The following is a 72,089-nucleotide window of genomic DNA, read 5'->3' as shown; positions in this document are numbered from 1 at the left end:
TCTTACAGGAGACTTGGCTACTAGAAATACCACACAGAGTTGGCTTTAAAACATTCAGTCTGGAGGCCAGCCCGTCAGTGAAAGGAAGGCCTTTGGGGGGGCTTGGTGATCTGGATACGGGTTTCCATGGAAATCAATATTGTTCCATTAAATGTACCGTCCAGAGATATATTGGGACTAAAATTAGTTGCGACGAATGGGGAGGCCTTATTTTTATTTAACATCTATAACAGACCAGGCCCTGCACATCGCGAATCGGCAGTAATAAGCCAGCTGGAGTTCCTCCAAATCCTATAATTGGAGGTGACTTTAAGTGTAATTTTGAGCCTGTATCGGGATTTGGTAATTTGTTTGAGGACGAAGATATGGCGTCTAATATCCCTGCTATAGAAAGCGACAAGGAGGCGAAGTACTCAGTTGCCGTGACCCAAATATTAAGGAATACAATGGGCCACAGTTTGAGAGCATGTAATGGACGCCTGCCCTCCGACAGACCAAATGTACACACTTTTAGCAGAGGTAGATCTCGAACAAACATAGATTATATACTGGTGACACTAGGATGTTGGAGCCACTTGGTCGATTTAAAAATTGATCCTAGAATGGAGAGTGATCATCGACCCTTGAGGCTGCTGGTACTATCGGAATTTTTTCTTCCTATCCAAACCGGCTCCAAGGAAACTGGTACAAAGGAAGACGAAATTATATTAAGTAAAAATAATCGAGTTGTAAAGTGGCCATATATCCTAGGGAACACTAAAGCGTTGACTAGTATTTATTCTACATAATAAACAAAGTGTAACAATGGGTCAACAGAAAAATAGTGCAGCTCTCTAGATAACTGGGTGTGTTTTAAAGGAACACAATCCCTGAATCCAAAGTATTCTTGGTGAAAAAATATGTTCCCATCAGATACCCGTCCTGTACCGCCCTACATCACTTGGGATCCTTCACCCGAAGGAAGTGGAAAGAACCACTTAGGATTAGGTCGATTGCGGCCTAATCAAAGTGTGAGGGGATGTAAAGTGTGTGGGTCTAAAAGTTTTTTAATGGTATCAGGGGGCACAAAGAATTAACAAAAAGCAGTGCAAAAAGTGCTCACTGTAGCGTGTGAAAGTGAAAGAATTAATATTGGGTTGTGGGAGTGGAAAAAAGATTTATTAGGTCCTACCCACACCCAAGGCTAAAAAACAGTGCAAGTAGTGGTAACAAATAACTACTCAGATTTTATCTTGGTCGACATGTTTCTGCAGTATTCGTTGGTTCAAAAGATACCAGTCTGCTTCATCAGGACCTTCTTATAAATAGAGTGCAACTGCTAATTTAAAGTATATAGTGTGTATTAAAAAATCATATCACTCATATTTTGGGGAATGCACTCTCCACCTCACCCGGCAACAGCTCAGGTACAGATGGAGCACCGCTCTGTCCGTCGGTACTCCTCGCCTTCCTCTAGGCTGACTTTGGGAGCCCATTAAAAAACTTTTAGACCCACACACTTTACATCCCCTCACACTTTGATTAGGCCGCAATCTACCTTCGGGTGAAGGATCCCAAGTGATGTAGGGCGGTACAGGACGGGTATCTGATGGGAACATATTTTTTCACCAAGAATACTTTGGATTCAGGGATTGTGTTCCTTTAACACACACACAGTTATCTAGAGAGCTGCACTATTTTTCTGTTGACCCATTGTTACACTTTGTTTATTATGTAGTTATAGGGACTGTAACAATGCTAGGTCATTAAATATTTCCCACTCATGCCCCCCTTAGTGTATTAGTATTTATTCTACCTTTGCAGATATTACTGCATCATTTATAGAACAACCTATAGGCAAAACTAAGATGACGGACCTCCATGGTATGCTGGTAAATGCTTTAGGGACAGTTGTTGGACCCGGCCTCGTGGCGTGGCCCTCGCTGACCCTCCCCATGACCCAGAGCGACGGACAGACCTAATTTCCGTCCCACCCGAACTATACATGAGACTCCTACATCGGTCCTGAAACGACCTCCAGGCCGCGTGCCTGCAACCCTGCACGTGACCAGCCGACTCCATGTTGGCCACCTGGTTTGCCGACCACCTTCTTCCCTTTCGGCAGCCCCTGGCCGCTCCCGGCTGCAGCTAGGCGGGCGCGCCTGACTCGCCCAGGGGGGTGAACGAACCTCCAAGTACCCGAAACCCAGGCTTCCATCACACCCCCGGCCCCCCCAGAGGAGCTGGATGTCTTCACACCTCCGAACCATCCCTGGGGGCAGGTTTCGATCACACCTCTTGGCTTCCTAGTGAGCTGGCTCCAGACCTTGATGGGCATCTGGGATTCCCTGGACGCATGGTCCCAAAAGCATCACAGACACCGCCGCCAGACAATCAGGCGCCTGGTCCTCGGACCTCCGGCCTCCTGCCTCTAAGGGTCCGGACATCAAAGCGCTCCTGGACTATAAGGCAGCCTGCCTCCCATCTAGTCGGCAGTTGTATCTTGGACAAGAAAGCCCTGCTGATCTGATCGCGGCTGACTTTGAGGAGAACAGACTCTGACCCACCGAGCCCTGCTGACGTCGTCGCGGTTCATCCTCAACTCTACAAAACTGAACCATCGGAGCCCTGCTGACGCTGTCGCGGCTCCCTCTCAAAGAGTAAGAACTGAACCATCGGAGCCCTGCTGACGCTGTCGCGGCTCCCTCCCAAAGAGTAAGAACTGAACCATCGGAGCCCTGCTGACGCTGTCGCGGCTCCCTCCCAAAGAGTAAGACCTGAACCATCGGAGCCCTGCTGACCTCGTCGCAGCCCGCCTTCGAGAACAAGAGACTCTTGCCACTATCCCGAGCCCTGCTGACCTGGTCCGGCTGGACCTCCAACGCTACCATCACGACCATCTGAATCCGGAGTGAGTAGGACAAGCAAGTTCCAGCGCCAGCCCCCGTACCCCCCAGTTCGAGGATTGAGAACTGTGCGCAGGGTGCGTGGCATGCCCGCTGGCCCCCTAAGACTGTCCCGCTCCCCGTTCCCTTGTTACGAGACTTTCGCGATCCCTCGATCGCTGTGTATTGTTCCTCACTTTTATATTGATAAAGTTCCTACTCGATAAAGATTCACGGTGTGGTGTCCGTTCGTAAGTGTAGTGTGTCGACAGTGTGTACGATCAGTCCTCCCCGGCGAGGACTCCCCCTCTATAAGACTCGGCAGTAATTGTGGGAGAGGTGGTTCCAGGGGGGTTAGGAGAGTCACCTTGACCCCTTGGGTCACCGCCTTCCAACATTGGTGGCAGCGGCGCGATACGAACCTACGTCTAAAGATCGTACCACTGACACTACCTGAACCCACACGCAACAATGACGACTACAGAATCTAGTGCGAAGACAATGTTCGACAAAGACCTCTTGGAAGACTACACCCATAGAGAACTAAAACAGTTCTGCAAAGAACTGAGTATTCCGAGTACCGGACTAAGTACTAAGGACGATTTCCAGAAAGCGCTAACCGCTTGGGTTGAGGCCGGAGCACCCCTCCCCCCGACCGAAGACGACGAGGGGGGGAGGCCACAGACCGAACCGGGCACACCGGCCGGTGAGAGAATCCAGCAACCGACCCTGAGCCCAGCAACCGGGAGAAATCGGTCATCGGAAGAGATGGCCGACCGGGAACGTGACCGAAGCCATGAGCTCGAACTAGCGCGCCTCAAATTGGAGGGCAAACTCAAACTGACAGAGAAAAAGTTGGCGGTTGAGCAGTTGCGGCTCCAGGGAGAACTAGAGGAGAAGAAGCTCCAGAGGGAGCACGAAGGTCGGAAACTTCAGCTCGAGCATGAGCGCAGCCTCAAAGAGCTCGAATTAAAAGCAAGAAAAGACGCAACCGGATAACCGGGACTCGGGGAGCAGGTGGTCCCCAAAGAAACGAAGGTGCACATCCCCAAAGACGTTGTATAGGAGTTTTACAAAGGAGACGACATCCAGCAGTGGTTCAAAGCCTACGAGGTTGCCATGTCCGCCCACCGGGTCCCCGAAAAGGACTGGGGGGCCGGCCTGTGGAGCCGCTTCCTCAGGGAAGGAAGAGACACCCTGCTGGACCTACCAACCGCACACATGAACGCCTACCCCCACATGAAAGACGCTCTCCTATTCCGCTACGGCCTTACGCCAGAGATGTATTGCCAGCGGTTTAGGGAGTGCAAGAAGATTCCTGGCACCACGTGGGTGGACTATGTGAACTACTACACCTGGGCCCTCGATGGGTGGATCAAGGGCAGCAATGTGACCACTTTCGAAGGCCTAGTCGACCTAGTTGCTTACGAACACCTGTCCGCTAATTGCTTTGTGGAACTGAGACAGCACCTCCTGGACAGCAAGCTCGCCAACCCACGTAAACTGGCGGTGGAAGCCGATCGCTGGGTGGCCACCCGAGTCCAGAAAGGGCCGGGGGGGACCCCCCTCGGAACGACCAAGGATCTTCCCGCCAGCGGGGTGGGGGAGGTCGAGGCAAACAGCAAGGATCCCAGTCAGGGCCCCAGCGCAGCCCTCCCAGAAACCAGGCTACGCGCTCCCCTCCTGCGACGAGGGCCGCCCCGAGTGCAGGACCCCTAGGGCTCCGCCCCAGCTCCACCTGCTACAAGTGTCAGCAACCCGGGCACTACGCCGGTGACCCCGATGTCCCATGACCCCAAAGCCCACTCCCACTGGCCCCTCCACCAGACAGATATCCTCAGTGGCCCTAGAAGAAGAAGAGATCGAGGAACAGGGGGATTGGGAGCCCGCAGCCATGGTCTTGGCCTCCCTGGGGAATAGCGAGATGATCCCAGGAGATTACCTGCCCGACAACACCGAAAAGTATCGCCAGACAGTTAAGGTTAACGGGCGCAACGTAGGAGCCCTCAGGGACACAGGAGCGAGCATCACGTCTGTTAGGTACACGCTAGTCCCCGAGTCCATGATCATTCCCCACACCTCCTGTAGAGTGATAGCAGCTGATAATTCCGTCCGCACCTGCAGGATAGCTAGGTCCCGTTTGAGTGGGAGGGAGTCTCAGGCGATCTACGGGTGGCGGTCCGCACGGACATGCCTGTAGACTGCCTCCTGGGGAATGACTTAGAGAGTTCCTAGTGGAAAGAGGTAGAACGAAGGACCCATTTAGAAATGTTGGGTCTACCCCAATGGGCCTGTAAGAGCACCTGAGCCATGACCGCCAGAATGTCCAATCCCGGGACCGAAGAGCCCGACTTCCCCAGTGCAGCCCCTGATGTCCCCGAGGGTAGCGAGCCCCCCACAGTCCTCGACCAGGCCCCCAGCGAAGAAAGCGAATCTGACGAAGGTCCCCTCGGACCCGCCGTCGAGTCAGTCCCCACCATTGTAGATATCCCTGAGTTGGCCCAGTGGCGCCAAGAAGGAGGACCGTCCCGCGAGGAGTTCTGCCGAGAGCAGACCTCCTGCCCTGCCCTTGAGGGGCTCCGGCAACAGGCCGCAGCCCAGGCCCCTGGAGACCAGTCCGGCTCCCATTACCTTTATTGGGAAAACACCTACTGTACAGTGAACAAAAGACCGCCGAACTAGGGTCAGCCTGCGTGCTGGTGGTACCCCTACATTTCCGCGGCCTCCTCCTCAACCTGGCCCACGATGTACCCCTGGCGGGACACCTGGGTCAAGATAAAACCTTCCAACGGCCAGTAACCCATTTCTACTGGCCCCGCATGCGGGCCGATGTGGAACACTACTGTAAGTCCTGCCCCACGTGTCAGGCTAGCGGCAAAAGCGGAGGTAAGCGCAAGGCTCCCCTCCAGCCCTTTCCAGTAGTCAGTACCCCCTTCGAGAGGGTGGGGATCGACATCGTCGGACCTCTGGACCCCCGGACCTCCTTGGGTCACCGGTTCATCTTGGTTCTGGTTGATCACGCCACCCGATACCCCGAAGCCATCCCCCTCCGGACCGTGACGGCCCCAGTCGTGGGCCAGGCCCTCATGGGGATCTTCTCCCGGGTGGGCTTCCCCCGGGAAGTGGTGAGCGACCGAGGCACGAACTTTATCTCCCGGTACATGAAGTCCCTTTGGCAACAGTGTGGGGTGTCGTACAGGTTCACCACCCCCTACCATCCCCAGGGTAACGGCCTGGTTGAGCGGTTCAACCGCACCCTGAAAGGGATGATCATGGGTCTCGAGGAGTCCTTGCGACGCAAGTTGGACGTCCTCCTGCCCTGCCTCCTGTTCGCATACCGAGAGGTTCCCCAGAAATCCTTGGGGTTCAGCCCTTTCGAGCTGCTCTATGGACACCCCGTCCGGGGTCCCCTCAGCCTAGTCAAGGAAGGCTGGGAGACACCCCCCCTGAGCACACCCACCGATGTGTTCTCCTATGTCCTGGCCCTCCGGAACCAGACGCGGAAGTTTCGCGAGCTAGCCGAGACCAACCTGGAGGCCAGCCAAGAGGATATGAAACGCTGGTACGACCAGAATGCCACTCTGGTCGAGTTTCAACCAGGCCAACAGGTTTGGGTCATGTCCCCAGTGGAACCTTGTGCCTTGCAGGACAAGTGGACTGGACCCTTTAAGGTGATAGAGCGCAAGAGCCAGGTCACCTACCTCGTTGATACGAAATCAGCCCGGAACGCCCTGAAAGTGTTACACGTAAACCGGCTCAAACCCCATTTTGTGCGGTCTGAGTTGGGGTTACTCCTTACCACCAACGACGGAGAGGAAGAGGAGACGGACCCTCTATCAGATCTCCTGTGTGCAAAGGATCAAGATGGCTCCGTAGAGGGAGTGAGTCTCTCCTCCTCCCTCACCCCCTTGCAGCGTGAAGAATGTCGCCACTTGCTGGGACAATTCTCGGACCTCTTTTCCCTCACTCCCGGCGTCACCAGCTGGTGCGTCCACAACGTGGACACCGGGGAGAGCCCTCCGGTACGGCACAGAGCCTACCGAGTCCCAGACCGAGTCCGAGCCTGCATCAAGGCTGAGGTCAACAAAATGGTGGACCTAGGAGTGGTGGAAGCCTCCGACAGCCCATGGGCTAGCCCCGTGGCCCTGGTTCCGAAGGCAGCCGCCCCCGGCACCGTTCCTGAGCTGAGGTTCTGCGTAGACTACCGCGGACTCAACGCAGTCACCCGAACCGACGCGCACCCCATCCCCCGAGTCGACGAACTCATTGACCGCCTAGGCTCGGCTCAGTACCTCAGTACCTTCGATCTCACCAGTGGCTACTGGCAGATCGGCCTCAAGGAGAGGGCCCAAGAAAGGTCTGCTTTCTCCACTCCGGACGGCCACTTTCACTTCAGAGTGATGCTCTTCGGCATGAAAAACGCCCCCGCCACCTTCCAACGACTGGTCAACCAGGTCCTGGCTGGGTTGGAAAGTTTCAGCGCGGCCTATCTCAACGTCATTGCGGTGTTCAGTGCTCATTGGCCCGAGCACTTGCACCACCTTTGGGAAGTGTTGGACGCCCTGCGTCGAGCCGGGCTCACCATTAAGGCTAGCAAGTGCCAGATAGGACAAAGCTCCGTGGTCTACCTTGGGCACCAGGTCGGGAGCGGCCTCGTAGCCCCCCTCCAACCCAAGATAGACGCTATCACTGCCTGGGAGACCCCCACGACCCAGACCGAGGTGCGGGCCTTCCTAGGACTCACAGGGTACTACCGTAGATTTATCAAGGGGTACGGGAGTATTGTAGGCCCCCTCACAGAGTTGACAGCCAAGGCCAACCCCAAGAAGGTTAATTGGACCCCCGCCTGTCAGAAGGCATTCGAGGAGTTGAAACAGGCCATGTGCACCGCCCCGGTACTACAGGCCCCTGACTACTCCCGAGAATTCGTGGTCCAGACCGACGCCTCCGAACATGGCATCGGAGCCGTACTCTCCCAGGTGGACGACCAGGGGATTGATCATCCAGTAGCCTTTATCAGCCGGAGGCTACTACCACGAGAGCAGAGATGGAGCACCATCGAGCAAGAGGCCTTCGCCGTGGTCTGGGCCTTGAAGAAGCTGAGACCCTACCTGTTCGGTACCCACTTCCTGGTCCAGACCGACCACCGTCCTCTCCGGTGGCTCATGCAGATGAGAGGAGAGAACCCTAAACTGCTACGCTGGTCCATCTCCCTCCAAGGGATGGATTTCACTGTGGAACACAGGCCTGGTGCCGACCACGCCAAAGCCGACGGCTTGTCCCGCTTCTTCCGCCTCAGCGAAGAGAACCCCCAAGAGGATGGGTAGTTCTCCTCGTCTTTCAGCTGGAGGGGACGCATGTTGGACCCGGCCTCGTGGCGTGGCCCTCGCTGACCCTCCCCATGACCCAGAGCGACGGACAGACCTAATTTCCGTCCCACCCGAACTATACACGAGACTCCTACATCGGTCCTGAAACGACCTCCAGGCTGCGTGCCTGTTGGACAGGCCACATGACGGGCCGCTCTCCCCCGGCTCGACCAGGCCCGAGCCCAGTCACGCAAGCACCACACACCACCATTGCACGCCCTGCGTCCCCTCAGGGACCCCTGCCCTCGAACATGATAACCTCGTGGGTCCGATCCACTGCCGGCCCATGCACCCAGCCCGGGCCGCCATCTTGGACACCTCGCCACGAGGCCGCCTGGCCCCCGATCGACCTCAACCCTGGGCCTAGCCCAGCCTCAGACAATCCGGCACCACCCTCCACCCAGGAGGTGAGCGGGCTACTTGGCAAGTCAATGGGAGAAAGAGGTGCCGATGGCTCTCCCCCCGCCCAGTGCCGCTCGCCCATCGCCTCCCCGGGCGCTGGCTCCACCCCCCTGCTGGGTGTCTGGACTCCCTCATCCCGGACCTCCCGACCTCCAAGTGCGAGGGTCCGGACATCAAAGCACGCCAGCCCTATAACTGGGGCAGCTCCAGAGCAGGAAGGCAGTTGTATCTTGGAGTCGAGAGACGTAAGAGGAACTCATCCTGGACGGACTACTGGCGCTGCCGTAGCTCTGTCCTGTGCACCATCGTCCTGCCTGTTGGCGCTGCCACAGCCGTCGTAACCTTCATTCTTCACCGTCGTCCGGATCTGCTGGCGAGGCCGCGGACCGTTGTAACCATCATCTTCATCGGGACCTGCTTGGCTTCTCCACGGCCCGTCGACCATCCTTCATCCATCTCGGGACCTGCTTGGCTCCTCCACGGCCCGATCAGCCACCACGCCGAGCTCGAGGATTGAGAGCTATTTAACTCATTGGTAACTAAGACTGTCCCGCTACCCTTTCTCCTCAACCATAGATCAGAACCGAGGGGACCCCTGAGTCCAGACCTCCTTGTATCATAACGACGTAACCTAAGAATTGCATATAAAGTCTCGTTAACCTTCAATCTTGTGTGGTGTCCGTCTGTGGGGGGGAAGTTACTTACCTGTACAGTCGTTGGAGACGGCTCTCCCTGGAGACCTCTCCCCGTAATCTCGGCCGACCCTCCCGGTCCGTCTAACATTGGTGGCCAGCGGCGCGATCCGAATCACCGCATAACGTACAGAGAGTAGCTCACCCCACAACGAACAACAAATGTCGACTAAAGAGAGCGGATCAACTGAGAAGTTCCAAATGGAAAAACTAGAGGAATACAGCCATCGTGAACTAAAGCAGTTCTGCATCGAACTAGGTATCGCTACCACCGGACTAAGTACCAAGGACGATTTTAAGCATGCCCTAGAATCTTGGGCAGAGACCGGGGATGTCGAAGCCCCTGAGCAAAGCACCGCGAAAAATACCAACACGGCCCCTGAGGGGCAAAGAACCAGTCTCTCGCAAGACGAGATCCAAGAAAGAGAAAAAGCCCGACTACACGAACTCGAAATGGCCCGACTCAAGATGGACATAGAACTCAAATTGGCCGAGCAAAAAATAAACTTAGAGCACCTTCGCCTCCGAGAAGAAAGAGAGGAGAAACAGAGGCAAAGGGAGCTCGAGGAAAAAAGACTAACGTACGAGCACGAACGGAACCTAGCCGAGATCAACCTGCGCAAACAAAATAAAGAGTTAGGGGTGCCCGACAGACCGTCCACCCCAGGGACCGCGGAGAAAAAAGTGCACATCCCCAAGGATGTGGTCCGAGAATATTTTCGAGAAGACGACATCCAGCAATGGTTTAAGGCCTATGAAATCGCGATGACTGCGCACCGGATCGATAGAGCCGACTGGGGAGCCGGCCTATGGGGCAAATTCCTCAATGAGGGCCGCGATACTCTGTTACAGCTCCCAGACCACCAGATGACCTCCTACGACCATATGAAAGCGGCCCTCCTCACCCGCTATGGCCTCACGCCCGAGATGTACCGTCAGAGGTTCCGAGACTGCACACGCATTCCAGGTACAACTTGGGTGGACTATGTAACGTACTTTAGCCGAGCCTTCGAAGGCTGGATCAGAGGGAACAACGTCACGACCTACGAGCAGCTGTTCAATCTGATGGTATGGGAGCATCTGTCCAACAATTGCTTCATTGAACTACGCCAACACCTCCTCGACAGCAAGTTAACCGATCCCCGGCAGCTCGCAGCCGAAGCTGACCGGTGGGAGATCACCAGAGTGGGCCGGAATGGGTCCTACGAGCAGAACAGGAACAACAATGGTCACTACCGACCCAGAGGAGGAGGAGGGGGCCAAGGACGAGGAAGAGACAATACTCCGGCCGCCCCCGCTACCAGCACCACCCCCCCGGCCAACCGGGGCAGCACCCCGGCGCGACCGGGATACAGAGCCAATGTTACATGTCACCGATGCCAACGAGTCGGCCACTATGCAAACGACCCAAGCTGCCCGCAGTATCAGAGTCCAAGACCCCGCCAGGTGGCCGCCGCGGCACTAGGGGAAGAACAGATCTCCGAGGAACAAGAAACAGGCGAGCAAGAGTATCAAGAGTGGGAGCCAGCCGCCATGACTCTCGCGTGCTTAGGGGGAAGAGACATGGTCCCGCGGGTCCCCCTACCCGCTAACACCCAGAAGTACAGCCAATGGGTGAGCATCAATGGACAACGGGCCGAAGCCCTTCGAGACACCGGGGCCAGTGTGACAGCCGTCCGCTGTCATCTGGTGACCCCAGAACAATATCTACCGAACGTTCTCTGCCCTGTGCGATCAGCCGACAACTCGGAAAGTCTGTGTCGGATGGCCTGCGTCCCCTTTGAGTGGGGAGGGGTCTCCGGCATGTTGAAGGTAACGGTCCGAGACGACGCCCCCGTGGAATGCCTCCTCGGAAATGACCTGGAAAGCTCCCCGTGGGCAGCCGTGGAGCGAAAAGAACACTTGGGGATGTTGGGCGTCCCAGACTGGGCGTGCGTCACCACCCGGTCCATGGCCGCCCGTGCCAACCATCACCCGGAAGAACCCGAATGGCCGGCGCCACCGCCTCCGGTCGCCCCCGCCGAGACCCCCGACCATGGCATCCCCCTCGAACTTGCTCAACCTTCCGACCTCGCTAATCTTGATCAGTGGGCTCAAGAAGGGGGACCCACACAAGAACAATTTCGTCAGGAACAGAAGACCTGTCCCTCCCTTGAGGGACTCCGACAACAAGCGCTCGCCCAAAGCGCCGGGGATACCTCCGGAACTCATTGGGTCTACTGGGACAATGATCTATTGTACAGCGAGCAACGAATCGCCGAGCTGGGGGCCAACCGAGTACTAGTGGTGCCCCTCCGCTTTAGAGACTTCCTGCTAAACCTGGCCCACGATGCCCCCCTGGCAGGGCACCTGGGACAGGATAAAACCTACAGCCGCCTAGTGACCCACTTCTTCTGGCCCAAAATGAGAAACGATGTGCACCAGCATTGCCGATCTTGCCCCACGTGCCAAGCCAGTGGGAAGAGCGGCCGCAAATTAAAGGCTCCCCTGCAACCCTTTCCAGTAGTCACAACCCCATTTGAGAGGGTCGGGATAGACATTGTGGGACCCCTGGACCCGCGTACAAGACAAGGCCATCGCTTCATCCTGGTACTAGTGGACCACGCCACCCGCTACCCTGAGGCTATTCCTCTCCGGACCGTGACAGCCCCAGTGGTCGGACGGGCCCTGATGGGGATCTTCTCCCGTGTGGGGTTCCCCCGGGAAGTCGTCAGTGACAGAGGCACGAACTTTATTTCTAAATATATGAAGTCCCTCTGGCAACAGTGTGGGGTCACCTACCGCTTCACGACCCCCTATCACCCCCAAGGAAACGGACTTGTTGAGCGGTTCAATCGCACGCTAAAAGGGATGATCGGGGGATTGGAAGAGCCCCTCCGTCGCCAGTGGGACGTGCTGCTGCCGTGCCTCCTCTTCGCCTACCGGGAGGTCCCACAGAAGTCCCTAGGCTTCAGCCCCTTCGAGCTGCTCTATGGGCACCCAGTACGGGGGCCACTCAGCCTGATCAAAGAAGGCTGGGAGATGCCTCCGGCCAAGAGTCCTCCAGATGTCTTCCGGTACCTCCTCACCCTCCGCAACCAGTCCCGGCGGTTCAGAGACCTAGCAAAAGCCAACCTAGAGGCCAGTCAAGAGGACATGAAGAAATGGTATGACCAGAACGCCTCATCCATTGAATTCGAGCCGGGGCAACAGGTCTGGGTAATGTCCCCCACAGAACCGTGCGCTCTCCAAGACAAATGGACGGGACCCTTCAAGGTAATCGAGCGCAAGGGTCCTGCCACCTATCTGATCGATATGGAGTCCGCCCGGAATCCGCTCCGAGTCCTCCACACCAACAGACTGAAACCCCACTTTGCACGAACAGAACTCAGCCTCTTGATGGCCACAGACAATGGGGTTGAAGACGACTCCGAGCCTCTCCCTGACCTCTTGCGGACCCAGGAGCAAGACGGCTCCGTGGATGGGGTCCGACTCTCGGAGACCCTCACCAGAGAACAACGGCAAGAGTGCCAAGCCCTCCTATCACGGTTCGCCAGTCTGTTCTCCCTCACCCCGGGTGTCACTTCCTGGTGTGTGCACGATGTGGACACCGGAGACAGCCCTCCTATCCGCCACCGGGCCTACCGCGTACCTGATCGGGTACGGGCCTGCATCCAGGCGGAAGTAGCTAAGATGCTCACGCTCGGGGTCATCGAGCCCTCAGACAGTCCATGGGCCAGCCCGGTCGTACTGGTCCCCAAAGCAGCCGCCCCCGGGACCACACCAGAACTCCGGTTCTGTGTCGACTACCGGGGCCTGAATGAAGTCACCAGAACGGACGCACACCCCATCCCCCGGGCAGATGAACTGGTCGACCGAATGGGCGCTGCCCGCTACCTCAGCATCTTCGACCTGACGGCAGGTTATTGGCAGATCGGCCTCACACCCCGAGCACAAGAACGCTCTGCCTTCTCCACCCCCGATGGCCACTATCACTTTACGGTCATGCCCTTCGGCATGAAGAATGCCCCAGCGACGTTCCAACGGCTCGTCAATCAGGTCCTGGCGGGGCTCGAAGAGTTCAGCGCCGCCTACCTGGACGACATCGCTGTGTACAGCCACCATTGGACCGAGCACCTCCACCACCTCCAAGCAGTGCTGCAAGCCCTTCAGCGAGCTGGCCTCACGATCAAGGCCAGCAAATGCCAAATTGGACAAGGGTCGGTGACCTACCTCGGACACCAGGTGGGAAGCGGCCTAGTGGCCCCCCTACAGCTGAAAATTGCCGCCATCCAGAACTGGCAACCCCCTATCACTCAAACTGAGGTGCGAGCCTTCCTGGGCCTCACGGGCTACTACCGAAGGTTCGTGAAAGACTATGGTACCATCGTGGGGCCTCTCACCGAACTCACGTCAAAAAATCAGCCCAAGAAGGTGAACTGGACCCCAGAGTGTCAAGCGGCGTTCGAACAGTTAAAGGCCGCCATGTGTTCCGCTCCTGTGCTCCAGGCCCCAGACTACAGCCTGGAGTTCGTCGTCCAGACGGACGCCTCCGACCAGGGCATTGGGGCGGTCCTGTCCCAAGTGAACACCGAAGGCCTCGATCAACCGGTGGCCTTCATCAGCCGGAGACTCCTACCCCGGGAACAACGCTGGAGCACCATAGAGAGGGAAGCCTTCGCTGTGGTATGGGCCCTCAAGAAGCTCCGGCCCTACCTTTTTGGCACCCACTTTCGGGTGCAGACTGACCACCGACCCCTGCAGTGGTTGATGCATATGCGGGGGGAAAACCCAAAATTGCTACGCTGGTCCATCTCCTTACAAGGTATGGACTTCACAGTCGAACACCGGCCTGGGTCCGACCACGCCAACGCCGATGGCCTGTCCCGGTTTTTCCGCCTCGACGAAGAGAGTCCCCAAGAGGATGGGTAACTCTCCCCGCCTTCAGCTGGGGGGGACGCATGTTGGACAGGCCACATGACGGGCCGCTCTCCCCCGGCTCGACCAGGCCCGAGCCCAGTCACGCAAGCACCACACACCACCATTGCACGCCCTGCGTCCCCTCAGGGACCCCTGCCCTCGAACATGATAACCTCGTGGGTCCGATCCACTGCCGGCCCATGCACCCAGCCCGGGCCGCCATCTTGGACACCTCGCCACGAGGCCGCCTGGCCCCCGATCGACCTCAACCCTGGGCCTAGCCCAGCCTCAGACAATCCGGCACCACCCTCCACCCAGGAGGTGAGCGGGCTACTTGGCAAGTCAATGGGAGAAAGAGGTGCCGATGGCTCTCCCCCCGCCCAGTGCCGCTCGCCCATCGCCTCCCCGGGCGCTGGCTCCACCCCCCTGCTGGGTGTCTGGACTCCCTCATCCCGGACCTCCCGACCTCCAAGTGCGAGGGTCCGGACATCAAAGCACGCCAGCCCTATAACTGGGGCAGCTCCAGAGCAGGAAGGCAGTTGTATCTTGGAGTCGAGAGACGTAAGAGGAACTCATCCTGGACGGACTACTGGCGCTGCCGTAGCTCTGTCCTGTGCACCATCGTCCTGCCTGTTGGCGCTGCCACAGCCGTCGTAACCTTCATTCTTCACCGTCGTCCGGATCTGCTGGCGAGGCCGCGGACCGTTGTAACCATCATCTTCATCGGGACCTGCTTGGCTTCTCCACGGCCCGTCGACCATCCTTCATCCATCTCGGGACCTGCTTGGCTCCTCCACGGCCCGATCAGCCACCACGCCGAGCTCGAGGATTGAGAGCTATTTAACTCATTGGTAACTAAGACTGTCCCGCTACCCTTTCTCCTCAACCATAGATCAGAACCGAGGGGACCCCTGAGTCCAGACCTCCTTGTATCATAACGACGTAACCTAAGAATTGCATATAAAGTCTCGTTAACCTTCAATCTTGTGTGGTGTCCGTCTGTGGGGGGGAAGTTACTTACCTGTACAGTCGTTGGAGACGGCTCTCCCTGGAGACCTCTCCCCGTAATCTCGGCCGACCCTCCCGGTCCGTCTAACAGTGCCTGCAACCCTGCACGTGACCAGCCGACTCCATGTTAGCCACTGTAATGGCAGGGTTTTTGGCTCTATTTAGCAGTGATATAGACTTTAATCTTGCTCACATCTAGGATATGTATTCTTAGCTTGTGTTGGCCCTTTTAAGCTTTTTTTTTTCCAGACCTAGAAGAGGATAGCTGCTTAATATGATAGATCCCTTATTCTTGACTCTAATCTGTCTATTGCCTATTGGCTTTGACATGCTTGCTTATAGTAGACACATTGGTATGGTTTATGTAGGTATTCTGACAGAGCTAAGAGGTATTTCATCCCTTTCAGGCCTACAGGCCTAGAACTAGAGGGACTCCATCTTGATGGAGCTGAGAGGCTTTTTAGAGTAAAGGTAAAGTTTATAGTTAAAGCTGTTGTTCGCCCTAAGCAAACCGGAGAGAACCGGCCAGAGCTGAATCTAATCAGGAATTGTTCCCGGGCTCAGGTCTCTAGACGAAACAAGCAGACTGGTCACTGTGGGAGCGTCTAGCGCAAGGAGCCTGGTGCATGGGATTGGTGGGAGGAAGCTGCTGGCTGGAACTTTCCATGAGGAAACAGCATTCTATATCAGTGAAGTGCAGAGGCGGAGTCAGGGAGTCGAGTGGAATTGGAGGAGCGGAGAGGAGTCAAGCTGGAGTGGTAGAAGAGTGAGGAGCTGTTGGAGTAGGAGAGAGAGAGAGGGTTCAAGCTAGAGAGAGCTGAGTTGAATTGGAGGAGCAGAGAGTGTTGGTAGAGTTGGAGGAGTGGAATTGCAAGAGGAGAAGAGACAGGACATGCTTGGGACAGAGAGAAGACAAGCAGACAGTCAGTGAGCTGGAACTGAAGGAAGCAGTTACTTATCAGGAGGAGGTGTGAATAGCTGGAGTCTGAAGTAATGCCTTTTAGAAGAGACGGAGGAGAGATCGTGGATTAACCTGTGGGAGCAGCTGGAGTTAATTGGACATTGGCACAGAGACATTTAAAACAGAGTGAACAAGCTAGTGGAATGAAAGAAGATCAGAGCGGCAGAAACCATTAGGCTGAAGCTGGAAGGTGGAGAGAGTCCGTGGGGGAGAGAAGTCCAGTGCAAAGTGATCAGCGCAGAGGTGTATCCAAGAGTGCAGGAGAGAGAGAGTCTGAGATGAGCCAAGGCACAGACGAGAGAGGAACCCAGATGACAGCTAGAACAAGACTTCACACTAATCAGGTGATATCGGTCCTGTCATATTAGTTTACTTTACACTTACATCTTAATCTTGTCTTTATTCCCTAGGCTATTGTATTGCTAATCCTTTTCCTTGCAGCGGTGTGTTCTATCTATAGTCTTTGTCAGTTACATGTGGATGTGTCCATTACAATACAGATCTGTGTAGGTGTTTATATTGTTAAAATAAAACAGCCCTAGTTCTTAGTGAACTGAAATGTGCCTTGTATTCTTGTTCAATTGGGGTAAATGGAGTTCCTAGTTGAGAGTTGTTTGCGTGAACGGATGTGAAATCCCGATCAGGTAAGTGGTGATCAAATAAATAGGGAGCGAGTGGACCTTTGATGCCAGGAGCAGAAGGCACATATTATTAATTGGCTAACTCCTAATATTGTAGTAGCAAGCCCTTAGTGAATAGGGAGAGAGACTTCCCAACATATAACTGAAGGTGTTCATAGGAATGTGGTCGTCGTTGATATACGGCGTTAATAAGAGCGTTGGGGAGGATTACCAGCGTGTAGGGCTGCCGGATTGCGGCCCGTGTGTAAATGAGAGCGTTGGGGGGGATTACCAACGTGTAGATCTGCCGGATTGTAGATCATTTGGAAAAGAGAGCATTGGGTTCTGCAGGCCCGTGTGTAGACACACCGGATTGTGTGTCATATCTGCCCTGGGGTAGATCAGTCTGGGTCTGAGTGGCCGCGAGACTAACTGATGTGAATAAGATATGGTAGAAACCCTATGCATGTTTATTGCTATTTCCCCATCCTTAGGTACGACTTGTACATATATATATATATATCTATATCCATTGTGAATACGTTCTAAGGAGGGAGGTGAGTACGTTCTGGCTGGGTTAGAGGGGCCCCCAGGGGCTGAGCAGAAAATCCGGCCATTACATCTGGCGTAGTCGTCATCTTACGAATCCTGTGTGACCTGGCCATGTGCTTTGATTGTTTCCCATGTGTTGTGAGGGAGTGCCCTGAGCGCCAGACATTACATCTGGCGTAGTCGGCATCTTACGAATCCTGTGTGACCTGGCCATGTGCTTGGAGAGGTTCCCATGTGTTGTGAGGGAGTGCCCTGAGCGCCAGTTCCATCTGGCATAGTTTGGCAGTTTATGTAGCCTGTGTGACCTATGGGCTTGAACATTTGCAGTGTGAGGAGATTGCAGTGCATCATGGCATTTGGTTTATTCAGGGTGGAAGAAATGGTTTTCATCTTGGTGTTTGAACTGTCAGGGTTGAAGGATGGCATTCCATGAGGGAGCCAGTAACATCTTTGTGATGGTCCAATTGTACAAATGTGTGTACAAAATGCTTTAAAATTGTCCATTAACTTGCTTGCTGCATCTGCTTATGCTGTGCAATGTGAAATGTGTTCAATGTAATATGACTTGTGGTGTTCTTTGTATATAGCTCCTTGTAAATATGGCTTGTGAATAGCGCCATGTTAATGTGGCTTGTGAGGAGCATGTTCTCATTTTGACTTGTTGTGTTGCTTGTGAATTGCGCCTTGCATCTATTCTTTGTGAGGAGCGTGTATTGTATTGTAAATATGGCTTGTGAATAGCGCCATGTGGTCATGGCTTGGACAGGGCATGTTATCATTACCTTAGGCAGGAGAGAGCTGGATCTCTCTCGGGTGCTTGGGGATAACGTTTTGAAGATGTGCGTACATGTTATCTGTAAATGTGGAGAGATGAGTTCATGACTTTCCCATGTATCTGATGTCATTGGGGAATGATTGTGCTTGAGCTGCCAGAGGGTTAATATCTTGCATTGAGATGGCAGTATTTATTTTAACATGCTGTTTAACATGCATGGTTATTTGAGCTGACTCTAAAAGTCAGTGAGTATTTTGATGATTGACGGTTTGATTTTGACTTTTATTGGTTCCTGGGTCTGCCTACGTGCTTTGTCAGCTTCTTAAAGGAGAGGTAACATCTTGTGCTGAGCGTAGGGCTCTGTTCATTTAACATTCTTTTTGAAATGCGTCTACGAATTTGTGTGGGTTTGCCTTGGAACTGATGACTTCATGTGTCTGACTCTTAGAGGTCGGTAAGTTATAAATCAACCAGTCGGATTGAGATAAGGGTTTGCACGGAGAGAGCTGTGTTCTTTTAAATGTGCTTCTTAATATGCATCCACAGACGTCTGGAGAATTATTTTTGAATGCATGATTTAAAATGAGTGAAATGTTAAGGAGGTGGCCCGGTTAGAATGCATGCTACGGGCTGTTTTCATTAATTATTTCTTTGAGGGTTTTCCAACTAGAAAGGAATGTGCTGGCCGATGTTTTGCAATGATCACAGGTTGACAATAATCAATCTTGCCCAACAGTGCATGGTAACATGTGCTTTTAATTAGTGAAAGGCAACCGTGTGCTTTTAAAATAAATGTGTTCTCATTATTATTTTCCCTGATGCAAGCTGAACCTTTTTTTAAATGTAGATGTTTTGCCACTCAGTTAGAAAATAAATGGCTGTTTGATAATATATGAATTTGGCCCTTTTATTAGGCTGGATTGAATGGCTTTCCTGATTAATTACGCTGTAATGCAAAATTACATGTTGCCCCTGGTTGAACAAAATACAATGGTGAAATGTGTCTGCATTTTATGTTGTTTTAAATTTATTTCTCTTTCAACAGCTGACAGTATATATTTTTATTTTTTGGATGCTAGTGTGTATAGTTAGGGTGGAGCAGAATATATTGTTAAAAATGATAACTATAACACACTACCATCTATGTGTCCCTTACATTAGTTTAATTTGCATTTAGTTACAAGGCTCGCCTATGTACTTTGACAAGCTGTTGATAGAAAGGTAATACCTTGCACGGTAAAAGATATGTGCAGAGAAATATTAAACTCAATAGTCCATGATAATTCGTTTTTTCAAATGCAGAATGCATAGTCTTGTGTGCAGAAGTAAATTGCCCCTTTTTGTGTGTTGATCTGCATGCTAAATAAATGCCCATGTTTCAAATGTCTTGCCTTTTAGCTGAATTAGTTAGACAAAAAGTCTTTTTAGAAAGTGGAGCTTTTTAAGTAGCAGTACATTGTAACAGAATTATTTTTAAAATGCTAGCTTTTGTTAGTTAGAGAATCTAGCCTGGGAACAGAATTGTTTGGCTTCCAGGAAATATGTTTGACCTTGCAGACCAGATGTCTTGTAAAGGGTTTTTTTTTCCCTCCCTCTAGAGGCTCCGAACACTGCCTGTCTTGTTATGATTGGCCAACATCCAATTTTGTTCTGCGGACGGAGTGTTTATGTAAGGGAGGGGTGAACTCGCTCTTCCTTGCTGTCGGCGCAGACAGCTTCATTGCCTCCAGATAAGGGATCCTGGCCTGTACATGCAGAGTAGTTGGCAGACTCTTGGCCCTTGGAGTTAGTTAGATACAGTAGGCCTGGGAAGGCTTCCCTGATCAGAGGCAGAGAGGCTTGAACCAAGTGCTTGGCAGCGCCCTGCTCCTGCTATGAGATCATCACTTGGCAGTGATTCAAATTACTTCACACTGTAGCCTGGCTTCTGTGTATTTTTTTGGAGCAGATTCAAAACTCTGAGCACGAACCTCCTTCTGAAGGGAGGGGCTGTCTCACAGAGGATTAGGGTATTATTAGGCCCTTTTGGATGTGTTTAAAATTTAGATTTTATTCAACAATGAAAAGCACTTGGGGTGCTTTTTAAATGGAAAATTTTATTTTTCAAGATTAATGATACTTGTTTTCTTGTCCTAGGTTGCTGGGTTGTGGTGTTGGTGCGTGCGTCGGCCCCCCCCCCCCCCACTTCCTTTCTTATTTTAGTTTTTTACTTTCATGTTTTTATGTTTGTTTATTATTTTTGGAAGATGGAACCAGACCAGACCAGACCGGATTGGTGGTGGATGGCCGCATCGGAGGAAGTGTCCGGATACCGAAGATGCAGGGTGGTGACCTACACTGATGTCCCAAAATTGACTGCCTTGAACCACAAAAATAGGACATTGGATTTACAACCTGCGAACCCATCATGATATGATTTCCCGCAAAAGGATTTTGTTATTCCTTGGCCTGCATTATTCCCATGTTTCTCTTTGCAATCACTACGAACAGGCCCCACTTTAAAAAAAAAAAAAACATGTCTTAATGGTTTTGATGTTTATGTAGTACTATCTTTGCTTTTTAGGATGCAGTCACCTATTATAGTTTTCCTGCTTTCTGCAAAACAGTATGGAGGGATAAAAAAAAAAGAATGGTGGTGCACACATGTGCTCCACGGTGTGATGAAAACTGGGTGTTAACTGTTTTGTACTTTTATATATACATCACATTTATATGTCTTGTAGGAATGGGGTTGTCTTTATTTTCCTGTTATTACACTTTCACTTTGATTGATCAAAGGGTGGTTACCCTAGACTTTATGTTGTCCTGGGAGGTGTGTATTATTAATGTTTGCCCAGACCTTGAGAACCGTTTGTCATGTTTCTTTCTCAGATTTCACACAATTTTTCCTTAAGTTGACCAATGTCAGTAGGCCTCATTTAGGCCCATTGTTATTTTCATCCCACAAACAAGCCCCTACACCAATAGATTTCATGAGTCATCATTAGCTTAAGTTGACCATAGTAGGTAGGCCTCATTTAGGCCCTTTGTTGTTTTTTTCATTAGAAGTTGAAACACATTTAGTTCTTAAGTTGTCCGAAGTAGGTAGGCCCCATTTAGGCCATTGCTGTTTTCATTCAACACATAAGTCCCTACATCACTAGATTTCACCAGTTATCACTAGAAGTTGAGGCACATTTAGTTTGAGGATGCTTTGGATAGTTTCTGTTGTTATCAGATCCAATCTTAGATATGTTTTAGCATTCAAGTCAAGGGTGCTTTGCTTTGTTTTCAGTTGGTTGTTAGATTTGTATTCCCTACATTGAGTTTCAGGTGGAATTTCCTAAAGTTGTCATTCATTTTAGAGAGTCTTTTTGGTTTTTGATTTGTTGATAGATTGTGTTGATGTTTGTTTATATGGATGTTATTGTTTATAGATGTTCGCAAGATAAAGATCTAAGGGTGGAATGTAATGGCAGGGTTTTTGGCTCTATTTAGCAGTGATATAGACTTTAATCTTGCTCACATCTAGGATATGTATTCTTAGCTTGTGTTGGCCCTTTTAAGCTTTTTTTTTTCCAGACCTAGAAGAGGATAGCTGCTTAATATGATGATAGATCCCTTATTCTTGACTCTAATCTGTCTATTGCCTATTGGCTTTGACATACTTGCTTATAGTAGACACATTGGTATGGTTTATGTAGGTATTCTGACAGAGCTAAGAGGTATTTCATCACTTTCAGGCCTACAGGCCTAGAACTAGAGGGACTCCATCTTGATGGAGCTGAGAGGCTTTTTAGAGTAAAGGTATAGTTTATAGTTAAAGCTGTTGTTCGCCCTAAGCAAACCGGAGAGAACTGGCCAGAGCTGAATCTAATCAGGAATTGTTCCCGGGCTCAGGTCTCTAGATGAAACAAGCAGACTGGTCACTGTGGGAGCGTCTAGCGCAAGGAGCCTGGTGCATGGGATTGGTGGGAGGAAGCTGCTGGCTGGAACTTTCCATGAGGAAACAGCATTCTATATCAGTGAAGTGCAGAGGCGGAGTCAGGGAGTCGAGTGGAATTGAAGGAGCGGAGAGGAGTCAAGCTGGAGTGGTAGAAGAGTGAGGAGCTCTTGGAGTAGGAGAGAGAGAGAGGGTTCAAGCTAGAGAGAGCTGAGTTGAATTGGAGGAGCAGAGAGTGTTGGTAGAGTTGGAGGAGTGGAATTGCAAGAGGAGAAGAGACAGGACATGCTTGGGACAGAGAGAAGACAAGCAGACAGTCAGTGAGCTGGAACTGAAGGAAGCAGTTACTTATCAGGAGGAGGTGTGAATAGCTGGAGTCTGAAGTAATGCCTTTTAGAAGAGACGGAGGATAGATCGTGGATTAACCTGTGGGAGCAGCTGGAGTTAATTGGACATTGGCACAGAGACATTTAAAACAGAGTGAACAAGCTAGTGGAATGAAAGAAGATCAGAGCGGCAGAAACCATTAGGCTGAAGCTGGAAGGTGGAGAGAGTCCGTGGGGGAGAGAAGTCCAGTGCAAAGTGATCAGCGCAGAGGTGTATCCAAGAGTGCAGGAGAGAGAGAGTCTGAGATGAGCCAAGGCACAGACGAGAGAGGAACCCAGATGACAGCTAGAACAAGACTTCACACTAATCAGGTGATATCGGTCCTGTCATATTAGTTTACTTTACACTTACATCTTAATCTTGTCTTTATTCCCTAGGCTATTGTATTGCTAATCCTTTTCCTTGCAGCGGTGTGTTCTATCTATAGTCTTTGTCAGTTACATGTGGATGTGTCCATTACAATACAGATCTGTGTAGGTGTTTATATTGTTAAAATAAAACAGCCCTAGTTCTTAGTGAACTGAAATGTGCCTTGTATTCTTGTTCAATTGGGGTAAATGGAGTTCCTAGTTGAGAGTTGTTTGCGTGAACGGATGTGAAATCCCGATCAGGTAAGTGGTGATCAAATAAATAGGGAGCGAGTGGACCTTTGATGCCAGGAGCAGAAGGCACATATTATTAATTTGCTAACTCCTAATATTGTAGTAGCAAGCCCTTAGTGAATAGGGAGAGAGACTTCCCAACATATAACTGAAGGTGTTCATAGGAATGTGGTCGTCGTTGATATACGGCGTTAATGAGAGCGTTGGGGAGGATTACCAGCGTGTAGGGCTGCCGGATTGCGGCCCGTGTGTAAATGAGAGCGTTGGGGGGGATTACCAACGTGTAGATCTGCCGGATTGTAGATCATTTGGAAAAGAGAGCATTGGGTTCTGCAGGCCCGTGTGTAGACACACCGGATTGTGTGTCATATCTGCCCTGGGGTAGATCAGTCTGGGTCTGAGTGGCCGCAAGACTAACTGATGTGAATAAGATATGGTAGAAACCCTATGCATGTTTATTGCTATTTCCCCATCCTTAGGTACGACTTGTACATATATATATATATCTATATCCATTGTGAATACGTTCTAAGGAGGGAGGTGAGTAAGTTCTGGCTGGGTTAGAGGGGCCCCCAGGAGCTGAGCAGAAAATCCGGCCATTGCAGCCACATGGTTTGCCGACCACCTTCTTCCCTTTCGGCAGCCCCTTGCCGCTCCCGGCTGCAGCTAGGCGGGGGCGCTCGACTCGCCCAGAGGGGTGAACGACCCTCCAAGTACCCGAAACCCAGGCTTCCATCACACCCCCGGACCCCCCAGAGGAGCTGGATGTCTTCACACCTCCGAACCATCCCTGGGGGCTGGTTTCAATCGCACCTCTTGGCTTCCTAATGAGCTGGCTCCAGACCTTGATGGGCGTCTGGGATTCCCTGGACGCATGGTCCCAAAAGCATCACAGACACCGCCGCCAGACAATCAGGCGCCTGGTCCTCGGACCTCCGGCCTCCTGCCTCTAAGGGTCCGGACATCAAAGAGCTCCTGGACTATAAAGCAGCCTGCCTCCCATCTAGTCGGCAGTTGTATCTTGGACAAGAAAGCCCTGCTGATCTGAATGCGGCTGACTTTGTGGAGAACAGACTCTGACCCACCGAGCCCTGCTGACGTCGTCGCGGCTCATCCTCGACTCTTCAAAACTGAACCATCGGAGCCCTGCTGACGCTGTCGCGGCTCCCTCTCAAAGAGTAAGAACTGAACCATCGGAGCCCTGCTGACGCTGTCGCGGCTCCCTCCCAAAGAGTAAGAACTGAACCATCGGAGCCCTGCTGACGCTGTCGCGGCTCCCTCCCAAAGAGTAAGACCTGAACCATCGGAGCCCTGCTGACCTCGTTGCGGCCCGCCTTCGAGAACGAGAAACTCTTGCCACTATCCCGAGCCCTGCTGACCTCGTCGCGGCTTAGAGAAACTCTCTGGTCCGGCTGGACCTCCAACGCTACCATCACGACCATCTGAATCCGGAGTGAGTAGGACAAGCAAGTCCCAAAGCCAGCCCCGTACCCCCCAGTTCGAGGATTGAGAACTGTGCGCAGGGTGCGTGGCGTGCCCGCTGGCCCACTAAGACTGTCCCGCTCCCCGTTCCCTTGTTACGAGACTTTCGCGATCCCTCGATCGCTGTGTATTGTTCCTCACTTTTATATTGATAAAGTTCCTACTTGATAAAGATTCACGGTGTGGTGTCCGTTCGTAAGTGTAGTGTGTCGACAGTGTGTACGATCAGTCCTTCCCGGCGAGGACTCCCCCTCGATAAGACTCGGCAGTAACTGTGGGAGAGGTGGTTCCAGGGGGGTTAGGAGAGTCACCTTACTAGTTTTGGAGTCAGTTAAGTCAGGCAAAGCACCAGGTCCAGACAAAATCCCCCAAATCCCGGGCGACCTCTTAAAACACGATATGAGCATTTGGGGGCCTTACATTAATTACCTTTGTAATGCGATAGCTGATTTTGAACCAATACCCAACACATGGAAGGGGCAGAAATAGTCACACTTTTTAAAAAGGGCAACCGGCATGATCCGGCAAATTATTCCCCCATTAGCTTAATTGATATCCCACAGAAAATATTTGCTAGACACATTTTATTTAGATTAAATGCATGGATTGAAGAGGTTGATTAACTTTCAAAATATCAAGCTGGGTTCAGGAAAAAGACTAGTACTGTTGATCAAGTCTTCAGATTTATGTGTATATGCTGGAAATATATAAACTTAAGGAAAGGTAGTGTATATATTGCCTTTGTAGACTTTAAGGCCACGTTCGATTTGGTACCCAGGAACCTGTTATGAGGATGTTTGAAAGATCCTGGGGTGCCAATCGAACTGCTTGTCCAAATAATTAGGTTCCATGAGGGAAACTATGCCAAAGTGAGATGGGGGCCGAGGGGTGAGCTTACTAAGGAAAAACCAGTGAGATGGGGAGTACGTCAAAGTTGTGTATTGGCACCCACCTTGTTTAGCCTTTATGTAAATGACATCCCTCACTACCTGGAAGGTTGTAAAAATGATCCTCCTAGGTTGGGAGGTGAAGTAATACCTGCAGTACTGTTTGCAGTTGATACCATCTTAATTTCGTAAATCCCTAGTGGACTCCAAAATCTGATGAACTCCTTCCAGTTGTATTGTACTAGCAAGGGCCTTGAGATAAATTCCAGCAAGACTAAATACATGTCTATTAAAATCCTTTAAAAAGACTCTAGAGCTAAATTGTCAAAAACTAGAATATGTACACAGTTTTAATTATTTAGGCATCACATTGGACACGAAGTTGACTTGGAAGCCCCAACTGGTAAAACAATAGAATAATCTTTCTCCAAAACTGTACTCCTATTATAAACAAGCATTTACAATGCAATGGTTTCGCCTTTGGAAAAGTTAGAGCTATTGGCATTGTAAATTACAAAATTTGTATTTATGTGTTGGTTTTGAAAACAGATAAATAAATGGCATTGTCATTTACATTGCCATTAGCTTAATCTCTGCAGTCACTCTGCAGTCCCTAGCACTCCAAAGCACTCCCTAGTCACTCTGCACTCCCTAGCACTCCCTAGTCACTCTGCACTCCCTAGCCCTCCCTAGTCACTCTGCACTCCCTAGCACTCTGCACTCCCTAGCACTCTGCACTCCCTAGCACTCCCTAGTCACTCTGCACTCCTTAGCACTCCCTAGTCACTCTGCATTCCCTAGTCACTCTGCACTCCCTCGCACCACCTCGTACTCCCTAGCACTCTGCACTCCCTTACACTCTGCACTCCCTTGCACTCCCTTGCACTCTGCACTCCCTTGCACGCTGCACTCCCTAGCACTCCCTAGCAGTCCCTAGTCACTCTGCACTCCCTAGCACTCCCTAGTCACTCTGCACTCCCTAGCACTCCCTAGCATTCTGCAGTCACTCTGCACTCCCTAGCACTCCCTAGTCACTCTCCACTCCCTTGCACTCCCTAGCACTCCCTAGCACTCCCTAGTCACTCTGCACTCCCTAGCACTCCATAGTCACTCTGCATTCCCTAGCACTCTGCAATCACTCTGCACTCTCTAGTCACTCTGCACTCCCTAGCACTCAGCAGTCACTCTGCACTCTCTAGCACTCCCTAGCACTCTGCAGTCACTCTGCACTCCCTAGCACTACCTAGCACTCTGCAGTCACTCTGCACTCCCTAGCACTCCCTAGCACTCTGCAGTCACTCTGCACTCCCTAGCACTCCCTAGCACGCCCTAGCACTCTGCAGCCACTCTGCAGTCACTCTGCAGTCCCTAGCACTCCCTAGCACTCCCTAGCTCTCCCTAGTCACTCTGCACTCCCTAGCACTCCCTAGCACTCCCTAGTCACTCTGCACTCCCTACCACTCCCTAGCACTCCCTAGTCACTCTGCACTCCCTAGCACTCTGCACTCCCTAGTCACTCTGCACTCCCTAGTCACTCTGCACTCCCTTGCACTCCCTAGTCACTCTGCACTCCCTAGTCACTCTGCACTCCCTAGCACTACCTAGCACTCCCTAGTCACTCTGCACTCCCTAGCACTCCCTAGTCACTCTGTACTCCCTAGCACTCCCTAGTCACTCTGCATTCCCTAGCACTCTGCAATCACTCTGCACTCTCTAGCACTCCCTAGTCACTCTGCACTCCCTAGCACTCAGCAGTCACTCTGCACTCTCTAGCACTCCCTAGCACTCTGCAGTCACTCTGCACTCCCTAGCACTCCCTAGCACTCTGCAGTCAATCTGCACTCCCTAGCACTCCCTAGCACTCTGCAGTCACTCTGCACTCCCTAGCATTCCCTAGCACACCCTAGCACTCTGCAGTCACTCAGCAGTCACTCAGCAGTCACTCTGCAGTCCCTAGCACTCCCTAGTCACTCTGCACTCCCTTGCACTGCCTAGTCACTCTGCACTCCCTAGCACTCACTAGCACTCCCTAGTCACTCTGCACTCCCTAGCACTCCCTAGTCACTCTGCACTCTGCACTCACTACTCTGCACTCACCACTCTGCACTCACCACTCTGCACTCACAACTCTGATCTCACAACTCTGCATTCACAACTCAGCACTCACTACTCTGCACCCCTTAGCACTCCCTAGTCACTCTGCACTCCCTAGCACTCCCTAGTCACTCAGCACTCCCTAGCCTACCCTAGCACTCAGCACTCTGCACTCCCTAGTCACTCTGCACTCCCTAGAACTCCCTAGTCACTCTGCACTCCCTAGCACTCCCTAGTCACTCTGCACTCCCTAGCACTCTGCAGTCACTCTGCACTCTCTAGCAGTCCCTAGCACTCTGCAGTCACTCTGCACTCTCTAGCAGTCCCTAGTCACTCTGCACTCCCTAGCACAACCTAGAACTCTGCAGTCACTCTGCACTCCCTTGCACTCCCTAGTCACTCTGCACTCCCTAGTCACTCTGCACTCCCTAGCACTCTCTAGCACTCCCTAGTCACTCTGCACTCCCTAGCACTCCCTAGTCACACTGTACTCCCTAGCACTCCCTAGTCACTCTGCATTCCCTAGCACTCTGCAATCACTCTGCACTCTCTAGCACTCCCTAGTCACTCTGCACTCCCTAGCACTCAGCAGTCACTCTGCACTCTCTAGCACTCCCTAGCACTCTGCAGTCACTCTGCACTCCCTAGCACTCTGCAGTCACTCTGCACTCCCTAGCACTCCCTAGCACTCTGCAGTGACTCTGCACTCCCTAGCATTCCCTAGCACACCCTAGCACTCTGTAGTCACTCGGCAGTCACTCTGCAGTCCCTAGCACTCCCTAGTCACTCTGCACTCCCTAGCACTCCCTAGTCACTCTGCACTCCCTAGCACTCCCTAGTCACTCTGCACTCTGCACTCACCACTCTGCACTCACAACTCTGCACTCACAACTCTGCATTCACAACTCGGCACTCACTACTCTGCACCCCTTAGCACTCCCTAGTCACTCTGCACTCCCTAGCACTCCCTAGTCACTCAGCACTCCCTAACCTACCCTAGCACTCAGCACTCTGCATTCCCTAGTCTCTCTGCACTCCCTAGAACTCCCTAGTCACTCTGCACTCCCTAGCACTCCCTAGTCACTCTGCACTCCCTAGCACTCTGCAGTCACTCTGCACTCTCTAGCAGTCCCTAGCACTCTGCAGTCACTCTGCACTCTCTAGCAGTCCCTAGTCACTCTGCACTCCCTAGCACAACCTAGAACTCTGCAGTCATTCTGCACTCCCTAGCACTCCCTAGCACTCTGCAGTCACTCTGCACTCCCTAGCACTCCCTAGCACTCTGCAGTCACTCTGCACTCCCTAGCACTCCCTAGCACGCTGCAGTCACTCTGCAGTCCCTAGCACTCCCTAGTCACTCTGCACTCCCTAGCACTCCCTAGTCACTGTGCACTCCCTAGCACTCCCTAGTCACTCTGCACTCCCTAGCACTCTGCACTCCCTAGCATTCCCTAGTCACTCTGCAATCCCTAGTCACTCTGCACTCCCTAGCACTCCCTAGCTCTCCCTAGCACTCTGCAGTCACTCTGCACTCCCTAGCACTCCCTAGTCAATATGCACTCCCTAGCACTGCCTAGTCACTCTGCACTCCCTAGCACTCCATAGTCACTCTGCACTCCCTAGCACTCCCTAGTCACTCTGCACTCTGCACTCACTACTCTGCACTCTGCACTCACCACTCTGCACTCACCACTCTGCACTCAGCACTCTGCACTCCCTAGCACTCCCTAGTCACTCTCCACTCCCTAGTCACTCTGCACTCCATAGCACTCCCTAGTCACTCTGCACTCCCTAGTCACTTTGCACTCCCTAGCACTCTGCAGTCACTCTGCACTCTCTAGCACTCCCTAGCACTCTGCAGTCACTCTGCACTCCCTAGCACTCTGCAATCACTCTGCACTCCCTAGCACTCCCTAGCACACCCTAGCACTCTGCAGTCACTCTACAGTCACTCTGCAGTCCCTAGCACTCCCTAGCACTCCCTAGTCACTCTGCACTCTCTAGCACTCTGCAGTCACTCTGCACTCTCTAGCACTCCCTAGCACTCTGCAGTCACTCTGCACTCCCTAGCACTCTGCAATCACTTTGCACTCCCTACCACTCCCTAGCACACCCTAGCACTCTGCAGTCACTCTACAGTCACTCTGCAGTCCCTAGCACTCCCTAGCACTCCCTAGTCACTCTGCACTCCCAAGTCACTCTGCACTCCCTAGTCCTCCCTAGTCACTCTGCACTCCCTAGTCACTCTGCACTCCCTAGTCACTCTGCACTCCCTAGCACTCCTTAGCTCTCCCTAGCACTCTGCAGTCACTCTGCACTCCCTAACACTCCCTAGTCACTCTGCACTCCCTAGCACTGCCTAGTCACTTTGCACTCCCTAGCACTCCCTAGCACCCCTTAGTCACTCTGCACTCCCTAGCACTCCCTAGTCACTCTGCACTCTGCACTCACTACTCTGCACTCACCACTCTGAAACTCACCACTCTGCACTCACCACTCTGCACTCACAACTCTGCACTCCTTAGCACTCCCTAGTCACTCTGCACTCCCTAGCACTCCCTAGTCACTCTGCACTCCCTAGTCACTCTGCACTCCCTAGCACTCCCTAGCACTCAGCACTCTGCACTCTGCACTCCCTAGTCACTCTGCACTCCCTAGCACTCCCTAGTAACTCTGCACTCCTTAGTCACTCTGCACTCCCTAGCATTCTGCGGTCACTCTGCACTCTCTAGCACTCCCTAGTCATTCTACACTCCCTAGCACTCCCTAGCACTCTGCAGTCACTCTGCACTCCCTAGCACTCCCTAGCACTCTGCAGTCACTCTGCACTCCCTAGCACTCCCTAGCACTCTGCAGTGACTCTGCACTCCCTAGCACTCCCTAGCACTCTGCAGTCACTCTGCAGTCACTCTTGAGTCCCTAGCACTCCCTAGCCACTCTGCACTCCCTAGTCACTCTGTACTCCCTAGCACTCACTAGCACTCTGCAGTCACTCTGCACTCACTAGCACTCTGTACTCCCTAGCACCCCCTAGCACTCCCTAGCACTCCCTAGCACTCTGCAGTCACTCTGCACTCCCTAGCACTCTGCAGTCACTCTGCACTCCCTAGCACTCTGCCGTCCCTCTGCACTCCCTAGCACTCCCTAGTCACTCTGCACTCCCTAGCACTCCCTAGTCACTCTGCACTCCCTAGCACTCTGCACTCCCTAGCACTCCCTAGTCACTCTGCACTCCCTAGCACTCCCTAGCCACTCTGCACTCCCTAGTCACTCTGCACTCCCTAGCACACTGCAGTCACTCTGCACTCCCTAGCACTCTGCAGTCACTCTGCACTCCCTAGCACTCTGCAGTCACTCTGCACTCCCTAGTGCTCCCTAGCACTCTGCAGTCACTCTGCTATCACTCTGCACTCCCTAGCACTCCCTAGCACTCCCTAGTCACTCTGCACTCCCTAGCACTCCCTAGTCACTCTGTACTCCCTAGCACTCTGCCCTCCCTAGCACTCCCTAGTCACTCTGCACTCCCTAGTCACTCTGCACTCCCTAGCACTCGCTAGCACTCCCTAGTCACTCTGCACTCCCAAGCACTCCCTAGTCACTCTGTACTCCCTAGCACTCTTTAGCACTATGTTAGACGGGACCTGGAGGGTCGGCCGAGGACAAGGGGAGAGGTCTCTGGGGAGAGCCGTCTCCAGCGATCGTACAGAGCAGTAACTTCCCCCCCACAGATGGACACCACACAAAGATAAACTTTAACGTTCTTTATAAGCAATCTTAAAGTACGGTAGAATGGTACAAGGAGGTCAGGACTCCGGGGTCCCCTCGATTCTAGTCTCTTGGATGGGGAAGGGGGTAGCGGGACAGTCTTGTTACCAATCTGGTAGTTACGGTGCGATGATGGGTAGCTCACAATCCTCGAGCTTGGTGTTCTAGGAGGACGGGCCGCGGCATCGCCAGCAGGTCCCGAGGAGATCGTAGGTGGCAACGGTCCGCGGCAGCGCCAGCAGGTCCCGATGAAGATGGTAGTTACAACGGGCCGTGGCAGCGCCAGCAGGTCCCCACGAGGATGAAGGTTACAACGGGCCACAGCAGCGCCAGCAGGTCCCGACGAGGATGAAGGTTGCAGAGGGCCGCGGCAGTGCCAGCGGGCAGGACGACAGTTCACAAGGCAGGGCTGCGGCAGCGCCAGCAGTCCGTCAAGGATGAGTTCTTCACGGTGTCTCTCGACTCCAGGATACAACTGCCTTCCTGCTCTGGAGCTGCCCCAGTTATAGGGCTGGTGCCCTTTGATGTCCGGACCCTCGCACTTGGAGGTCGGGAGGTCCGGGATGAGGGAGTCCAGACACCCAGCAGGGGGGTGGAGCCAGCGCCCGGGCAGGCTGGGGGCGATCGGCACCTGGAGGGGGAGAGCCATCGAAACTCCTCTCTCCCATTGACCTGCCAAGTGGTCCGCTCACCTCCCGGGTGGATGGTGGTGCCGGGCTGTCGGGGCCTGGCTAGGCCCAGGGTTAGGTTCGAGCTGAGGCCACGCGGCCTCGTGGCAGTGTGTCCAAGATGGCGGCGGGGCCCCGGGCGATGGTGCTGGTAGAGGCCCAGGCCGGTGTTACGGAGATGTTCGGGGGCAGGCGTCCCGTGTGGGACGGGTTACGGGTTACTTCTGGGGGTAGCTTCCGGAGAGTCGATGTCCTGGCTCTGTCATGCGGGGAGGGACCGAGCCCCTTTCTGGGGCCTGTCCAACACACTCCCTAGTCACTCTGCACTCCCTAGTCACTCTGCACTCCCTAGCACTCCCTAGTCACTCTGCACTCCCTAGCACTCCCTAGCACTCTGCAGTCACTCTGCACTCACTAGCACTCTGCACTCCCTGGCACTCCCTAGCACTCCCTAGCACTCCCTAGCACTCTGCAGTCACTCTGCACTCCCTAACACTCTGCAGTCACTCTGCACTCCCTAGCAATCCCTAGTCACTCTGCACTCCCTAGCACTCCCTAGTCACTCTGTACTCCCTAGCACTCTGCACTCCCTAGCACTCCCTAGTCACTCTGCACTCCCTAGTCACTCTGCACTCCCTAGCACTCCCTAGTCACTCTGCACTCCCTAGCACTCCCTAGTCACTCTGCACTCACTTGCACTCCTTAGCACTCCCTAGTCACTCTGCACTCCCTAGCACTCCCTAGTCACTCTGCACTCCCTAGCACTCCCTAGCACTCCGCAGTCACTCTGCACCCCTAGCACTCTGCAGTCACTCTGCACTAACTAGCACTCTGCACTCCCGAGCACTCCATGGCACTCCCTAGCACTCCCTAGCACTCTGCAGTCACTCTGCACTCCCTAGCACTCTGCAGTCACTCTGCACCCCCTAGCACTCTGCAGTCACTCTGCACTCCCTAGCACTCCCTAGTCACTCTGCACTCCCTAGCACTCCCTAGTCACTCTGCACTCCCTAGCACTCTGCACTCCCTAGTCACTCTGCACTCCCTAGCACTCCCTAGCCACTCTGCACTCCCTAGTCACTCTGCACTCCCTAGCACTCTGCAGTCACTCTGCACTCCCTAGAACTCTGCACTCCTTAGCACTCCCTAGCACTCCCTAGCACTCTGCAGTCACCCTGTACTCCCTAGCACTCCCTAGTCACTCTGCACTCCCTAGCACTCCCTAGTCACTCTGCACTCCCTAGCACTCTGCACTCCCCAGCACTCCCTAGTCACTCTGCACTCCCTAGTCACTCTGCACTCCCTAGCACTCCCTAGCACTCCCTAGTCACTCTGCACTCCCTAGCACTCCCTTGCACTCCCCAGTCTCTCTGCACTCCCTAGCACTCCCTAGCACTTCCTAGTCACTCTGCACTCCCTAGCACTCCCTAGTCACTCTGCACTCACTACTCTGCACTTCCAATTCTGCATTCACGATTCTACATTTACCACTCTGCACTCACCACTCTGCACTCACCACTCTGCACTCTGCACTCTGCACTCACAACTCTACACTCACCACTCTGCACTCACTACTCTGCACTCCTTAGCACTCCCTAGTCACTCTGCACTCCCAAGAACTCCCTAGTCACTCTGCACTCCCTAGTCACTCTGCACTCCCTAGCACTCCCTATCACTCTGAACTCCCTAGCACTCCCTAGTCACTCTGCAATCCCTAGCACACCCTGGTCACTCTGCACTCCCTAGCACTCCCTAGTCACTCTGCACTCCGTAGCACTCCATAGTCACTCTGCACTCCATAGCACTCCCTAGTCACTCTGCACTCCCTAGCACTCCCTAGTCACTCTGCACTCCCTAGCACTCTGCAGTCACTCTGCAATCCCTAGCACTCTCTAGTCACTCTGCACTCCCTAGCACTCCCTAGCCACTCTGCACTCCCTAGTCACTCTGCACTCACATTGGGCACGAAGTTGACTTGGAAGCCCCAACTGGCAAAACAATGGAATAATCTTTCTCCAAAACTGTACTCCTATTATAAACAAGCATTTACAATGCAATGGTTTCCCCTTTGGAAAAGTTAGAGCTATTGGCATTGTAAGTTACAAAATTTGTATTTATGTGTTGGTTTTGAAAACAGATAAATAAATGGCATTGTCATTTACATTGCCATTAGCTTAATCTCTGCAGTCACTCTGCAGTCCCTAGCACTCCATAGCACTCCCTAGTCACTCTGCACTCCCTAGCACTCCCTAGTCACTCTGCACTCCCTAGACCTCCCTAGTCACTCTGCACTCCCTAGCACTCTGCACTCCCTAGCACTCTGCACTCCCTAGCACTCCCTAGTCACTCTGCACTCCTTAGCACTCCCTAGTCACTCTGCACTCCCTTACACTCTGCACTCCCTTGCACTCTGCACTCCCTTGCACTCTGCACTCCCTTGCACTCTGCACTCCCTTGCACGCTGCACCCCCTAGCACTCCCTAGCAGTCCCTAGTCACTCTGCACTCCCTAGCACTCCCTAGTCACTCTGCACTCCCTAGCACTCCCTAGCATTCTGCAGTCACTCTGCACTCCCTAGCACTCCCTAGTCACTCTCCACTCCCTTGCACTCCCTAGTCACTCTGCACTCCCTAGCACTCCCTAGCACTCCCTAGCACTCCATAGTCACTCTGCACTCCCTAGCACTCCCTAGTCACTCTGCATTCCCTAGCACTCAGCAGTCACTCTGCACTCTCTAGCACTCCCTAGCACTCTGCAGTCACTCTGCACTCCCTAGCACTACCTAGCACTCTGCAGTCACTCTGCACTCCCTAGGACTCCCTAGCACTCTGCAGTCACTCTGCACTCCCTAGCACTCCCTAGTCACTCTGCATTCCCTAGCACTCTGCAATCACTCTGCACTCTCTAGCACTCCCTAGTCACTCTGCACTCCCTAGCACTCAGCAGTTACTCTGCACTCTCTAGCACTCCCTAGCACTCTGCAGTCACTCTGCACTCCCTAGCACTCCCTAGCACTCTGCAGTCACTCTGCACTCCCTAGCACTCCCTAGCACACCCTAGCACTCTGCAGTCACTCTGCAGTCACTCTGCAGTCCCTAGCACTCCCTAGCACTCCCTAGTCACTCTGCACTCCCTAGCTCTCCTTAGTCACTCTGCACTCCCTAGCACTCCCTAGTCACTCTGCACTCCCTACCACTCCCTAGCACTCCCTAGTCACTCTGCACTCCCTAGCACTCTGCACTCCCTAGTCACTCTGCACTGCCTAGTCACTCTGCACTCCCTTGCACTCCCTAGTCACTCTGCACTCCCTAGTCACTCTGCACTCCCTAGCACTCCCTAGAACTCCCTAGTCACTCTGCACTCCCTAGCACTCCCTAGTCACTCTGTGCTCCCTAGCACTCCCTAGTCACTCTGCATTCCCTAGCACTCTGCAATCACTCTGCACTCTCTAGCAGTCCTTAGCACTCTGCAGTCACTCTGCACTCTCTAGCAGTCCCTAGTCACTCTGCACTCCCTAGCACTCCCTAGTCACTCTGCACTCCCTACCACTCAGCAGTCACTCTGCACTCTCTAGCACTCCCTAGCACTCTGCAGTCACTCTGCACTCCCTAGCACTCCCTAGCACTCTGCAGTCACTCTGCACTCCCTAGCACTCCCTAGCACTCTGCAGTCACTCTGCACTCCCTAGCACTCCCTAGCACTCTGCAGTCACTCTGCACTCCCTAGCATTCCCTAGCACACCCTAGCACTCTGCAGTCACTCGGCAGTCACTCTGCAGTCCCTAGCACTCCCTAGTCACTCTGCACTCCCTAGCTTTGCCTAGTCACTCTGCACTCCCTAGCACTCCCTAGCACTCCCTAGTCACTCTGCACTCCCTAGCACTCCCTAGTCACTCTGCACTCTGCACTCACTACTCTGCACTCACCACTCTGCACTCACAACTCTGCACTCACAACTCTGCATTCACAATTTGGCACTCACTACTCTGCACCCCCTAGCACTCCCTAGTCACTCTGCACTCCCTAGCAGTCCCTAGTCACTCAGCACTCCCTAGCCTACCCTAGCACTCAGCACTCTGCACTCCCTAGTCACTCTGCACTCGCTAGAACTCCCTAGTCACTCTGCACTCCCTAGCAATCCCTAGTCACTCTGCACTCCCTAGCACTCTGCAGTCACTCTGCACTCTCTAGCAGTCCCTAGCACTCTGCAGTCACTCTGCACTCTCTAGCACTCCCTAGTCACTCTGCACTCCCTAGCACAACCTAGAACTCTGCAGTCACTCTGCACTCCCTAGCACCCCCTAGCACTCTGCAGTCACTCTGCACTCCCTAGCACTCTGCAGTCACTCTGCACTCCCTAGCACTCCCTAGCACTCTGCAGTCACTCTGCACTCCCTAGCACTCCCTAGCACGATGCAGTCACTGTTCACTCCCTAGCACTCCCTAGTCAATATGCACTCCCTAGCACTGCCTAGTCACTCTGCACTCCCTAGCACTCCCTAGTCACTCTGAACTCCCTAGCACTCCCTAGTCACTCTGCACTCTGCACTCACTACTCTGCACTCTGCACTCACCACTCTGCACTCACCACTCTGCACTCCCTAGCACTCCCTAGTCACTCTGCACTCCCTAGCACTCCCTAGTCACTCTGCACTCCCTAGTCACTCTGCACTCCCTAGCAATCCCTAGCACTCCCTTTTACTTCCTTGCACTCCCTTGCACCCTGCACTCCCTAGCACTCCCTAGTCACTCTGCACTCCCTAGCACTCCCTAGTCACTCTGCACTCCCTAGCACTCCCTAGTCACTCTTCACTCCCTAGCACTCCCTAGTCACGCTGCACTCCCTAGCACTCTGCAGTCACTCTGCACTCCCTAGCACTCCCTAGTCACTCTGCACTCCCTAGCACTCCTTAGCACTCTGCAGTCACTCTGCACTCCATAGCACTCCCTAGCACTCTGCAGTCACTCAGCACTCCCTAGCACTCCCTAGCACTCTGCAGTCACTCTGCAATCACTCTGCACTCCCTAGTCACTCTGCAGTCACTCTGCACTCCCTAGCACTCCCTAGTCACTCTGCACTCCCTCACACTCCCTAGCAATCCCTAGCACTCCCTAGTCACTCTGCACTCCCTAGCACTCTGCACTCCCTAGCACTCCCCAGTCACTCTGCACTCCCTAGCACTCTGCACTCCCTAGCACTCTGCAGTCACTCTGCACTCCCTAGCACTCCCTAGCACTTCCTAGCACTCCCTAGTCACTCTGCACTCCCTAGCACTCCCTGGCACTCCCTAGCACTCTGCAGTCACTCTGCACTCCCTGGCACTCCCTAGTATTCTGCAGTCACTCTCCACTCCCTAGTCACTCTGCACTCCCTAGTCACTCTGCACTCCCTAGCACTTCCTAGCACTCCCTAGTCACTCTGCACTCCCTAGCACTCCCTAGTCACTCTGCACTCCCTAGCACTCTGCAGTCACTCTGCACTCTCTAGCACTCCCTAGCACTCTGCAGTCATTCTGCACTCCCTAGCACTCTGCAGTCACTCTGCACTCCCTAGCACTCCCTAGCAGTCTGCAGTCACTCTGCACTCCCTAGCACTCTGCACTTTCTAGTCACTCTGCACTCCCTAGTCACTCTGCACTCCCTTGCACTCCCTAGTCACTCTGCACTCCCTAGCACTCCCTAGCACTCCCTAGTCACTCTGCACTCCCTAGCACTCCCTAGTCACTCTGTACTCCCTAGCACTCCCTAGTCACTCTGCATTCCCTAGCACTCTGCAATCACTCTGCACTCTCTAGCAGTCCTTAGCACTCTGCAGTCACTCTGCACTCTCTAGCAGTCCCTAGTCACTCTGCACTCCCTAGCACTCCCTAGTCACTCTGCACTCCCTAGCATTCAGCAGTCACTCTGCACTCTCTAGCACTCCCTAGCACTCTGCAGTCACTCTGCACTCCCTAGCACTCCCTAGCACTCTGCAGTCACTCTGCACTCCCTAGCACTCCCTAGCAATCTGCAGTCACTCTGCACTCCCTAGCACTCCCTAGCACTCTGCAGTCACTCTGCACTCCCTAGCATTCCCTAGCACACCCTAGCACTCTGCAGTCACTCGGCAGTCACTCTGAAGTCCCTAGCACTCCCTAGTCACTCTGCACTCCCTAGCTTTGCCTAGTCACTCTGCACTCCCTAGCACTCCCTAGCACTCCCTAGTCACTCTGCACTCCCTAGCACTCCCTAGTCACTCTGCACTCTGCACTCACTACTCTGCACTCACCACTCTGCACTCACCACTCACCACTCTGCACTCACAACTCTGCACTCACAACTCTGCATTCACAATTTGGCACTCACTACTCTGCACCCCCTAGCACTCCCTAGTGACTCTGCACTCCCTAGCAGTCCCTAGTCACTCAGCACTCCCTAGCCTACCCTAGCACTCAGCACTCTGCACTCCCTAGTCACTCTGCACTCCCTAGAACTCCCTAGTCACTCTGCACTCCCTAGCAATCCCTAGTCACTCTGCACTCCCTAGCACTCTGCAGTCACTCTGCACTCTCTAGCAGTCCCTAGCACTCTGCAGTCACTCTGCACTCTCTAGCAGTCCCTAGTCACTCTGCACTCCCTAGCACAACCTAGAACTCTGCAGTCACTCTGCACTCCCTAGCACCCCCTAGCACTCTGCAGTCACTCTGCACTCCCTAGCACTCCCTAGAACTCTGCAGTCACTCTGCACTCCCTAGCACTCCCTAGCACTCTGCAGTCAGTCTGCACTCCCTAGCACTCCCTAGCACGATGCAGTCACTGTTCACTCCCTAGCACTCCCTAGTCACTCTGCACTCCCTAGCACTCTGCACTCCCTAGCATTCCCTAGTCACTCTGCAATCCCTAGTCACTCTGCACTCCCTAGCACTCCCTAGCTCTCCCTAGCACTCTGCAGTCACTCTTCACTCCCTAGCACTCCCTAGTCAATATGCACTCCCTAGCACTGCCTAGTCACTCTGCACTCCCTAGCACTCCCTAGTCACTCTGAACTCCCTAGCACTCCCTAGTCACTCTGCACTCTGCACTCACTACTCTGCACTCTGCACTCACCACTCTGCACTCACCACTCTGCACTCCCTAGCACTCCCTAGTCACTCTGCACTCCCTAGCACTCCCTAGTCACTCTGCACTCCCTAGTCACTCTGCACTCCCTAGCAATCCCTAGCACTCCCTAGTCACTCTGCACTCCCAAGCACTCCCTAGTCACTCTGTACTCCCTAGCACTCTTTAGCACTCCCTAGTCACTCTGCACTCCCTAGTCACTCTGCACTACCTAGCACTCCCTAGTCACTCTGCACTCCCTAGCACTCCCTAGCACTCTGCAGTCACTCTGCACTCACTAGCACTCTGCACTCCCTGGCACTCCCTAGCACTCCCTAGCACTCTGCAGTCACTCTGCACTCCCTAGCACTCTGCAGTCACTCTGCACTCCCTAGCACTCTGCAGTCACTCTGCACTCCCTAGCACTCCCTAGTCACTCTGCACTCCCTAGCACTCCCTAGTCACTCTGCACTCCCTGGCACTCCCTAGCCACTCTGCACTCCCTAGTCACTCTGCACTCCCTAGCACTCCCTAGCACTCTGCAGTCACTCTGCACTCCCTACCACTCTGCAGTCACTCTGCACTCCCTAGCACTCTGCAGTCACTCTGCTATCACTCCCTAGCACTCCCTAGCACTCCCTAGTCACTCTGCACTCCCTAGCACTCCCTAGTCACTCTGTACTCCCTAGAACTCTGCCCTCCATAGCACTCCCTAGTCACTCTGCACTCCCTAGCACTCTTTAGCACTCCCTAGTCACTCTGTACTCCCTAGCACTCCCTAGTCACTCTGCACTCCCTAGCACTCCCTAGCACTCTGCAGTCACTCTGCACTCACTAGCACTCTGCACTCCCTGGCACTCCCTAGCACTCCCTAGCACTCTGCAGTCACTCTGCACTCCCTAACACTCTGCAGTCACTCTGCACTCTCCCTAGCACTCCCTAGTCACTCTGCACTCCCTAGCTCTCCCTAGCACTCCCTAGTCACTCTGCACTCCCTAACACTCTGCACTCCCTAGCACACCCTAGTCACTCTGCACTCACTAGCACTCCCTAGCCACCCTGCACTCCCTAGTCACTCTGCACTCCCTAGCACTCCCTAGCACTCTGCAGTCACTCTGCACTCCCTAGAACTCTGCACTCCTTAGCACTCCTAGCACTCCCCAGCACTCTGCAGTCACTCTGCACTCCCTTGCACTCCCTAGCACTCCCTAGTCACTCTGCACTCCCTAGCACTCCCTAGTCACTCTGCACTCCCTACCACTCTGCACTCCCTAGCACTCCCTAGTCACTCTGCACTCCCTAGTCACTCTGCACTCCCTAGCACTCTCTAGCACTCCCCAGTCACTCTGCACTCCCTAGCACTCCCTAGCCACTCTGCACTCCCTAGCACTCCCTAGTCACTCTGCACTCCCTAGCACTCCCCAGCACTCCCTAGTCACTCTGCACTCCCTAGCACTCCCTAGTCACTCTGCACTCCCTAGTCACTCTGCACTCGCTAGCACTCCCTAGCACTCTGCAGTCACTCTGCACTCGCTAGCACTCCCTAGTCACTCTGCACTCCCTAGCACTCTGCAGTCACTCTGCAATCCCTAGCACTCTGCAGTCACTCTGCACTCCCTAGCACTCTGCAGTCACTCTGCACTCCCTAGTCACTCTGCACTCCCTAGTCACTCTGCAGTCCCTAGCACTCCCTAGCACTCCCTAGCACTCCCTAGTACTCCCTAGTCACTCTGCACTCCCTAGCACTCCCTAGCTCTCCCTAGCACTCTGCAGTCACTCTGCACTCCCTAGCACTCCCTATTGACTCTGTACTCCCTAGCACTCCCTAGTCACTCTGCACTTGTTGGAACTGCCCTTGTGGCGTGGTTCCCCTTGATCCTCAGCACCCCATTAGCTCAGCCCCGCACCCAGAATCCCTGGTCGTCCCATCCATGTCCGCCCAAACGCCGACGACCAGCCCCGGCTTACCCCGGTACCCTTCCCCGGCCCTGCGCGCCAGACCCTGCATGGCCCCATAGGCCCACCGGCAGCCATTTTCCCTTCCCGAGATCCCTTCTCCCTGGGCCTAGCATGACCCCCAGCCCCAGCGACACTCAGACTCCAGACACGCCAGCCCCCGCTGGGAGGATGAGGGCTTCCCGAGTGAGAGAAGACAAGGAGTTTCGATTACACCTCCGGCCTCCCCTGAGAGACGGGTTTCTGTCACACCTCTGGCCATCCCCTGGAAGCCGGTTTTGATCGCACCTCTGGCCTCCCCGAGTGCTGGCTCCAGACCCCGCTGGGCGTCTGGGAATTCCCGAACGCATCCTCAAAGAGATCAAAGGGCCTACCGCCGGACCGCACCAACAACCAGCCACCAAGGCCTAAGACCTCCACCTGCGAGGGTCTGGACATCAAAGTGCCACTGGACTATATCAAGGCTCTCCCAAGAACTAGCGGGCAGTTGTATCCTGGACAAGAAGCCCTGCTGATCTGATCGCCGCTGACCCTTGGGGAAAACTGAACTTTGGAACTCTTCGAGCCCTGCTGACGCTGTCGCGGCTCTTCATCGCATCTACGGAACCGGAACATCGGAGCCCTGCTGACCTCGTCGCGGCTTGATCTTGAACCTGAAAGATCTTCATCGAACTTCCTGAGCCCTGCTGACTTGGTCTCGGCTCCTCAAGAACTTTCTACAGAACCGAGCCCTGCTGACTTCGTCGCGGCTTGAGGAGTCCTCTGGTCTGGCTAGACCATCAACGCTACCAACACGAACTGAATAACCCGAAGTGAGTAGGACTTCCAGTACGACTGTTGGACAGGCCTCAGGAAGGGCTCGCTCCCTCCCCGCATGACAGAGGCCGGACACCGGCTCTCCAGGTGCTACCCGAAGAACAACCCCAAAGACCCACAGAAGCAACCCGCAACCCGTCCCCTACGGGACGCCTGCTCCCGGACATCTCTGTATCACTGGCCCGGGCCACCGTCAGCACCATTGCCCGGCCCAGCCGCCATCTTGGACACTGCACCACGAGGCCGCGTGGCCTCAGCTCGACCCCAACCCTGGGCCTGGCCAGGCCCCGACATCCCGGCACCACCATCCACCCAGGAGGTGAACGGACCACTTGGCAGGTCAATGGGAGAGAGGAGTGTCGATGGCTCTCCCCCGCCAGGTGCCGATCGCCTCCAGCCTCCCCGGGCGTTGGCTCCACCCCCCTGCTGGGTGTCTGGACTCCCTCATCCCGGACCTCCCGACCTCTAAGTGCGAGGGTCCGGACATCAAAGGGCGCCAGACCTATAACTGGGGCAGCTCCAGAGCAGGAAGGCAGTTGTATCCTGGAGTCGAGAGACACCGTGAAGAACTCATCCATGACGGACTGCTGGCGCTGCCGCAGCCCTGTCTTGTGAACCGTCGTCCTGCCTGCTGGCGCTGCCGTGGCTTTCTGCAACCTTCATCCTCGTTGGGACCTGCTGGTGCTGCCGCAGCCCTTTGCAACCTACATCCTCGTCGGGACCTGCTGGCGCTGCCGCGGCCCTTTGCAACCTACATCCTCGTCGGGACCTGCTGGCGCTGCCGCGGCCCTTTGCAACCTACATCCTCGTCGGGACCTGCTGGCGCTGCCGCGGCCCTTTGCAACCTACATCCTCGCCGGGACCTGCTGGCGCTGCCGCGGCCCTTTGCAACCTACATCCTCGTCGGGACCTGCTGGCGCTGCCGCGGCCCTCTGCAACCTACATCCGCATTGGGACCTGCTGGCGCTGCCGCGGCCTGAACTTCTAGAACTCCGAGCTCGAGGATTGTGAGCTACCCATCACTCCACCTCAATACCAGATTGGTACCAAGACTGTCCCGCTACCCCCTTTCCCTTCCAGAGACTAGAATTGAGAGGACCCTTGTGTCCTGTTCTCACTGTACCGTGATACTTTGCTTCAAGAACTGTGTTAGACGGACCGGGAGGGTCGGCCGAGGTACGGGGAGAGGTCTCCAGGGAGAGCCGTCTCCAACGACTGTACAGATGAATAACTTCCCCCCCACAGACGGACACCACACAAGACTGAAGGTTAACGAGACTTTATATGCAATTCTTAGGTTACGATGATATGGTACAAGGAGGTCTGGACTCAGGGGTCCCCTCTAGCGTAGTCTTTGGTTTGAGGGAAAGGGTAGCGGGACAGTCTTTAGTTACCGGTGAGTCCAAAAATAGCTCCCAATCCTTGAGCTCGGCGTTCTTGAGGTTCGGGCCGTGGAGGAGCCAAGCAGGTCCCGAGATGGTCGGATGAAAGATGACGGTCCGCGGCGGAGCCTGCAGGTCCCGATGAAGATGACGGTTACAACGGTCCGCGGCCACGCCAGCAGATCCGGACGACGATGAAGGATGAAGGTTACGACGGCTGTGGCAGCGCCAACAGGCAGGATGATGGTACACAGGACAGAGCTACGGCAGCGCCAGTAGTCCGTTCAGGATGAGTTCCTCTTTACGTCTCTCGACTCCAAGATACAACTGCCTTCCTGCTCTGGAGCTGCCCCAGTTATAGGGCTGGCGTGCTTTGATGTCCGGACCCTCGCACTTGGAGGTCGGGGGTCCGGGATGCGGGGTTCCAGACACCCAGCAGGGGGGTGGAGCCAGCGCCCGGGGGCGCGATGGGCGAGCGGCACTTGGCGGGGGGAGCCATCGACACCTCTTTCTCCCATTGACTCGCCAAGTAGCCCGCTCACCTCCTGGGTGGATGGTGGTGCCGAGATGTCTGAGGCCGAACCAGGCCCAGGGTCGGGGTCGATCGGGGGCCAGGCGACCTCGTGGTGAAGTGTCCAAGATGGCGGTTCAGGTTGACCGCGTGGGCCGGCAGGGGATCGGGCCCACGAGGTTAGCTTGCCTCGCAGGCAGGGGCCCTGAGAGGGCAGCAGATGTACAATGATGATGCGTGGTACTGTCGTGGCGGCTCTCGGGCCTGGTTGGGCTGGGGGAGAGTGGCCCTTCATGTGGCCTGTCCAACATACTGCATATAAAAAGCGTTAACCTTATCCTTGTGTGGTGTCCATCTGTGGGGGGGAAGTTACTTGTCTGTACGATCGCTGGGGGACGGTCCTCCCCGGAGGCCTCTCCCCTTGTCCTCGGCCGATCCTCCAGGTCCCCGTCTAACATTGGTGGCCAGCGGCGCGATCCGAACCGACGCGTAATCGTACAGAGAGTAACTCACCCCACGACTCAACCACAATGACAACAAAAGAGAGCGGATCCACAGAGAAATTCCAGATGGAGAAACTAGAAGAGTACAACCATCGAGAGCTAAAGCAATTTTGCATGGAACTAGGCATTGCTACCACCGGGCTGAGCACGAAAGAGGACTTCAAACACGCCCTAGAATCCTGGGCAGAAACGGGTACAGCCGTACCCCGGAACCAAAACCTCGAGGCACCAGAGACAAACACCACTCCGACCGAAGAAAGGAGAGCGGGTCTCTCCCTGGAAGAGATCCAAGAACGAGAGAAAAGCAGAATCCATGAATTAGAGTTGGCACGGCTCCGGTTGGACGGAGAGCTGAAACTGGCGGAACAAAAGATAAACTTAGAACACTTACGGCTCCGAGAGGAGCCGGAAGAGAAACAAAGGCAGAGAGAACTCGAAGAGAAAAAACTGGCATACGAACACGAGCGCCAGCTAGCAGAAATAGAAATGCGGAAACAGAACAAGGATCTAGGGGTGCCCGAGCGCCCGCACACCCCGGGCACTACCGAATCAAAGGTCCACATCCCCAAGGATGTCGTCAGAGAATATTATCGGAACGACGACATACAGCAGTGGTTCAAGGCCTACGAGATCGCCATGACCTCCCACCGGATTGATCGAAGTGACTGGGGAGCCGGGCTATGGGGGAGGTTCGTCAATTAGGGCTGCGATGCCCTGCTACAGCTCCCGGACCATCAGATGACATCCTATGACCACATGAAGGCCGCCTCCTCACTCGATATGGACTCACGCCCGAGATGTACCACCAGAGGTTCCGCGACTGCAAACGGATCCCGGGTACAACGTGGGTAGAATATGTGAACTATTTCAGCCGAGCCTTCGAGGGGTGGATCAAGGGCAGCCACGTAACCACCTACGAGCAACTCTTTAACCTCCTTGTGTGGGAGCACCTCTCCAACAATTGCTTCGTCGAGCTCAGGCAGCACCTCCTCGACAGTAAATTGACTGAACCTCAGCAGCTCGCCGCTGAAGCTGACCGATGGGAAAGCCCCGAGTGGCCCAGAGTGGGCCAAGTGAACAAAACAGAACCAACCAAGGTACCCATCGCCCCCGAGGAGGAGGAGGAGGCCAGTGCCGGGGCAGAGATGCCGTCCCGGCAGCTCCCGCCAGCATCACCCCGCCCCCGGCCGGGGAAACCCCCCGATGCGCCCAGGGTTCCGAGCCAACGTTACTTGCCACCGGTGCCAGCGAATCGGCCACTATGCCAGCGACCCGAACTGCCCAAAGAACCAGACTCCCGTGCCCCGCCAGGTCGCTGCCGCCGTCATAGGAGTGGAGCAAACCTCCGAAGAGTTTGAAGAGTACGAGCAGGAACAGCCCGAGTGGGAACCTGCCGCATGGTCCTGGCTTGCCTAGGGGGAAGAGACATGATCCCGCGGGCTCCCCTACCCGCCAACACCAGAAAATACAGCCAGAGGGTAAACATAAATGGGCGCAAGGCCGAAGCCCTGCGCGACACCGGGGCCAGTGTGACGGCAGTCCGCTGTCACCCGGTGACCCCGGAACAAATCCTGCCAAACGTTCTTTGCCCCGTCCGATCGGCCGACAATTCAGAGAGCCTGTGTCGGATGGCCTGCGTCCCCTTCGAATGGGGAGGAGTGTCCGATATGCTAAAAGTGACTGTCTGCGATGATGCCCCAGTGGACTGCCTCCTGGGAAACGACCTCGAGAGTTCCCCGTGGGCGGCCGTTGAAAGAAGAGAGCACCTGGGGATGCTGGGCCTCCCGGACTGGGCGTGCGTAACAACCCGGTCCATGGCCGCCCGCGCCATCCCCAGATCCGAAGAACCCGAATGGCCAGCACCTCCTCCCCCGATCACTCCAGAGGAAGACACCCTCCGTACTGACCCCCCAGAGCAAACCCAAGAAGGGCCCGCTCAGCTCCAAGACCTTCCAGAACTGGCTCAGTGGCGTCAAGAGGGGGGACCCACCCAAGAACAATTCCGGCAGGAGCAAAAGACCTGTCCCTCCCTCGAGGGACTCCGACAGCAAGCCCTTGCCCAGAGCACGGGAGACACCGCAGGGGCCCACTGGATCTCTTGGGACAATGACCTACTATACAGCGAGCAAAGAATCGCAGAGTTGGGAGCCAGTCGGGTGCTGGTGGTGCCCCTCCGCTTCAGAGACTTCCTTTTGAACTTGGCACACGATGTCCCCCGGGCTGGACACTTGGGGCAAGACAAAACGTATAACCGCCTGGTAACCCACTTTTACTGGCCCAAAATGCGAAATGACGTCTCCAACCACTGCCGGGCCTGCCCCACCTGCCAGGCCAGTGGGAAGAGCGGCCGAAAACTCAAGGCACCCTTGCAACCATTCCCCGTCGTCACCACCCCGTTCGAAAGGGTGGGAATAGACATTGTGGGGCCCCTGGACCCCCGAACAGCACAAGGGCATTGATTCATCCTGGTCCTGGTGGACCACGCCACCCGCTATCCCGAGGCCATTCCTCTTCGCACCGTAACAGCACCAGTGGTAGGCCGAGCCTTAATGGGGATCTTCTCTCGAGTGGGCTTCCCCCGGGAAGTCGTCAGCGACAGGGGCACAAACTTTATCTCCAAATATATGAAATCCCTCTGGCAGCAGTGCGGAGTTACGTACCGGTTCACGACCCCCTATCACCCGCAAGGAAACGGACTGGTCGAACGGTTTAACCGCACTCTCAAGGGGATGATCATGGGACTGGAGGAACCCCTACGCCACCAGTGGGACGTGCTGCTCCCTTGCCTCCTCTTCGCCTACCGAGAAGTCCACCAGAAATCCGTCGGTTTCAGCCCCTTCGAGCTCCTGTACGGACACCCTGTCCGATGGCCCCTCAGCCTGGTTAAAGAAGAATGGGAAATGGCCCCCCAGAAGACCCCTCCGGACGTGTATAAGTACCTCCTGACCCTCCGCAACCAGACCCGGCGATTCAGGGAAATCGCTAAAGCCAATCTCGAGGCCAGTCAGGAAGACATGAAGAAATGGTACGATCAACATGCCTCCTCCATCGAGTTCGAGCCTGGTCAACAGGTATGGGTGATGTCTCCCATCGAGCCTTGTGCCTTGCAGGACAAATGGACAGGACCCTTCAAGGTGGTCGAGCGCAAGGGCCCTTCACCTATCTAATCGACATGGAGTCCCCCCGGAACCCCCTCCGGGTCCTTCACGCCAACAGACTCAAACCACACTTCGTGCGCCCGGAGCTCAGCCTACTGATGGCCACAGACAGTGGGGCAGAGGAAGACTCCGAGCCCCTCCCTGACCTACTGAGGACCCATGAGAAAGATGGTTCGGTGGACGGGGTCCGACTCTCTGATGCCCTGACCCCGGAGCAGCGCCAAGACTGTCGGGCTCTCCTGCTGCAATTTGCAAACCTGTTCTCCCTCACCCCTGGGGTCACCCCCTGGTGCCTTCACGACGTGGACACTGGGGACAGTCCCCCTATCCGACACCGGGCGTACCGAGTACCAGATCGGGTGCGCGCCTGCATCCAAGACGAAGTCTCCAAAATGCTCACACTCGGAGTCATCGAGCCCTCAGACAGCCCCTGGGCCAGCCCAGTCGTACTGGTCCCCAAAGCTGCTGCCCCGGGCATCCCCCCCCGAGCTCCGATTCTGCGTCGACTATCGGGGTCTGAACGCTGTCACCCGAACCGACGCTCACCCCATTCCCCGAGCAGATGAACTGGTTGACCGCATGGGGGCTGCCAGCTACCTGAGCATCTTTGATCTGACAGCGGGCTACTGGCAGATCGGCCTCACCCCCAGAGCCCAAGAACGATCCGCTTTCTCTACCCCGGATGGTCACTACCATTTCAAAGTGATGCCATTCGGCATGAAAAACGCTCCAGCCACTTTCCAACGACTTGTGAACCAGGTATTGGCAGGCCTCGAAGAATTCAGCGCCGCCTACCTGGACGATATAGCGGTATACAGCCGCCACTGGACAGACCCCCTTCACCACCTCCGAGAGGTCCTGCACGCCCTCCAACAGGCCGGCCTCACCATCAAGGCCAGCAAGAGCCAAATTGGCCAGGGGTCCGTGACCTACCTCGGACACCAAGTGGGGAGCGGTCTGGTGGCCCCTCTCCAGCTCAAGATCGCTGCCATCCAGGCCTGGCAGCCACCCGTCACCCAAACCGAGGTCCGAGCCTTCTTGGGACTCACCGGATACTACCGGCGGTTTGTGAAGGACTACGGCAGCATTGTGGGGCCCCTCACGGAACTCACATCCAAGAAACACCCAAAAACAGTCAACTGGACCCCAGACTGTCAAGCGGCCTTCGAGAAGCTGAAGGCCACCATGTGCACCGCCCCTGTGCTCCAGGCCCCCGACTACAGCCGTGAGTTCATCGTCCAGACTGATGCCTCAGACCATGGCATTGGGCCCGTCCTCTCCCAACTAAACACCGAGGGAGTCGACCAGCCAGTGGCCTTCATCAGCCGACGCCTGCTGGCCCGAGAGCAGCGCTGGAGTACCATCAAGCGGGAGGCCTTTGCAGTAGTGTGGGCCCTTAAGAAGCTCCGGCCCTACCTCTTCGGTACCCACTTCCGGGTACAAGCAGATCATCGACCCCTGCAATGGTTGATGCAGATGCGGGGGGAGAATCCCAAACTGTTGCAATGGTCCATCTCCCTGCAGGGGATGGACTTCACTGTGGAGCATCGCCCTGGCCGGGACCACGCCAACGCAGATGGCCTATCACGCTTTTTCCGCCTCGACGAGGAGAGTCCCCAAGAGGATGGGTGACTCTCCCTGCCTTCAGCTGGGGGGGACGCATGTTGGACAGGCCTCAGGAAGGGCTCGCTCCCTCCCCGCATGACAGAGCCCGGACACCGGCTCTCCAGGTGCTACCCGAAGAACAACCCCAACGACCCACAGAAGCAACCCGCAACCCGTCCCCTACGGGACGCCTGCTCCCGGACATCTCTGTATCACTGGCCCGGGCCACCGTCAGCACCATTGCCCGGCCCAGCCGCCATCTTGGACACTGCACCACGAGGCCGCGTGGCCTCAGCTCGACCCCAACCCTGGGCCTGGCAAGGCCCAGACATCCCGGCACCACCATCCACCCAGGAGGTGAACGGACCACTTGGCAGGTCAATGGGAGAGAGGAGTGTCGATGGCTCTCCCCCGCCAGGTGCCGATCGCCCCCAGCCTCCCCGGGCGCTGTCTCCACCCCCCTGCTGGGTGTCTGGACTCCCTCATCCCGGACCTCCCGACCTCCAAGTGCGAGGGTCCGGACATCAAAGGGCGCCAGACCTATAACTGGGGCAGCTCCAGAGCAGGAAGGCAGTTGTATCCTGGAGTCGAGAGACACCGTGAAGAACTCATCCTTGATGGACTGCTGGCGCTGCCGCAGCCCTGCCTTGTGAACCGTCGTCCTGCCTGCTGGCACTGCCACGGCTTTCTGCAACCTTCATCCTCGTTGGGACCTGCTGGCGCTGCCGCGGCCCTTTGCAACCTACATCCTCGTCGGGTCCTGCTGGCGCTGCCGCGGCCCTTTGCATCCTACATCCTCGTCGGGACCTGCTGGCGCTGCCGCGGCCCTTTGCAACCTACATCCTCGTCGGGACCTGCTGGCGCTGCCGCGGCCCTTTGCAACCTACATCCGCATCGGGACCTGCTGGCGCTGCCGCGGCCTGATCTTCTAGAACTCCGAGCTCGAGGATTGTGAGCTACCCATCACTCCACCTCAATACCAGATTGGTACCAAGACTGTCCCGCTACCCCCTTTCCCTTCCAGGAAACTAGAATTGAGAGGACCCTCGTGTCCTGTTCTCACTGTACCGTGATACTTTGCTTCAAGAACTGCATATAAAAAACGTTAACCTTATCCTTGTGTGGTGTCCATCTGTGGGGGGGAAGTTACTTGTCTGTACGATCGCTGGGGGACGGTCCTCCCCGGAGGCCTCTCCCCTTGTCCTCGGCCGACCCACCAGGTCCCCGTCTAACAACGACCATCATCTCCCGTGTCCCCCCGGCTCGAGGATTGAGAGCTGTGCGTAGGGTACGCATCGTACTGGCCCAACAACTAAGACTGTCCCGCTCCCCTGTTACCCGAATCTCTGAGACTTTGCGATCCCTCGATCGCCTGTAAATAAGAGTGCTGATTCCTTTTCCTGTTCATAAAGAACTTATTACTAAAACCCTACAGTGTGGTGTCCATTCGTAAGGGTGGTGTGGTCTCAGTGTGTACGATTCAGTACTCGAAGTCCTCCCAGGTGGGGACTTCTCATCAAGGTTCGGCAATATTGGCAGGAGAGGTGGGTCACTGAGCCATCGGGTAGACATAACCTGACCTCTGGGGCAGCCCCTTCTAATAGCACTCCCTAGCACTCCCTAGTCACTCTGCACTCCCTAGCACTCACTAGCTACTCTGCACTCCCTAGCACTCCCTAGCCACTCTGCACTCCCTAGCACTCTGCAGTCACTCTGCACTCCCTAGCACTCTGCACTCCCTAGCACTCCCTAGCACTCCCTAGCACTCTGAAGTCACTCTGCAGTCACTCTGCACTCCCTAGCACACTGCACTCCCTAGCACTCTGCAGTCACTCTGCATTCCCTAGCACTCCCTAGCACCCCCTAGCACTCTGCAGTCACTCTGCAGAGTGCTAGGGAGTACTAGGGAGTGCAGAGTGACTGCAGAGTGCTAGGGGGTGCTAGGGAGAGCTAGGTAGTGCAGAGTGACTAGGGAGTGCTAGGGAGTGCAGAGTGACTGCAGAGTGCTAGGGAGTGCAGAGTGACTGCAGAGTGCTAGGGAGTACTAGGGAGTGCAGTCATTCTGCACTCCCTAGCACTCTGCAGTCACTCTGCAGTCACTCTGCACTCCCTAGCACTCCCTAGTCACTCTGCACTACCTAGCTCTCCCTAGTCACTCTGCACTCCCTAGCACTCCCTAGTCACTCTGCACTCCCTAGCACTCCCTTGTCACTCTGCACTCCCTAACACTCCGCACTCCCTAGCACTCCCTAGCACTCCACACTCCCTAGTCACTCTTCACTCACTAGTCTGCACACTCACTACTGTGCACTCACTACTCTGCACACTCACTACTCTGCACTCTGCACTCACTACTCTGCACTCTGCACTCACTACTCTGAACACTCACTCTACACCTTCACTCTGCACTCTGCACTCACTACTCTACACACTCACTCTGCACACTCACTATGCACTCTGAACTCTGCACTTTGCACACTCACTCTGCACTCACACTCTACACGCTCACTCGGCACACTCACTCTACACTTTGCACTCTGCACTCACACTCTGCAAACTCACTCTGCAGTCACTACTTCACAATCTGCACTTTGTGCACTCTGCACTCTGCACTCACACTATAACTCTGCACTCCCTAGCACTCCCTAGTCACTCTGCACTCCCTAGCACTCTGCAGTCAATCTGCACTCCCTAGCATGCCCTAGTCACTCTGCACTCCCTAGCACTCTGCAGTTACTCTGCACTCTCTAGCACTACCTAGCATTCTGCCGTCACTCTGCACTCCCTAGCACTCCCTAGCACTCCCTAGCACTCTGCAGTCACTCTGCAGTCACTCTGCACTCCCTAGTCACTCTGCAGTGACTCTGCACTCCCTAGCACTCCCTAGCACTCTCATGTCACTCTTCACTCCCTAGTAACTCTGCACTCCCTAGCACTCCCTAGTGACTCTGCACTCCCTAGAACTCCCTAGCCACTCTGCACTCCCTAGTCACTCTGCAATCCCTAGCACTCTGCAGTCACTCTGCACTCCCTAGCACTCTGCACTCCCTAGCACTCTGCAGTTACTCTGCACTCCCTAGCACTCTGCAGTCACTCTGCACTCCCTAGCACTCCCTAGCACTCTGCAGTCACTCTGCAGTCACTCTGCACTCCCTAGCACTCCCTAGTCACTCTGCACTCCCTAGTCACTCTGTACTCCCTGGCACTCCCCTTTCACTCCCTAGTCACTCTGCACTCCCTAGCACTCCCTACCACTCCCTAGTCACTCTGCACTCCCTAGCACTCCCTAGTCACTCTATACTCCCTAGCACTCCCTAGTCACTCTGCACTCCCTAGCACTCCCTAGTCACTCTGCACTCCCTAGCACTCCCTAGTCACTCTGAACTCCCTAGCACTCCCTAGCACTCTGCAGTCACTCTGCACTCCCTAGTACTCCCTAGTCACTCTGCACTCCCTAGCACTCTGCAGTCACTATGCACTCCCTAGCACTCTGCAGTCACTCTGCACTCCCTAGCACTCCGCAGTCACTCTGCACTCCCTAGCACTCCCTAGCCCTATGAAGTCACTCTGCAGTCACTCTGCACTCCCTAGTCACTCTGCAGTCACTCTGCCCTCCCTAGCACTACCTAGTCATTCTGCACCCCCTACCACTCCCTAGTCACTCTGCACTCCCTAGCACTCCCTAGTCACTCTGCACTCCCTAGCACTCCCTAGCTCTCCCTAGCCCTCTGCAGTCACTCTGCACTCCCTAGCACTCCCTAGCACTCCCTAGTCACTCTGTACTCCCTAGCACTCCCTAGTCACTCTGCACTCCCTAGCACACCCTAGTCACTCTGCACTCCCTAGCCACTCAGCACTCCCTAGCCACTCTGCACTCCCTAGCACTCGCTAGCACTCTGCACTCCCTAGCACTCCCTAGCACTCTGCAGTCACTCTGCACTCCCTAGCACTCCCTAGCACCCACTAGCACTCTGCAGTCACTCTGCACTCCCTAGCAGTCCCTAGCACTCTGCAGGCACTCTGCACTCCCTAGCACTCTGCAGTCACTCCGCAGTCACGCTGCACTCCCTAGCACTCCCTATTCACTCTGCACTCCCTAGCACTCCCTAGTCACTCTGCACTCCCTAGCACTCCCTAGCACTCCACACTCCCTTGTCACTCTGCACTCACTAGTCACTCTGAACTCCCTAACACTCTGCAGTCACTCTGCACTCCCTAGCACTCCCTAGTCACTCTGCACTCATTAGCACTCTCTAGTCACTCTGCACTCCCTAGCACTCCCTAGTCACTCAGCACTCCCTAGTCACTCTGCACTCCCTAGCACTCCCTAGCACTCTGCAGTCACTCTACACTCCCTAGCACTCCCTAGTCACTCTGCACTCCCTAGTACTCCCTAGTCACTCTGCACTCCCTGGTATGTTATGTTATGTTAAAAATTCATATACCGCGCACGTTCACCGAAACGGTTTCTTGGCGCTCATAACAGATGCGGCGGGCGAGGCAGAAGTTTACTCAAATGCAGCTTTGAAAAGGAACGTTTTCAATGTCCTGCGAAAACATTCATAAGAAGGGCAGTGGCGGAAGGGGGAAGGGAGGGAGTTCCAAAATGCGGGGGCTAAAAAAGAAAAGTGGAGACCACCATGTTTCTTGCGATGGATTTGTGGGATGCACAAGAGATTATCAGCAGAAGAGCGTAAGTTACGTGTTGGTATGTACCGCTTTAAATTTGAAGAAATGAAAGCAGGTGCAAGATTGTAAAGGGCTTTGAAAATAATACATCCAAGTTTAAAGGTGCAACGTTTGGCCACAGGAAGCCAGTGAAGGCTCCGTAATAGTGGCGAGACGTGCTGGTGCTTAGGCTGGTGGAGTACTAAGCGGGCGGCCTGATTTGGTATCAGTTGAAGCCTCTGGAGCTGATAAGCGGGGATCCCCACGTATAGGATGTTAGCGAAGTCAACCCTGGAGATGACAAGAGCCAGGATGACTAAAATAAGTGCATCTCTGGTGAGAAATCTAAAGATCTTGCGTATCCTGCGCAGGTGGAAAAAGCAGGACGATGTAACCGCAGAGATCTGAGACTTCATGGATAAATCACCAGAGATGACTACACCGAGGCTTTTCACAGAGTTTACAGGGCGGGGGGGGACCCCAAGTGAGTGGGGCCAAAAGCTGTTGTTCCATGGGTTGGCCGGCCCACCCACCAGCACAAGTTCAGTCTTTGTAGGATTTAGCTTGAGCTGGCTGTGAGCCATCCAATCAGAGATGTCTAACATCAGAAAACCAGAAAGGGTCAAGGCAGCAGACAGGGTCAAGCACTACAAGTTCTGTGTTTCTAAGTATTGGGTCGGTGCAAAACTTCTTCCTACACCTGCTACCAGTAGGTGTTTAGGTCAAAAGATCCAAATGCAAAAAATGGAAGGTGCACTCAATGAGAGTCCAAAGGAAAGGAAGTATATTGTATATCTTCTCCTTTATTAGCAGTTTTTTTCAAATAAAGGCACAGCCAACGCGTTTCGTTCCATTAACCTTGTGGAACTTCGTCAGGGCTGTAAAAAGCGACAAACATATATATACATAAATATACATAAAAAGTCTTACAAGTACCAAAAAAAAAAACACAACATTAGACAAATGATCATGACCCAAGACACACATATTGTTTCGATATTTTCTCAACAAGACAAAATTATAAAGAAAATACGTTTATGTCCATCTAGAATTTGAAAACACCCGTTGTTATGTGAGATAATGGTATGCCACCATCTGGGTGGCAATGTTCAAATTTCCTCAGGGTTACACCTTTAAAAATAATTGCCTAATTGCCTAAAATAAGCCTAATATGTGCAAACAGTTGTGCAAAACAAAACCCATAAAAAAATATTATTATTTACATTTATGTACATCCAGAATTTAAAAACACCCGTTGTTTTATGAGATATTTGTATGCCATCATCTCTGAGGTAATATTCAAAATTCCCTGCAGTTACATTTTTAAAATCAACTAAATATGTACAAACAGTTGTACAGAAAAACACATATATAGCACATAATATTTACAAGTGACATCGTCCATTTAGGCACTACTACATTGATACTGAGGATTATATCCAGTCAAACCCCTTGGAATACTTAAAAGAAGTTAAATCAGATCTATTTGTAGAAAGGGGATTTGGAAACAGCACTATTGGAACGAAGGGATAGTCTAAAAGTAGGATAGACACATTGCCAAGTTTACTCATCAAGGACAAGTCATAGTTGAGCCAGTTGTAAGAAAGAGACCAGACAATTAAAACGAAAGAAAAGCACTTACCGAATTGATTCAGTACTGAAATTGGGGTCTATACAGACCCGACTAGTGGATCGCAAAATAGTGGCCTCCAGGTATTCAAAGGCATATAACCTGAGATGGAGAATAGAAATTGCTATAATTCCTTATGTAGTAAAGAAGAGGATCAGAACAAGAAGCTACATCACATATATTCAAAAAATGATCATTAGTGCTCCATTAGTTAGGCCCCAAGGGTTTTGGCGAAGGGTTTGAACATGTTTTTAGGGAGAATAAGAAACGTAAAAGGCTAAAATGTGAATATGTCAACACATCTGATAATTCCTAGTGGTTGTCACGTTATTTTAAAGGTCTAATAGAATATCCACTCTAGTCATGAGGGCTATAATACAGTAACATTAGAATATTGTAATCAGAGTAAAGAAGCACAGCGAGAGTTGGACTCATATAAAGTGACTCCAAAAGGTACCATCTCTGGCATGTTCCCCAACGTTCTAGTCACTTAGTATGCCTCATGAAGAAGCAAACGGTGTTTATATGGAAAGAGCCATGACAAATATTTACCTTCATTTATATAGAGAAGGTATAGTCAACTGGATACAACTTGGTGCGTCCAGTGGTAGTTCTTATGCTATGTCTCGCAGTCTTCAGGGTGCCGGTGAACTAGGTAGAAAACTGATTCAAGGTGGGGTAGGCATTCACAAGCAATCTGTTGCATGAAATATAACAAAGTGTAGAAAAGGACTAGTCAGTTTCGATCGGACCCAATTTGTAAAGCTAGTATGTAGCATGTCCACCGATTGATGATAGACATTTAAAAAGCGAGAATAACATTTGCAAATATTACAAGAAAAGAAGTTACATCCATGTCACCAAAAATACAAGTTGTAACTAAAAAGAATTACCTAATATTCGCGAAGATGGTATCCTGTTATTCCCCCTAGTGCCAGGCTCCCATGTTGGCATCAATACAAAAAGGAAGAGGTCACCGGTCCGTAATAAAACTCGGTGTTCGCGGTGATAACCACTGTGCACCTGTAATTAAGGAGGTAGGCATATATGCACTATCAATACACCATGCGCGTTTAATAATCAGAAACGTTAAAGAGAAAAGTATTTGTCAGTTGCAGCGAATATAAATAACACTAACCAAATTAATAATCCACCTTGTGGAACAGACAATAGACCGCGTGTCCGGAAATACCCTTCAGGAGAGTCCATCAGTTAGCAGTTAATTGTAAATAGAGTAAAAAATAATATAGTATATAATCCTGTATGGATCTTACTCGAAACAGAAGTACACAAAACAATCTTGTGGCGGGACAGCTAGATACAGTCATAATGGTCCATTTTTCACACACCTGTCTGCCCTCGAGGAGTCCCGGTTACTATAAAATATATAATGTCCGTGCATAAGGCGAAAATCCGGTTACGGTAAAGGCAGCCCAATTTATATAAGATGCCCAAGAGCCATTCTGGACTAAACTCGCTATGCATATCGCCTTGTTTGGGGCAAAAATTAACCTTATGATTATGCACTGCTGATCTATTAGAATCTACCGTAGAGTAGTAGCTCGAGGCAGCACAGCGGGCCATACCGAATACTTAGAACCCCAGTCCTCGCCGGAAATGCATTAATCTGTCAGCGCGAAGCTCGCAGGTCAGTGCGAAGGTCGCCAACCCCCACTTAATTAAGCAACGCAGTCACAAGTATCATAGCGGCCCCCTAAGTTCCTACCTGCAGTTGGGTGCTCCAAATTCATGTAGCGTCTCGTGGCGGCGTCCCGGGTTGCATACAAGTTCTCCATCGCGCTAGATATGCGGAAGCGGAGGGGGCAGATTCCTCCCACTACCATGTAAGTCCCGCCCATTAGCGCAGATCACGTGTCGCGGCCCATAGTCACTTCAAAACATTCGCTCTATAAACTAGATAGCCCCGTTTCCCTTCGGCAGTAAGCGTGGGAAGTATGGTGTGAAAAGTAATAATTTTATGTCTACTATTTAAGTACACGGCGGGTTCTTAAGATTAGTCATTAACGCTGCCCTATTAAGGCTCACGGCGGAAAATATTAACAAAAAGCCAAGTAAGCATGGGGTGTGCACTATTAATGTCTAGTCCAATGTGGTGATGTAGCAAACGCGATAAGGCGAAGGCCCAGTAATGTTTATAAATGAATATATAGAGAAAGATCCTCCACGGGGTGTTATTAGAACAATTCAGTAAACAGCAAAGGGAAAATTAATAGATTAAGTAAAAAAGGCAATGTGTTTAAACAAGGATTCTTGAGAGGAAAGGAAAAGGGAGGGAAAAAAGTGATGTCAACCAATCAGTGTGCTAGATAAGTTCCAAATGTGTATTTACCAGGATATGCCATATTTGCAGACACCTATGTGAATTCGCTATTCCCAAGGTTACTTTCAGTTAAGGAAATAGTGTAATTCACGGTCAGTGTTGTTCCCCATCTGTACCGCCCTAAGACGGCAAATCCATTTTGCTTCCCTTTGTCGGAGTATCAACTCACGGTCCCCACCACGGCTATCTTGTGGTATGTGGTCAATTCCATGAAACCAAAAGGTTAGATCGTCTGGGTGTTTCTCGTGATAATGTGTGCTGACAGGGTACCGTACATCTTTACTGGCAATGGCCCTGCGGTGTTCTTGAATCCTGATTTTTAGTGGACGTACCGTACTCCCAACATATATGTTCCCACAACTGCAGCCCAGCACATAGACCACATATGTTGTGTTGCAGTTTATGAATTCAGTGATTTTATATGTTTTGGAAGAATTAAAAGTGAATTCCTTGATTTTGTTACGGCCAGAAGGACATACATTGCATGAACCACAGTTAAAGAAACCTATAGGTTTTGGAGGGAACCAAGTCGGTCTTGCGTTTGTCACATAGCTCCTGCAGAGAGTATCCCGTAATGATCTTCCTTTACGATAAGTCACCCGTGGGTTTTCACTGATTATATCTGAAAGGCTGGGGATACCTTTAAGAATTGACCAGTTTTTTTTGAGGATATTGTAAACCCTATTGCTATTATTATTGTATTGGGTGACAAATCTCAATGAGCAATTTGATTCGGAAATGGTTTGTGATTCGTTCCGTTTGGGGCGAAGTGTGTCTTCCCGGTTCAGGTTTATTGCTCTTGTTGCTGCTTTGTGAACCACATTTCTGTTGTAACCCCTCTTCAAAAATCTTTTGCTGGCCATCTGTATATTGCTTATGAAAGTGTCATCCTGGCTGCAGTTTCTACGGATTCTTACCATTTCCCCATAGGGAATGTTATTGATCACTGATTGTGGGTGAGAGCTATCAGCCCTCAGTACCGCATTACATGCTGTCTCTTTTCTGTAGAGAGTACTTTGTACGATATTGTCCTTGATATAAAAGTGTATATCTAGGAAATCGATTTCTGTTTTCCCATGTTTCATCGTTAACTTGACGTTGCAATTGTTGTTGTTAAGGTAGGCATGGTAGCACGTAAGCTGTTCACTTGTTCCCGACCAGAGGATAATAATGTCGTCTATGTACCTCCCCCAGAACACAATGTGTTCTGTCCAAGGGGAGGCACATCTGCCCCATGCATGTTCCCGTTCGTACCATCCCATGAAGAGACATGCGTACGACGGCGCAAATTTTGAACCCATGGCGGTCCCACGGGTTTGATGATACCAAGAGCCGTCGTGCAAGAAATAGTTATTACTGAGAATGATCTGTATCATATCAAGCAGCATCTCATTATAGTCATGTAGCTCCGCTCTCTCTTTATCAAGGAACGATCGTACAGCAGTGATGCCCAGATGATGTAGGATACAAGTATATAGGCTCTCTACATCAAGGGTTACAAATGAAAGTTCTTCAGACCATTGTAAACCCTCGAACTTTGTCAAGATGTCCTTGCTGTCCTTGATGTAAGAAGGAAGATTCGTGACGTATTTTTGTAGGTTAAGATCAACAAATTCCGATAATTTTTCAGTTATTGAGCCGTTCCCGGAAATTATCGGGCGTCCTGGGGGAAAACTGCCCCCCTTGTGTATCTTTGGCAAGATATATATACAAGGATATCTCGGTTTGTCAACTTTTAGATATCCAAATTCATCATTATTGATCAAGACAGTTTCACGCCATTCGGTGAGTTTGGAAGTTAACATACAGTCTATTTGATTTATAGGGTTGCCAGAAATTAGTTGGTAACAGTTGGTATCATCCAACTGTCTCTGGATTTCAGACATGTAGTCTTGATGGTTCATTACTACTACGTCTCCACCCTTATCGGCTTCTTTGATGACAATTGTTTTGTCCGAACTTAATTTTTTTAAAGCAGATCTTTCACCAACCGTGATGTTATGGCGCGGAGGGGGATACCGTTTCTCATTTGTTTCCAATTTGTATAAGTCATTTGTGACCTGTTCCTGAAAGGCATCGATATTAGGGTGATAGTTATAGGAGGGGACAAACTTGGATCTAGGTTTAAGTTTGCTAACATTATCAAGATCTTGCTGAATGCCTAGTTCCTCCATTATAGATTTCATGTCATGGGTCTCCTCATCATTCAAATTGAGTAAGAGTTGTATATTTCTAATATCTGACACTGTGTGGAAGCCTGACTCTTTATTCTCCATGTTGTCATTAGTCCTGGGCATCTGGCGAGAAAAAAAGTCCCTAAGTTTCAGTATTCTCGTAAACTTATACAAATCCACATGCACATCAGTCAGATCCCCACCTTGAGAAGGACAAAAATTAAGACCCTTACTAAGCACTGAAATATCATCATCATCCAGTATTTTATTCGAAAGATTAACAACCTTCAAATCCAAGTCACAATTAACCACATCAATAGAATCATCAGTATAGACAACATTTCCATCAGTATAGGCCACATTTATTGTTTCGGTCTGGCTCCAGGATTGGGTTTGGGTGTGCTGTTGTTTACCTGGTTCCTTCTTGTACCTGCCCTTTCCCCTCCGACCGCCCCTCCTTGTTTTGCCTGTTCTCTTTGTGGGTTTGCCATATCTTTTTTCTGTTGAAGCCTGTTGCTGATGCGTAGGTTGGCCAACTCTTTCTGAAAAGGAGTGGCCCCTTCGGCTAAAGGGATTTCCCGTGAAGTAGTGGATGCTATACTACAAGTCGATGCAGATGTAATGCTGCTTCCTGACCTCGCATCATCATTGTCATCCCTTTCCTCCCGTTGTCTTTTTCTATCATCATTGCCCTGCAGGCTATCAAATTTCTTGGCGAAAGTGTATATCCGCCCATCTTGGTAATCCTTATCGTCTCTGCGTATTTTTCTTAACTTTTTTTCTTTAAGATATACCTGATGCTCACTAATAACCTTTTTTAGGATGTCAAAGTTTTTCTCGATCAGGTCTTTTTGTTCAAATCCATTAATTTCTGACATTAAGGCTTCAATTTCCTCTCGTAATTTATCCCCCTTTTCCCGTGCGTGTTTAATTAGTATCTGCATCATGATTTTGGATGCATGTTCAAGATTTTCCTCCCATTCTGAAAGTAATGTGTCACTTAAATCTTCGAATGTGGGGAAAATCAGAATTCTTAATCCCCTGGGTACCTTCTTGTTGTTTAAATACTGTTCCAAGGTAACCCCATCCCACCATCGGGATAACTCAAGTTTCTTTAATCGTTCCAATTTCAGGAACAAGGCTTTCAGACTTGGTTTCTCAGGATTCCCCTGTGGGAGTGTGTCTTTGGGTCTATTAGTGCCAAATAAGTTAAGGGCCAGTTCCTCCCTCCCATCATCAAATCTTGCCATATTATTTTTCAGTTGTTTAAGAGCAAATACAAGAAAGAACCGGTGCAAGACAGTCAAATACAAACAGCAGAAAACCAGAAAGGGTCAAGGCAGCAGACAGGGTCAAGCACTACAAGTTCTGTGTTTCTAAGTATTGGGTCGGTGCAAAACTTCTTCCTACACCTGCTACCAGTAGGTGTTTAGGTCAAAAGATCCAAATGCAAAAAATGGAAGGTGCACTCAATGAGAGTCCAAAGGAAAGGAAGTATATTGTATATCTTCTCCTTTATTAGCAGTTTTTTTCAAATACAGGCACAGCCAACGCGTTTCGTTCCATTAACCTTGTGGAACTTCGTCAGGGCTGTAAAAAGCGACAAACATATATATACATAAATATACATAAAAAGTCTTACAAGTACCAAAAAAAAAAACACAACATTAGACAAATGATCATGACCCAAGACACACATATTGTTTCGATATTTTCTCAACAAGACAAAATTATAAAGAAAATACGTTTATGTCCATCTAGAATTTGAAAACACCCACATTGTGTTCTGGGGGAGGTACATAGACGACATTATTATCCTCTGGTCGGGAACAAGTGAACAGCTTACGTGCTACCATGCCTACCTTAACAACAACAATTGCAACGTCAAGTTAACGATGAAACATGGGAAAACAGAAATCGATTTCCTAGATATACACTTTTATATCAAGGACAATATCGTACAAAGTACTCTCTACAGAAAAGAGACAGCATGTAATGCGGTACTGAGGGCTGATAGCTCTCACCCACAATCAGTGATCAATAACATTCCCTATGGGGAAATGGTAAGAATCCGTAGAAACTGCAGCCAGGATGACACTTTCATAAGCAATATACAGATGGCCAGCAAAAGATTTTTGAAGAGGGGTTACAACAGAAATGTGGTTCACAAAGCAGCAACAAGAGCAATAAACCTGAACCGGGAAGACACACTTCGCCCCAAACGGAACGAATCACAAACCATTTCCGAATCAAATTGCTCATTGAGATTTGTCACCCAATACAATAATAATAGCAATAGGGTTTACAATATCCTCAAAAAAAACTGGTCAATTCTTAAAGGTATCCCCAGCCTTTCAGATATAATCAGTGAAAACCCACGGGTGACTTATCGTAAAGGAAGATCATTACGGGATACTCTCTGCAGGAGCTATGTGACAAACGCAAGACCGACTTGGTTCCCTCCAAAACCTATAGGTTTCTTTAACTGTGGTTCATGCAATGTATGTCCTTCTGGCCGTAACAAAATCAAGGAATTCACTTTTAATTCTTCCAAAATATATAAAATCACTGAATTCATAAACTGCAACACAACATATGTGGTCTATGTGCTGGGCTGCAGTTGTGGGAACATATATGTTGGGAGTACGGTACGTCCACTAAAAATCAGGATTCAAGAACACCGCAGGGCCATTGCCAGTAAAGATGTACGGTACCCTGTCAGCACACATTATCACGAGAAACACCCAGACGATCTAACCTTTTGGTTTCATGGAATTGACCACATACCACAAGATAGCCGTGGTGGGGACCGTGAGTTGATACTCCGACAAAGGGAAGCAAAATGGATTTGCCGTCTTAGGGCGGTACAGATGGGGAACAACACTGACCGTGAATTACACTATTTCCTTAACTGAAAGTAACCTTGGGAATAGCGAATTCACATAGGTGTCTGCAAATATGGCATATCCTGGTAAATACACATTTGGAACTTATCTAGCACACTGATTGGTTGACATCACTTTTTTCCCTCCCTTTTCCTTTCCTCTCAAGAATCCTTGTTTAAACACATTGCCTTTTTTACTTAATCTATTAATTTTCCCTTTGCTGTTTACTGAATTGTTCTAATAACACCCCGTGGAGGATCTTTCTCTATATATTCATTTATAAACATTACTGGGCCTTCGCCTTATCGCGTTTGCTACATCACCACATTGGACTAGACATTAATAGTGCACACCCCATGCTTACTTGGCTTTTTGTTAATATTTTCCGCCGTGAGCCTTAATAGGGCAGCGTTAATGACTAATCTTAAGAACCCGCCGTGTACTTAAATAGTGGACATAAAATTATTACTTTTCACACCATACTTCCCACGCTTACTGCCGAAGGGAAACGGGGCTATCTAGTTTATAGAGCGAATGTTTTGAAGTGACTATGGGCCGCGACACGTGATCTGCGCTAATGGGCGGGACTTACATGGTAGTGGGAGGAATCTGCCCCCTCCGCTTCCGCATATCTAGCGCGATGGAGAACTTGTATGCAACCCGGGACGCCGCCACGAGACGCTACATGAATTTGGAGCACCCAACTGCAGGTAGGAACTTAGGGGGCCGCTATGATACTTGTGACTGCGTTGCTTAATTAAGTGGGGGTTGGCGACCTTCGCACTGACCTGCGAGCTTCGCGCTGACAGATTAATGCATTTCCGGCGAGGACTGGGGTTCTAAGTATTCGGTATGGCCCGCTGTGCTGCCTCGAGCTACTACTCTACGGTAGATTCTAATAGATCAGCAGTGCATAATCATAAGGTTAATTTTTGCCCCAAACAAGGCGATATGCATAGCGAGTTTAGTCCAGAATGGCTCTTGGGCATCTTATATAAATTGGGCTGCCTTTACCGTAACCGGATTTTCACCTTATGCACGGACATTATATATTTTATAGTAACCGGGACTCCTCGAGGGCAGACAGGTGTGTGAAAAATGGACCATTATGACTGTATCTAGCTGTCCCGCCACAAGATTGTTTTGTGTACTTCTGTTTCGAGTAAGATCCATACAGGATTATATACTATATTATTTTTTACTCTATTTACAATTAACTGCTAACTGATGGACTCTCCTGAAGGGTATTTCCGGACACGCGGTCTATTGTCTGTTCCACAAGGTGGATTATTAATTTGGTTAGTGTTATTTATATTCGCTGCAACTGACAAATACTTTTCTCTTTAACGTTTCTGATTATTAAACGCGCATGGTGTATTGATAGTGCATATATGCCTACCTCCTTAATTACAGGTGCACAGTGGTTATCACCGCGAACACCGAGTTTTATTACGGACCGGTGACCTCTTCCTTTTTGTATTGATGCCAACATGGGAGCCTGGCACTAGGGGGAATAACAGGATACCATCTTCGCGAATATTAGGTAATTCTTTTTAGTTACAACTTGTATTTTTGGTGACATGGATGTAACTTCTTTTCTTGTAATATTTGCAAATGTTATTCTCGCTTTTTAAATGTCTATCATCAATCGGTGGACATGCTACATACTAGCTTTACAAATTGGGTCCGATCGAAACTGACTAGTCCTTTTCTACACTTTGTTATATTTCATGCAACAGATTGCTTGTGAATGCCTACCCCACCTTGAATCAGTTTTCTACCTAGTTCACCGGCACCCTGAAGACTGCGAGACATAGCATAAGAACTACCACTGGACGCACCAAGTTGTATCCAGTTGACTATACCTTCTCTATATAAATGAAGGTAAATATTTGTCATGGCTCTTTCCATATAAACACCGTTTGCTTCTTCATGAGGCATACTAAGTGACTAGAACGTTGGGGAACATGCCAGAGATGGTACCTTTTGGAGTCACTTTATATGAGTCCAACTCTCGCTGTGCTTCTTTACTCTGATTACAATATTCTAATGTTACTGTATTATAGCCCTCATGACTAGAGTGGATATTCTATTAGACCTTTAAAATAACGTGACAACCACTAGGAATTATCAGATGTGTTGACATATTCACATTTTAGCCTTTTACGTTTCTTATTCTCCCTAAAAACATGTTCAAACCCTTCGCCAAAACCCTTGGGGCCTAACTAATGGAGCACTAATGATCATTTTTTGAATATATGTGATGTAGCTTCTTGTTCTGATCCTCTTCTTTACTACATAAGGAATTATAGCAATTTCTATTCTCCATCTCAGGTTATATGCCTTTGAATACCTGGAGGCCACTATTTTGCGATCCACTAGTCGGGTCTGTATAGACCCCAATTTCAGTACTGAATCAATTCGGTAAGTGCTTTTCTTTCGTTTTAATTGTCTGGTCTCTTTCTTACAACTGGCTCAACTATGACTTGTCCTTGATGAGTAAACTTGGCAATGTGTCTATCCTACTTTTAGACTATCCCTTCGTTCCAATAGTGCTGTTTCCAAATCCCCTTTCTACAAATAGATCTGATTTAACTTCTTTTAAGTATTCCAAGGGGTTTGACTGGATATAATCCTCAGTATCAATGTAGTAGTGCCTAAATGGACGATGTCACTTGTAAATATTATGTGCTATATATGTGTTTTTCTGTACAACTGTTTGTACATATTTAGTTGATTTTAAAAATGTAACTGCAGGGAATTTTGAATATTACCTCAGAGATGATGGCATACAAATATCTCATAAAACAACGGGTGTTTTTAAATTCTGGATGTACATAAATGTAAATAATAATATTTTTTTATGGGTTTTGTTTTGCACAACTGTTTGCACATATTAGGCTTATTTTAGGCAATTAGGCAATTATTTTTAAAGGTGTAACCCTGAGGAAATTTGAACATTGCCACCCAGATGGTGGCATACCATTATCTCACATAACAACGGGTGTTTTCAAATTCTAGATGGACATAAACGTATTTTCTTTATAATTTTGTCTTGTTGAGAAAATATCGAAACAATATGTGTGTCTTGGGTCATGATCATTTGTCTAATGTTGTGTTTTTTTTTTTGGTACTTGTAAGACTTTTTATGTATATTTATGTATATATATGTTTGTCGCTTTTTACAGCCCTGACGAAGTTCCACAAGGTTAATGGAACGAAACGCGTTGGCTGTGCCTGTATTTGAAAAAAACTGCTAATAGAGATGTCTAACATGGTGGTTTGAAAGTCGGTGTGGGAAGAGGGAGAGGCATCAATAGGAAAAATCAACTGCAAATCATCTGCATAATTGTTGCAGAGGATTTGCAGAGGGAAACCATAAGGGGTTGCATATACAAATTAAAAAGGAGAGGGGATAACGCTGAGCCCTGGGGGACTCCGCAGGAAAGAGAGGAAAGAGGAGCAGAGAAGGTGGAAAGATGTACAGCTTGGGAGCGCTTGTCAAGGAAAGATCAGACCCAATCAAGGGCCACGCCCTGGATGCCCGCGTTAGTGACACGGTCGATCAGTATAGAGTGATCGTCCGTGTCAAAAGCTGCCGACAGGTCTAGCAGGATGAGGGCTTGAGAGATGTTGTTATCCCTAGCACTCTGCAGTCACTCTGCACTCCCTAGTCACTCTGCACTCACTACTCTGCACTCTCCACTCACCACTCTGCACTCACCACTCTGTACTCACCACTCTGCACTCTCTACTCTGCACTCTCTACTCTGCAATCTCTACTCTGCACTCTCCACTCACACTCACCACTCTGCACTCACCACGCTGCACTCACCACTCTGCACTCTCTACTCTGCACTCTCTACTCTGCACTCTCTACTCTGCTCACTCACTCTGCACTCACTACTCTGCACACTCACTTTGCACTCTGCACTCACACTCTGCACTCACTAGTCTGCACACTCACTACTGTGCACTCACTACTCTGCATACTCACTACTCTGCACTCTGCACTCACTGTTCTGCACACTCACTCTACACCTTCACTCTGCACTCTGCACTCACTATTCTACACACTCACTCTGCACACTCACTCTGCACTCTGCACTCGCACTCTGCACTCACACTCTACACACTCACTCTGCACACTCACTCTGCACTCACTACTTCACAATCTGCACTCTGCGCACTCTGCACTCTGCACAATCTGCACTCTGCACTCACACTATAATAATCCTTATGTCCTTTAACCAAGGGTTTGTGTGTTTAATACACCCCAGCACTGCCAGTTAACAGCAGTTCAGTGCCCCTTTGGACGCCGCACAACAACGTGAACACAGTGTGCTCCGAGGGCAGAGGCTTGTCCCGGCTGAGAAGGGAGGGGGCATTCAAACTACAAAGAATTGTTGATCCTGTACAAATCCGGGCTGACGTTCTTTACAGAGCCTAAAACAAATCAAGAGCAGCTTTGCGTGTACCTGTGTTAGCCTTTTACATGTACTTTACTAAATACCGGCATGTTAATAAATAAATAAATACGTGCGACGGCAATAAAGGGAAGACGGCGGGAACAGGCACACGGACAGCGGGAGGGGGGGCGGGAACGGGCTCACGGACAGCGGGAGGGGGCGGGAACGGACAGCGGGACATCGCGCAACCCACCCCTGCAAAGGACACTTCCGAAATGGCGAAAACAAAAAATAAACCACGCCCACAGCCGCATGACGTGGGCAAAAGCCTAAAATTCTCGGGAACGCCCACGAATCTGCTCCGGCATTGACGGACAGATCTCTGTTCCAATGGCTAGCCTCCATTTATGGAGCTAGCCAATGGAACGAAGGGGCGGGACAACACACACATACTGTAGACATAAGATTTTGCCTGCGCGAAAAGCTGCGCAGTGCGCAGCTTTCGTCAGGCGAAACCTAAAAAGCATGGGGGGAGTACCTCTAAGGCTGTATCTCCTGCCACTGAGGTTTTCAAATTCAAGGCCCAGTCAGCTGCCTTGTATGGAGCAGAAATAAGGGCCCTTTTGTAAACGCAATTTTGAAATAACTTCTTTCGAAAATTACTTTCTCTTCCAAATAGGACCCTGCTGATTCCAGTAATTATGTATTTGACTTTGAAATGAACTGATAATTATGCCGTATTACGCCCCCTCCTATTTTGGGTAAGAATCTGGTCAACAATGGAGCTTTTACATTACAAAAAAAGTTTACAGGAGATAATGAGTATTGGACTCTTTAAGGCTATACCATGGTTTCAGAACAAAATATGTCTGTGGGTCAGAAAAGAAGAAATAGGGTTTTACTGTGTATCCTAAAGTGTAGCACAACCAAGGCAAACCAAAGAGTGACTAGTGCAAATGTGCAACAGAATGCACTAACTTCCATAGGTAGGGAAAAAGGGCCCATCAGTTCCCATTCGGTACCGCCCTATTCATCATCTGGGCTCTCCTAACCCAGGAGAAAGTGTGGTCTGCCACTAGATGTTTTTTGTGACAGACAATCAAAGCGAGATGGAAAATTATGGATAAATGGTGGGGCCGAAAAAAATCAATACACCAGGATAACTGAATTGCAGTGCATGGGTGTTAAGTGAAAAATGAGTGAAGTGTTATAAAATTGTGTAGAATAGAGTAGAGATAGGCAATTTTAATAATTTCTCTCAGTTCTCCCAATATTAAAAAAATATCAGAAACTGACAGATTTAACAAAATACCTGCCTGCAAGTAGGGTAGACATGTTCCGGCAAATGTGAATGGAATTACGCCACTGCCTTCTTCAGGACCAGAATATTAACAGATACTGCAATAATAATAAAAGTTTCACCTGTATAGTTTCAGGTCTTGCTCAGTCTCCTCAAAAACTGAGGAAACAGTTTGCTCCCAAACAGGAAAACACAGAGAACCACAAGGAGAAAAAAAGAAAGAAAGATGTGAGCATTAATATGTTGTTCAACCATTTAGTGCCACTAACACAAAATATCAGATGAATATGGTAATTAATTCCATTATCCAAGTCAAACCCTGCTTATCTATTTGGTAGGAGGAAATTACCTCACCCCACCTGGCTGCAGCTCAGGTGTGTGTAGCACCGCTCTGGTAAAAAAAAAACCCAGAACAAACTCACATTCAAACATTTACAGGCATATAGTTATGAAATCGTAGTAAGTGAAGGAACCATCTCTAAAGCTCACATCGCCTAAGGGCGCCTATCTTTTGGCGCAGTCCGTATATGACGGTTATATAGATTTTAAAAATCGTTAATGAAACACCATAAAAAACATGATGTTAAACTCGACAATATAGACATCATAGCCATCGAGCTCAAACGCTCTAATAAAGCTTAATTTGTGCAGAAATGAGGATGAAAAAATGCTGCACGGGTTAGACAATGCTTGCAAGTAATATCGCCCAACTCGGTAACTGCCGCTGAAGTTACTGAGTTGGGCGATATTACTTGCAAGCATTGTCTAGCCCTTGCAGCATTTTTTCACCCTCATTTCTGCACTAATTACGCTTTATTTGAAAAATCTATATAATCGTCATAAACGGACTGCGCCAAACGATAGGCGCCCTTAGGTGTGTTAGTGGCACTATGTTAGACGGACCGGGAGGGTCGGCCGAGGACAAGGGGAGAGGTCTCCGGGGAGAGCCGTCTCCAGCGAAAATGGCGAAAACAAAAAATAAACCACGCCCACAGCCGCATGACGTGGGCAAAAGCCTAAAATTCTCGGGAACGCCCACGAATCTGCTCCGGCATTGACGGACAGATCTCTGTTCCAATGGCTAGCCTCCATTTATGGAGCTAGCCAATGGAACGAAGGGGCGGGACAACACACACATACTGTAGACATAAGATTTTGCCTGCGCGAAAAGCTGCGCAGTGCGCAGCTTTCGTCAGGCGAAACCTAAAAAGCATGGGGGGAGTACCTCTAAGGCTGTATCTCCTGCCACTGAGGTTTTCAAATTCAAGGCCCAGTCAGCTGCCTTGTATGGAGCAGAAATAAGGGCCCTTTTGTAAACGCAATTTTGAAATAACTTCTTTCGAAAATTACTTTCTCTTCCAAATAGGACCCTGCTGATTCCAGTAATTATGTATTTGACTTTGAAATGAACTGATAATTATGCCGTATTACGCCCCCTCCTATTTTGGGTAAGAATCTGGTCAACAATGGAGCTTTTACATTACAAAAAAAGTTTACAGGAGATAATGAGTATTGGACTCTTTAAGGCTATACCATGGTTTCAGAACAAAATATGTCTGTGGGTCAGAAAAGAAGAAATAGGGTTTTACTGTGTATCCTAAAGTGTAGCACAACCAAGGCAAACCAAAGAGTGACTAGTGCAAATGTGCAACAGAATGCACTAACTTCCATAGGTAGGGAAAAAGGGCCCATCAGTTCCCATTCGGTACCGCCCTATTCATCATCTGGGCTCTCCTAACCCAGGAGAAAGTGTGGTCTGCCACTAGATGTTTTTTGTGACAGACAATCAAAGCGAGATGGAAAATTATGGATAAATGGTGGGGCCGAAAAAAATCAATACACCAGGATAACTGAATTGCAGTGCATGGGTGTTAAGTGAAAAATGAGTGAAGTGTTATAAAATTGTGTAGAATAGAGTAGAGATAGGCAATTTTAATAATTTCTCTCAGTTCTCCCAATATTAAAAAAATATCAGAAACTGACAGATTTAACAAAATACCTGCCTGCAAGTAGGGTAGACATGTTCCGGCAAATGTGAATGGAATTACGCCACTGCCTTCTTCAGGACCAGAATATTAACAGATACTGCAATAATAATAAAAGTTTCACCTGTATAGTTTCAGGTCTTGCTCAGTCTCCTCAAAAACTGAGGAAACAGTTTGCTCCCAAACAGGAAAACACAGAGAACCACAAGGAGAAAAAAAGAAAGAAAGATGTGAGCATTAATATGTTGTTCAACCATTTAGTGCCACTAACACAAAATATCAGATGAATATGGTAATTAATTCCATTATCCAAGTCAAACCCTGCTTATCTATTTGGTAGGAGGAAATTACCTCACCCCACCTGGCTGCAGCTCAGGTGTGTGTAGCACCGCTCTGGTAAAAAAAAAACCCAGAACAAACTCACATTCAAACATTTACAGGCATATAGTTATGAAATCGTAGTAAGTGAAGGAACCATCTCTAAAGCTCACATCGCCTAAGGGCGCCTATCTTTTGGCGCAGTCCGTATATGACGGTTATATAGATTTTAAAAATCGTTAATGAAACACCATAAAAAACATGATGTTAAACTCGACAATATAGACATCATAGCCATCGAGCTCAAACGCTCTAATAAAGCTTAATTTGTGCAGAAATGAGGATGAAAAAATGCTGCACGGGTTAGACAATGCTTGCAAGTAATATCGCCCAACTCGGTAACTGCCGCTGAAGTTACTGAGTTGGGCGATATTACTTGCAAGCATTGTCTAGCCCTTGCAGCATTTTTTCACCCTCATTTCTGCACTAATTACGCTTTATTTGAAAAATCTATATAATCGTCATAAACGGACTGCGCCAAACGATAGGCGCCCTTAGGTGTGTTAGTGGCACTATGTTAGACGGACCGGGAGGGTCGGCCGAGGACAAGGGGAGAGGTCTCCGGGGAGAGCCGTCTCCAGCGATCGTACAGACGAGTAACTTCCCCCCCACAGATGTACACCACACAAAGATAAGGTTCAGGGTTCTTTATAAGCAATTCTTTAAGTACGGTAAAATGGTACAAGGAGGTCTGGACTCAGGGGTCCCCTCTATTCTAGTCTCTTGGTTAGGAAAGGGGTAGCGGGACAGTCTCGTTACCAATCAGGTGGATATGGTGATAGATGAATAGCTCACAATCCTCGAGCTCGGCGTTCTAGATGGTCGGGACGCGGCGGAGCCAGCAGGTCCCGGGATGGTTGAAGATAGCGACGGTCCGCGGCGGAGCCAGCAGGTCCCGATGAAGGTGGAGGTTACAAACGGTCCGCGGCCACGCCAGCAGGTCCCGACGATGATGAAGGTTTCAGAAGGTTGCGGCAGCGCCAGCAGGCAGGTCGATAGTTCACAAGGCAGGGCTACGGCAGCGCCAGTAGTCCGTCAAGGATGAGTTCTTCACTGCTTCTCTCGACTCCAGGATACAACTGCCTTCCTGCTCTGGAGCTGCCCCAGTTATAGGTCTGGCGCCCTTTGATGTCTGGACCCTCGCACTTGGAGGTCGGGAGGTCCGGGATGAGGGAGTCCAGACACCCAGCAGGGGGGTGGAGCCAGCGCCTGGGGGAGCTGGGGGCGATCGGCACCTGGCGGGGGAGAACCATCGACACCTCTTTCTCCCATTGACCTGCCAAGTAGTCCGCTCATCTCCAGGGTGGATGGTGGTGCCGGGATGTCGGGGCCTGGCCAGGCCCGGGGTTGAGGTCGATCGGAG

The sequence above is a fragment of the Lissotriton vulgaris genome, chromosome 4_1 (assembly GCF_964263255.1).
Source record: "Lissotriton vulgaris chromosome 4_1, aLisVul1.2, whole genome shotgun sequence".
NCBI lineage: Eukaryota > Metazoa > Chordata > Amphibia > Caudata > Salamandridae > Lissotriton > Lissotriton vulgaris.
This window is presented reverse-complemented; position numbering follows the sequence as displayed.